General features: G+C 44.2%; 1 long non-coding RNA gene across 1 annotated transcript; it reads left to right on the top strand.

Annotated features, from left to right (window-relative positions):
* Window positions 1-45,648: 45,648 nt before the first annotated feature.
* LOC138489786 (uncharacterized) lies at window positions 45,649-64,525 on the top strand. Its single transcript, XR_011274902.1, has 3 exons — window positions 45,649-45,841; window positions 63,343-63,416; window positions 64,077-64,525. It is a non-coding gene; the product is annotated as an uncharacterized lncRNA (long non-coding RNA).
* The last annotated feature ends 7,564 nt before the right edge of the window (window positions 64,526-72,089 follow it).

Genomic DNA, 72,089 nt, shown 5'->3' with positions numbered 1-72,089 from the left:
TTTGCCTCGACTGTTATATTACATAAAATTGTAGATGGATTAGGGACTAGAGGGAACTCGGCTTCAACAATATTGTTTAATGCTCTTAAATCTTGTATTAGACGCCAAGACCCTCCCTTTGATTTCTTGACATGATAAATCACTGTATTACATGGTGACTCAGACGTCACTAGGATGCCCTGTTCCATCATGGCAGAAATGGTCTTCGCGATCCCTTCATCCACCTCCCTGGACATGGGATATTGTCTTGCTCTTGGTAAAATTGCTCATGGTGTTGGCTTAATTTTCACTTCTCCCACCCCCTTCAGGAGGCCTACGTCATAAGGTCCTGTAGTCCATACTGAGACAGGCACTTGGGCCATGTCATCATCAAAGTATTCAGGACGTACCAGTGCCAACATCATTCTCTGAGGTACTTCTCTTTTAATCACTTTTACCCAAAATATGAGACTCACTTCTACCCTTGTCTCCTCTGAGTCTGGTTGTTCTTCAAACAGATCATCATCGGTGATGTCAGTCACTCGATACCCTTCTTCAATGGCGATAATCGCACACCATTGTCTGCCTTTGTCATTGTAGCCTTCAACTAGTGCTATCCTACCTCGCACTGCTGCAGCATGTATCATCAAGGGAAATATTTGTCCCTCCTCTTCATACATTGGTATTCTCGGCCTGAATAGAAATTTGGCAGGGGTTCTTCTGGCCTTGTCTGCAAGGCCTGGTAATCCTGCCATAAGTACGCGTACGCCATATGTGAAAACCTCAGGTTCCAGCGGTATAGCTCTCATAGCTCTGTGCCCTGAATAGGCCCTGATCATATCGCACATGTTCGAATAATGCATTCCCGGAGTAGAGCATACTATGCCCTCCCCTGTAAATGAGATGGTCATATTCAATTTTGTCATTAAATCTCGACCCAGAATGTTTCCTGGGGTCTGACGTGAATACAACAAAGGTACATTAATTTCGCATTCCCCTATGGAGACTGGGAGTGCGTCTGTAAAGGGAACTCGACTGTGAGCTCCTGTAAAACTCTGAGTATCTATAGCCTCGCCGGACAAGGAAAAGTTGCCTTCTCGTATGCACGAGCGTGTTGCCCCCGTGTAAACTAAGAAGGAATATTCTTTACCCCCTATGGCGACATTCACCCTAGGTTCCCTATTAGGGTCTGGTGTCACTGATAGGATAGAGCACATCAGGGTTCCCAGTGAGCTGTCCTAATTCATATATAAGTTCGGTCCACTGTACACGTGTGGATTCTCTCCATTTCCAGGGTTGCCTCCCCTTCCGGAATTTGTGCCCTGAGACATTTGCGGTGGTGCCTGTTGGAATTGCCCTTGCGGCAAGCTCCCCATGCTCGGGGGTTTAACCCCCTGCTGCACACCCTGCTGCATGCCTGGTGCTTGCTGCTGCATTGTGTGATTCTGTGCACCGCCCTGTTGGGAGATTGCAGGCGGATTCACTGTGCCTGCTTCCATTCCTTAGCTATTTTGCCAAGCGCTTAGGCTTCTGCACGAGCGCGCCAGATGCCCCGTCATTCCACACAGCCAGCACGCCGGCAGTGGTCAGGCTATTTGTCCATTCGCCATATCTGTGTTGCCTATTTGCACGTTTTGAAACCTCCTTGATTCCCTTGGAAACCTCCCTGATTACTCTGCCATCCCCTTCCTCTAAATCCCCTTCTCCTCGGGTACAATCCTACGTTACCCTGGTTGTTCTGCTGTGGGTTAGTCACCTGTTGTACATTCTGTTCAGCTGGGCTAGTCAGCATGACTCCTTCCAGAGCATACTTTGATCATTTCTTTTGCACCAACTTTGCTTCCTTACCTTTCCGCTTTGCCTCCTTTTTCCGATTCTTTTCTTGCAACTATCTACAGTAATGTGCAATAGTTAGCTGTATTTCAGCCCAAGGTTTGGCCTCAACTCCTACCAATTTCTTGGGTTGTTTCTGCACTGGTTCTGGCAATCCTTGGCATAAAATATGGTAAAACACAGGTATGGATTTTGTCCAAGATTCATGCATTTTGAGCACCCACGCGTCTTGGAAATTCTGGATATAAATTAACAGATCTGCGAGTCATTATAGTTCCCATATTGGAAGTGTCTGGGTAAAACACTTGTAGCGCTTTCCATACTGCTGCTCTACAATTGTTGAATGGTGCTCCGTCGTGAGCAGTGTTAATTATGGTAACACCAGTGTACCCAGTCTGTGCCCATACATCGTCTGCTCTCTCACCAAGTATGGCAATCAGGAGACCTTTAATGTCCCCTTTAGCTAACATGACACCCCCTGTCATCCTTTCTAACTCGTGTATCCACTTCCCAGCTCCTGATGTCAGCATTGGAAGCTTATTCTTCAGGTTTTCTCGATCCATGTGTGGCCATGGAATATATTGCGGCCTTGCTCCCCCCTTTTCTAGCAGCGGAAATTGGAATGTGCAGCCTTCTTTCTCCTTCCCCATAGTTCTTCTGTCTATCGCTGGAGTAACATTCTCGCATCGCCGTCTGCCTGGCAATGTCCTCAACCTGTCCACATAGGTGGGCGCCAGCACCCCCCTCTGATCATGGGGTGTTCCTTCGTGTTGGTCAGACTGTGATGTAGATTCAGATGCCCTTGATGCGGACTCGCTAGCGTCTGACCATCTTACCCCTTTGTCCCTTGGGAGCCGTTTTTCGCCCTGCCTCCCTTCTTCATTTGTCTCACACTCCGTCTCCTCTCTGGAGTCGGACAGTGATTGTTCCCAATTCACGCAACTCCTTGCGTCATTGTCATTCTTACTGATTTTGAGCCTATCCAGGGACAGTCTCCTGCTCCCACTACTTCGAGTGACATCCTCAGTGTCATACAGCTGAGTGCTTTCCAAGCGCTCGTCTTCCCCTTGGGATATTGGTTCTAACCCCATTGCATCATATATTTTATCGATCATTTCCCCAATGCTTCTGGTGTCGAAGTCATCCTCAATATTCGTCCCACTATTGCCTGGTACTGAATCATACGCAGGGAAAAATTCTTCAATGTCTTCCCATTCTACAACAGGATTGGGTTTTTTAACTTCCCGCTCCAGATATTCGAGATTGCGTGCCCTCTGTCTACGCTTACGTTCAATATCCTCATCAAATTCTCTGAGCTTCCTCGCTTCTTCTCTGACCTTATCTTCTTCCCTTCTCTTTTCATTTCTACATTCACTCGCCCTTCTAACTTCCTCATCCTTTCACCTCTTTATCCTTTTTTCACGTGCTCTTTGCTCTTCTTCCAGTTTTTCTAGGTTCTGCCTGTGCTGGTCATAGGCTGCGCTCTGTTTGCGACTGAGCTGCTTTCCTTGCTCTTCGTGATATAGCTGTTCTCTCCGTAGCCTATCTTTCCTTCTTATTATTTCGTCCCATATTTCCCTTTCCTTCTCCTTCTCCCTTCTCTGTGTCTCATCAGACTTTTCTCTCGGTCTCACATCGTCACTTCCTTTACCATCGAGTTTCAACAGTATCTGTCCTCCCATCCATTCGTCTTTTGCGAATGCTATCTCATCATTTCTGTCTTCTCTTTCTTTCCATTTCGTTCCCTCTCTCTCCTTATCGAGAGGTGCACTTGTCTGTGCCTGATCCTTCCTCTCATCATCGCATCTCTCCTTGTCCTTCAGGACTGCGGAGGTGAGATTCTTATCCTGATCCTTCCCTTTATTTTCGTCACTACTGTACGTAGGTGACTCATATGCAGGGTTGCTGTACCCCGCAGCTGCCTTGTGCTCTCTTAATGGGTAGAGTCCCTCTGACTTACTTCCCTCGGTTTCTGTTTCAGGCGGGGCATGTGGCGCGGTAGGCGTCTCACCCCCCTATGTGCATACATTTAATATCCAGTCTGGTGGTGGCTCTTCATCCTTCAACTGTTCGAACATTTTCCAAAGTTCTAGAACAGCGAGACGTTTCTCTAGTTTCTTGCCTGTATATGTGGCATGCAAATAAGTCGTCATATGTTGCAAGATGGCTTTAGATAAGGACCCGTTCTGTGGCCACGGCATGAACATCTTGTGGGCGGTACTCTTAACCCCCTCTGTACTGTATTTCTTAAGCTTAGGTGCGTGTTTAGGCAATTGTTTACATAAGTGTGCTAGGGGAGTAATATCTTCTATGCTTAAATCTGTTCAAGCAATACTTTCATGCAACTTCACCATACCCAACAATATGAGCGAGCACCAAATATCGCAGGCTCCAATCCAATCTTTTCCCACCAAATTTTATATCATCAATTTACTCAAGAACATCAATTCATGTGCGATTCCCTCACAACTATAGAATTGCGTAATATCCCTTGATCAATTTCAAACAACAAGGAGACAAATTTCCTTACATGTGACACATCAACAGAACATGTACGACAAACGTTGAACAGACTAGACAGACACCAGCTGGACACAGATATCTCTGTCTTCTAATCAATACCCCAACATGGAGTTTAAACTAACTCCTTTTACGACATCTTTAATCGTCGTAGTAGCCTAATCTTTCCCTATTATGTGGGACTATGAGTTCACGTTTCTTCTGACCGCTATATTAAAGCGCAGGAACAAGGTGTATCCTTTATCTCGGATGTCCTCCAGGGTATCCTCTCTCTTTATCTCAGGTGTCCTCCCCGGTATCCTCTCTCTTTATTTATTCAGTTATTCTCAAGTCATTATCCCCCAATATATATACAGTCTTCTCTACTTCTGATCATTTTGTTTTCTCCACCTCCCTCTGTTACCTTTCTCCATACTTGTTCTGTTGCTTAAGGACATTTGCCAAAGCATCAATTTTCATTTCACTCACCACTCGCATCGTTCCTCTCTGTGTCTTCGGGATCACCGCCTTCTTTACCGCCTTCTTTTGGTCTTTCATCTGATTCACTGCCCGTAGGAATGTAAGGGTTTATGTTTTTAAAACGGGTCCCTTCAACACACTGCAGTTTTTTTTTTTACAGTGTTACGCTATCATTGTCCACGGGAAGCTTCACAGTCTACTCAGCCAAAATGGCAAAGGCCTTGTGATAATGCCGAAAACTTAGAGTTACTTCGTGTCGACGGTCAATAGGTATCTTATCAATAATCAAAATTCAATAGTTGATGGTAACAACCATCCTCTCCGCTACCAAGTGTACTGGAGGGCTGAGTGACCTCTGAACGGGCCCATGAGATTCAGAGCTCGCCCTCCGGCACCTTAAGTCGAGATAGCTGCACCTTGAGGAGGATGGGGTGCGGGATTCTCTTATTCCAACACCACTCAAAAAGGACAAATGGTTTGGCAAAGGAAAGTCTGTTTAATGACAAGTACAAAAAATGGGGAAGCAAATGGAAATCATCAGAGCTGCGATCGCCTGTCTCGCTTCAACTTCCAAATTCTTCATGCAAACAGTAACTTTTATAGCAAATTCCCATCATCATTAACTTATAAAACTCATAAGTTTGACATGCAATTCTATTGGTTGGAAAAGGTAACTTAAGTATAGGTACTATATCTGTATATGGTAACAGAGTGTGGGGATTGGATAACTCTTATCGGGTGGGCGTCTATGCCCATCCCTCTACATCACTCGTGATAGACGTCACTAAAAGTACGATGTCTCATTGGTTCTACTAGCTATAGGACCCTAGATTATTTGGTCCATTGTGATTGTGTGTATTACACCCCTAGGCATAAATCTTCACTTTAATTAGCAGCATGCAGAATGGTTGCTCGGGTGCAGGATGGCCCAAGATTCACCCTGCCTCCCTTCCATCAGTCACTACCCTCAGACTCATGTGTCAATTAGTTGGCTGAGGATGGCCTCAAAACTGTAGCTTCTTACCGGGGAAAGTTATGGCATCCCCTGGGTTTGGGTGACATCAGACATTGGTACCTCTTCGCGCTTGGCTGGTCACGTGTCAGTACACTGTGAAGCTGCTTCATTTTCCATCTATTTGTGTTTTTAATTCTTTGTTCGGCCTCGCCACCTGCCTGGGCCTCCTTATCTCGACCTTCACGGGGCAGGCTTCTATGCTCTTAGTCTTCAATTCTTCGGAGTTGCTGCTCTCCTCCCTTCCTTGAGTTGACCTCGAATTGCTAGCCATGAGCTGCTTCTTGCTCAGTTTCGATTCCGCTTTTTCGTCCGACTATGTGCTGGTACATGAATCCTAGCCTGTTAGGCCCCTACCACCCTTGCCTTAATTCTGCTTTGTAAAATGGAGTCGCACTTGTATAATGTGCTTCTTGAGGTAGACATATAGTTGCGCTTGCCGTTCTCTCCTCCTACTAAGCATTGCAAGCAGTACTGTTTCCTTTGCTTCTTGCGTTCCAAGCCTATTTACAAGCATTTGGCCAGTTACACATGTCCATCCTGCTCTCAATGGTTACGTTTCTTTAAAGTTCAGCATTGTTTCTTCTTCTATGTCCATTACATCATTTGTAACATTTCCTCTTTGTTTTATCTCCTTTTTGGTTGTCATTTCTTTAATTCGACCGTCTGACCGGTCCACTGTGTCATCACCATTCGCCTCCAATAAGAGCCCTTTGTGTCTCTTCAGGGACAGTTTGCAAGTGGTCTTCATTTCGCGTCAGCTGCTGGTATGGTTGTCTTAATGGGTACCTTGCAGTCCATGGTTGTCTGGTTATTGGCGCTTCAATAGGTATACAAGTCCGTCTGATCGGTACTGGACAGAGCCCCACTGTGGCTCTCTGTTGGTTCATTTACTCCTTATACGTCACGTATCTTGGCGAGTATGCTTCTGGTATCTAGAAATGGGTGGCTGGAGTGCAGGCCATATTTGTGACCTCCTCTACACATCTATGGGAAAACCACACATTTTGGGCCCCCTGTAGAACTTTGCCCCCCCACCCCCTGACAAAACTTCACCAAACTTTGCAGAATCAATATGATGGGGCCATATACCTTTTTGCAAAGTTCTGTGAGGATTCATCCAGGGAAGGTGAAGTTATAAACCACCCAAAATGTGCTCTTCCTATGGGTTGAGCAACTTAACCATAACTACACGGCTGCTACTGCTTATGCCCATGTCTTAACACAATCAAGTGGTACAGCTCCTCTGTTATGTTTAGGCTGCCAGGAGAAAGAATACCAACTTTATCTGGTCGAAGAGATGACTGAATAAAAGCAGATCCCCACAAATACTGGAAGAAGAGCTGGTGAAAGGCTGTATACATGAGGATGTGGAGGAGCTTCTGGTGCACTGTGGGAAAAAAAACAAAATAAGACGCACCTCAGAAATATTAAAGTACCAGCGTATATCTGCATGGTTGCACCCACATATTTTTGCTCATGTGTGGCGTCGCAACAAGAATTCTGACCACACATTATCAAGTGTCAATGCTCACAGGCAGTGCTCTACACCTGGGGACTCATCTCAGTGGAGTAACTTTGTGAACAATGGTGGGGGAGACATAAAATGGGACCCTGCCAAATGAGTGGGATAACATTTTGTGTCACAAACTTTGGTGGGGACAAACATCCTTGTCCCCGGTATAATTATGCCATGCAGAGTGAGTTGGAATGTAGAAACCCCTAAACCAACATAGACAACAAAGATAACTGGCCTCCACTTTCATACTCCGACTGAAAGTGGAAGCTGTGTCTCAGTTATTAACTCCTGGGCCTGCCCTGACGTGTAGTTTGCAGCCCTGAGCCCTTCCATGGCTGTGGTAAAGACAATCATTTTCAAAATCCGTACAGAATAGCTTGATGCACAGACAACGACGAGACAACTGCAAGATGAAGGGCACCTGAACATGGAAACATGTGTATGCAGATCATGGCTAAACCAGGCCGCGGGGCATGCAGGAGCTGCACTATCTTTGCTAACACCCACGTCTACCAGCCACAAGATAATCATCATTAATTGACACAACAGAAGTGGAAGATTATTAGTGACCAAAAGTGGTGCCGCTCAGTGAATCTGGGATCTCTGAAAACTAAAAAGTGAGGCACTAGGACTCCATGTAATGGAGGTCTGACGCCATTTGCAATATCCAATTGCAAGGTACCTTTCGTTCTGAGAGAGACGGTCTAGGAAGAGTTGTGACCTCTGCTGTAACAGGACCCAGTAAAGAAGACAATGAGCCCCACAAAGTGGGTATGCCCAATAGCCCCAGTCGTAATGAAAGGTGATGGAAAACCAGTAAGAACTACATGACTAAACTGAGCAATTACAATGAAAAACTAGTCTTACAAAGTAGTATCCCCAATTTGAAATGCACATTTATCAATACCAACAATGTGATTTGCAACAAAAATGTAGTTGTGCATATATAAATACCCGGGACCATGCATATATATGCTGACAGAAATATTGCATAGAGCAATTAAAATGTTGCATAAACTAACCACAAACGACATAAAATATGCCATGTAGTTCTTTAAACGGACACAATTTCAAACAAACTTCTTGAACAATGTCAATTCAAAATAACAACAAAGCACCTTTTTGAGCACATTCTTGACTTAAATCCAAAACAGAGCACATCTATCTCAGTGGTGGAGCCAGGGGGTTGAGGGGGCTGAAGGATTGCCCCCCGTCCCTCCTGGTGCCCAGTGCTCCCCATCCTCCCGTTGGCAGACTATTATCCCCCACCCCTCACCCCTGAAGCAAAAGCTGCCTCCTCCACTGATCTATCTATGACACAATGGGCTTGATTTACAAATGTGGTTTACATTAGCGCAATCCCATCGAAACATTTTGTAAATCAGATCCAATGTCTTCAAGACACGTTACTCATTTTCGGACATTGACAAGTATTCTTCCAAAGAATGCAAGGCATCACCATAAATCAAAACCCCTCTACCAGAACTGACCCAAACAGCACATGCTTTCGACAATGGCATATTTTAGGCAAAGGTTCACGTATATAAGAATGACAAAGGGGCCTGTGGAGAGACTCGCAGTAGCAGGGTTTTGGATAGTCTTGCATGCAAGTATGGCCTGTGCGAGAGATTCCATCTGCCCCTGTTTGTGCCCTCAGTTGTATCATTTTTGTAGCTATACTCTGCGTCTATTGTGGCCTCCAGTCCACTGGGAGTCCGTGGCCTAGAAACTGCCCTGTCCCTGTGTTTCTGTGAAATGACAATTTCTGATTCAATCACACCTCATCCAATTGCTGAGAGGACTCGACTCCAAAGGCCACGTATAACACGTCATTGAAGATCAACATATTTTGAGGTACATCTGTAGGTCTGGCACACGCTGTTGTCTACAGGACACGTTTCATGGAGCAGAAAACCATCATGTTTCCCCTGAGATGCAATCTTTGTTTTTGCCAGGTGTTTGTAGGAGCGGCACATAAAAGGATTATGTGACTCTAACGAGCCATATTCTGAACCTTTAAGGTTGGGATTAAACCATCGCTTTGATGATTCTTGGTGGCAGACAGCTATAAAATCCCCCTTCAGAAGATTTATAAAATGTGTGATTGTGAAAATGAATATGTTGTCAAATTACTAAATTATTTAGTAAATGTATGTCCTCAGATTTAGACAGGTGTATTTCATGTTAATTTGTTAGGCCTGAGCTGGCAGGCGTTTCACACCTCAGAAGATTCATACTTCGGAATCTTCCCGGACTGACTGTCGCTGAGAAGCACTATTGGCCTCTTTGTCAATGGACTTGTTAGCAGAATGGTTGAATTCAACTTCACTACTATGCTCTGAACGCATTTGGATAGGTTACAGCTGGAAGAGCAGCATGCCTTGCCGTGGAAAGGTTTTTCCAAGACGGAACATGCTTTGCTATGGACATTTTCAGCTACCACATCCAAGACTAGCCTAAAGGCTCCCAGAATTCCCACAGCCTGCACCAGTGCCTGTAACCGCACTACACGACTCAACAAAAGACCTTTTGCTTAGCTTGACAATGGTTGACCATGACACATCACCAAAAAGACCCACCTGGTGGACCAGTAGATGCCCTGGAGCCTCTCCAAGATTGATGACAACGTGGCAGGCACTGGCCGTGGCTTCCGTAAGTCAGAGCTTTTTTGGAACGCCCAGGAGTGGGTGCCAGCTAGGTACCCGAACGTGTATCTGATGCTGAGAAGCCATAATCTGGCGCTAGCACCTAGGAGGTCCCGATCGCTTCTCCACATTAGGACTTTCTGACATTATTTTTCTTGGGTTCTTTGTCGGGATTTTGCTTCCATTTTGTGTTGATTGCAGTATGAAATTGCCTTGGCTTGCAGTATTTATCATTTTACTCTAAATGATGGTTGATTCTTTTTTACCCTGATTGCAATTTTCATGCCTTTTATTATTATGTTTTAAGCTAGCCACAATTCACCAAATAAAAAGATGGGAGGATAACTCAGAGGCAACAGGCTCACCTTGGGAACAGAACAATGTCTTGCAACATGTTTTACATCCCCAGCTCATCACATAGATGGTGGGCCCAGTTCCCAATAAATAGACACCCTCAGAGAAGTATATAATTAGGTTGGTCATCACATTTTGATTGTTGGTATCCTCCCAAGCTTAGTGCAACTCTTGATGGGAAAATGAGCCTTGGTTCTGAGAGGCATGATGATTGCTAGCAAGGCGCTCATTCTAAACTAAAAATGGATGGGAAAATATTACCTCATTCCTGGATAAGAGACTTAAGAATACAAGCTGCACAGAAACGTTTGCTCTTCAAAAACGTAAATAAAAATTTGACAAATATTTTTATTTTATTTTTACATTTTTATAAAGCGCTCACACAGCCCGCAGGCATCGAGGCGCTGTTACAGGAATTGTTTGTTTTTCTTAGTTGCGTAATTGTGTTGTTTTTTTTTTATTATTGTTGTTGCCTTAGTTACGTATTTATAACGCGCTTAAACAATATGGGCACATGTCTTGGATGTTGATTGCTGAAAGTTGAAAGTACCTATGCAAAGAGGTTGGCTCTCTTTTGAAAAATCACGGTCTCTCTTAAACTGTTAATATATTCTACTGCCTTTTATTTTCTTCGGTTTAACTATGGCATTTTAATAATGACTTGCTGATTCTGATTTACAGAAAGCAGTTTGATGTTTGTCTCATGGTTTTTGATTGCCGGTAATAAATAGCATATTTTTCTAAAGGAATCTTAAATCTATTTTGCAGTAAATCTGCAAAGACAGCATTGTGACGCTCAAAACCAACATTTACATTAAACATACCTGAGGTCTCTCTTGTAGTGACAATAATTCTATATTGGTTTTTATTAAATTAACACACGAACCACCAGAGAGGATGCAATATAGCACAAGAGGCCTCACGTGTAGAATTTAGTTAGAGGAGTGTTTTGTTAGTATATGTTAATGTAAAGTGGTCTTATATAGCCCCCTTCTATGAAAAAGATTTGCCTCACCACAAATATCTCTGTAAGAAAGGAGGACAGGTTAGTTGGATAGTGGGAGGGCAGATGTAGAAGCTTTTGGTGTGTATGAATGCAGGTCAGAAGTCCCTGTTACCTGTGTGTCAATATGAAAATCTCTATGTTGCTTGTGGTTCGTACTGACCAGGGGCCAGATTACCGAAATTACCAGGCCCTCCAAGATCGGAATGGCCTGGTAATTTCCCATTCCAGGAACCCGGACCCGGTACCCGGTATGGGCGTAGCCACGCCGCTAAAAGTGGCATGGCTACCTCCATACTCGTAATGAGGCCCTATGCCTCTTGTTTGATCCTTTGTGAGGTCAGGTAATGCCTCTCTTCAGCAGTGTAGCCTCTCAGCATAAGAATCAAAAAGCACACCCTAAACAAAAGGACTAGCCTCACACCAGGGTGTTGCAAGCCAAAGGGCCTTTGATGCTACGGTTCTGAGAAGAGGGTGGGTTAGTGTAGTCATAGGGAGCATATCACAGTTGTGGAAGTATTCCACCATCTTGTTTTTCTTTGTACCTCTCCTTCCTTCCTGTCTCCTAGACTTCATTTAGCAAAAACTATTTTGGGTATGAGGCAAAAAGGCAAATACCACTTGTCACAAGGTCAGGGTTTGGACCCTCCCTAAATGCAGTATTGCCTTTTTCCAGTCCCTTTTCGACTTTTGCCTATGAAAGAGGTTATCTCACACCCCTTATTTGATTCACCTTTGGACCATCCAGGACTCAAGGAAAAATGTATTTGGATCTCTTTTTGGAGTGTTGATCTTTCCAAAGCACTCGACCATTGAGGTGAATATGGAGTTCTCCAAGGCAGAGACAAGCACTGCTCCTTACCCACTCCCAGGGCACATTTGGCGTTACTCTTGCTGTGCACCAGTATCTCCGATTCTGCTTGTAAACCTCCCTAGGCTGGGAGAGCATAACCAGAAAGGACTCCCCTTCTAGTAGGTCTCACAACATCGATCAGATTTACCAGATATGAGTCATGTTTACCATATTCAAACCCGAAGGATCTGGTGGTATTGCCTATGGCACTCATTCAATCTTCAAACCACTGGGCATGCATCAATGAAATGGCTTAATGCTGCATCCCCAAGCAGGGCCCCGTCATCCGTAAGGCTCTGCTAGCAGCTCCCCATGCAAGCGACTTTGAACCACTGGATCAAACCCAGAATCAAACCGCCAGTAATTTGCATCGCAACTAGACTTGAACCACAGTACCATTTCGTCACTCATCAATCCAAACCAGCAATACCTATTGTTTCCATCGTTGAACCGCTACTGCAGGCCCATTCAAACTACATTGCTCAACACCATTTTAAACTGCAGGTAACACCCACTTGAATCCGACTCAATGCCGACACACTGCCTGGAATCAATGCAATGGACTCCATCAAACCTGGTTCCACAAGTACAAATGTCTGAAGCCTGGTTGAAGTAATAGAGACGGGTTGAGTCCCTTCTGAAACTTTTTCCTACAAGACATATCCTTTATGAACTTCTTTCTGCTAAGTACCCTGAGTACAGCAACAATACATTCTGCGTTTGTCTGTTTTCCTTCAAAGTGGTGTTTTTATAGCGTGTTTGGTAGTTAAGTGTACAATTGATTTGTGTCATTAAAGTATATATGTTTATTGAACCTTGATTGGGCATTCTTTTATTTTGGAACTGTGTACGATTGCTATTTGGGTTGCTACTGGCTCACATTAACCCTCCTTCTGAGAGAATAGCCTTCCCTTGGCCCAGGTTACCACAGAATGTGGAGGAGGTATATCTCTTAGCTGTGTCTGTTTTAACTTTATGATCACGGTTGGCTTGTAGATGTCTGGGGGCTGAGCAGGTGGTTTAAGCACTACTCATCTTTGCACTCCTGCCAATCAGAAGTCATCTTGTCATTGTTGGTCTACCTAATTATGCACTTCTTCCCTTTCATTCTATTTTATATTATACTATCAGTATTCTATCTAGTCTGGATTACTTAGCTAACATGTTTCCAAATCTTGCCCAACTTCATTGGCTTCCTATTCCTGCTGGTTTCCAGTTTCATTTTCTGTCTTGTTTTCAAATATCTTTATGATCTTGCAACTAGTTATTTTTCTTGCCTCATTTCCTTGTATCAGCTATCACACTCTGGTTGCTCTTCTTCTCAGGATGTTCTCCCTGCTCCTCGACTGCCTTGTGCCTCCTCTTATTTTTGCTCTTTTGAGCTCTTAGCTCATCAGCTTTAAAATGCATGTCATTTAGATGCACACCTTTCCTCTGCGGTAATGTTTAAAACAGCATCTATTGTCTTTTGCTTTTCCTTCTACATTATTAAATTGATTTGTGTTGCTATCATCCTTAATACTTATGTCATTATAACTGTACCACTATGCTTTACACTGTGAAGAGCTTTGAATAAAAACTCTACATGAAAACCAAATAAATATAATAAAATAAATAAACTCAATCTGGCCTCTTGCTTTGAAATTACCTGTTTTGGGAAATAGGGAATGACAAACATGGTTGCTTTGGAATGTTCCTAGATTGCACAATGCATATGTATATGTTTGGTTTCTCCAAAATATGGGGTAATGGGGTTTAACCCCATTGTCTCTTAGGCACACAGGTAAAGACTGAATGATCAGAGGAATATCTTGAGGAGCTTTTCATCCTCAGTACATGCTACTGCTTATTGTAGTAGGTAACCATTATTTGCTGTGACCAGTCTTTGGTGAAATCCTACATTTCAGTAATAGAAATTGCCACTGCCATTGTTGCCACCTATTTAATCTCTTTGTGAAATCTGTAATGTGCCATTAAACCATACAGCAGCCGTGTGAGGGATATGGAGATACTTGGAGATGTCAACATCCGGCTCGAGAAAGAAGACAAAGCTATTATAAAGTCATATGGATCAAATCTTGCTGCATTACACCTCAACCAGGTGGTCAAGTGTCTGTGATGAATATGGGCAATGTGTCTCTTCCTCCTATTGGGGGCTACCCACTTTGAAGCCAGGGTGTGTGCCTGCTAAGCAATGCTATCCTTAGGGGTCTGGGAAAGTCGGACCTCCCTGGCAGTGACTCCCCCATTATGGGGCTGGACTCCCATTACTTCCAGTAACTCCCTACAAAGTACACTGTGTATGCCTATATGGGAATATGAATGACTGATATTATTGCTGTGGATTGGCATGCCGAACATATGAACATTACTCCCAGATATTTGGCTGAAGGCAATGCTTTGGTCCTTGGAAAGTCAACAGCTGATGGAGATCAACTCACCCTGAGGGAATACTCCAGTGAGAATAGTATGATGAGGAAGCATGAATGGAGCAATAAGAATCCTAATCAGAGGCAATCCTATGACGTGAGAACGTCCCAGAAAGGCAGAGCCATGCTACACCATGGAGCAAGTGATAGTGTGAAGAGAGAGCAGAATGAACTAAAGACACCGGCAGGCTGGCATTGTGGAGGGTGACAATACTGAACCAGAGAATGAGATGGGAGATGAGAGACTGTCTCGCTTGTGGTGTAACCACACAGCAACGGTGGTGGGCCGGGGGCCTGTTATTTGTTGCTGAGACCAGGCTAGAGCAGGGCAATAAACTACTTGGTCTCCATGTGAGAAGTGTAGCGACTGCCAAGCTGTGCAGGAAAAGGGAAGCAAGTGCTCCGAAAGGGTAGAGCATGGGAGAGGGGTGTACTGAGTTAAGCATGTCCAAAAGCAAAAGGAGCTTAACTTAAGACAGCAATACAAGAATCTAGAGAAGCCAAAAGGGTTTCAGGAGCCTGAGAAACCTGATTGCTGGACACAGGCAGATGCCCAAGAGAGACCCTGCACAGTTGATCCAATCAGAGGGCGAGAAGGCTTTGGGGAGCCCTAGAAAAATAAGTTACATTTGGAAGTACAGGGAACTTGAAGCGGTCAATTACTCAATCCTAAAATAAGCTGGAGAAGCCAAAAGGCTTATATGAGCTAGAGAAACTTATTTCTGGACACAGGCAGATTCCCACGTGTAATTCTGCTGAGTTGAGCCCATCAGAGGGCCAGAAGGCTTTGGGGAACTCTTGAATAATAAGTAAACATTTTCAAAACTTGAAAAAGAGGGAACCTGATGGGTTCAATTACTCAATCATAAAACATAATCACTCTCTGCTCCCCAGTGCACCTCCCCTGGCAGGATCACTTATCTATCCTATTCACAATATTCACAGAGACACCACACCTCGCAGGACCTTCAAAAGAACCATTAACCCTGGCCAGACATGGGACAAAAGTGCACATCAACTCCCTACTGGAAGACTAAAACCAACCAGATCTACCGTAACTGCAGATGGACCAATAACCACATTGAATGCAACTCCAGCACATAAACAACTGGATTATTTCAGCTTTCGACTGCATTCCCCTAAAAAATAAAAAAATAAAACTCCCAAAAAAAGAAGCCAGGCACATGTTATACCCTCAGAATAAATCACTTTAAAAAGGAAAATCAGAAACTGAAGAAAATCTGGAGAAAAAACAATCTACACAGTAGCAACTTCTCTACCACCAACAGCTATGCCTTTACAGGGATGAAGTACTCAAAGCAAATAAAGCACACTACTCAAAAAGCATTGATTTGGCGCATCACTGTGAAGTGGAAACGTATAAGATCATCAAACAATTCAAAAACCCACAGCCTGTAGCACAACCCCTACACCTACCTACACAAGAGTTCTGCAACCAGATTGCTGCATATTTCATCCGAAAGATCCTATTCGCCCAGGATCACCTTGACAATAAAGGATGCTCCAATCCCAAATGTCACAGAAAATACACTAACACCTCCTACTACCTCTTCTCTATTGTCTTTCCGCCTTCTGTCTGCAGAGGACCGAAAAGCTACCATTGACTAATGCAACCCATGAGGATCTCCGGAGGATCCATGTCCCCCAATCTTTACAAATCACCCATCTTCCTATGCCTCCTCAAAGACTCCATCAGCACCAGAAGAGTCCCAGCTCAGTTGAAATCTCCATATATCAGACCTTTGCTCAAAAAGCCCAGAGCAGGCTCATATGACACAGCCAGCTATCATCCCATCCGAAACATACCGTTCATCTGGAAACAACTGGAAAAAATAATATATCGTCAACTCCCCGACTTTATTGAATCAGACCAACACCTAAAGGAAGCACATGGATGACACCAAACAGGCTACAACCCAACCCCAGCAAAACAGAGGTGATGCTCTGCAATTCAACGGGTTATAACTCCACCACAATCCCATGGTGTGACGAGATGGAACCCTTTACAAACCCGTCAACCATAGTAAAAGATTTTGAAAAAGAAATTGGACAACACCCTCATCCACATGTCAAAGCCATCTTTAGAAGCTGTTTCTCCCAGCTGCAAATGCTATGCTGCATCTTATCTTACTTAATATTCACCCACAGGGCCATGACTATAATTTCTCTAATACTATCCAAACTACACTATACAAACAGCCTCTGTCTCAGACTCCCAGATTACCTAATGAGGAAACTTCAAATAGTTCAAAATACAGCTGCAAGACTACTTGTCAGAATGAAGTGATTTGAGCATATTACGACAGCATTACGTACTCTGAACTGACTACCCATCAAAATAGGGTCCATTTGAAATTCTTGTGCATTGCCTATCATTCATACCACAGAGGGGCCCTTCCTCCTTCATAAGTACATTTAAACACTACACTCCTTCCAGAAACCTAAGGTCCATCAATGCTGCAGTGGTACTAGTCCCCAACTTCAACATGAATAGGCAAAGAGGAGCCTTGTTTTCAGTTCTGGCCATGAAAATGAAACTGTTGACCACCCTACCAAGACCTCTCTGCCAGGAGGAGAACCACTTTACTTTCAGGAAACAGCTCAAGACTTGGCCTTTGAACCAACCATTTTGAAAGAAAAGAAAAATAATAGCAACTGACTATAAATTGTGCACCAGAAACTTGGGCTCATTTATGACAAACATTTTTCAAAACTCTTGGCACTACCACTTGCAGGAAACCAAGCTGACTCATAAAACCTCTCTTACGTGGCACTGGCCAGCATGTTTGATCTCCGTGAAATCTACCTCTAAAAGGCATCTACACTCCCCATCCCTCAACTAACTGCTCTCTACAAAAAGATTGCATACTCACACCTCCCACACACGTACTGATGACTTTGTAGGTCGAGTGTACTTAACAGATCCAGACCCTATTAATCTTCTATCAACAACCATGCTGTTCATTTTTGCATTGCACGATCCGGGGGGGTGGCCATATGGCTACCCTGCCTGGGGTCAGATAACATATACTTTGCACTGGTGCAAGTGCAATTTTGCACGGTATTAGCATTAGGGCAAAGTTTGCCCTATTTTTAAAAACACTAGGACACATTAAAAAACCATTGAAGCTCGACAAGTGCCGTTTGGCATATTAAAAGCTAATATTATGCAAAATATGCACTTGCAACAGGTCTGCTAGCGGGTCCCGCTAAGTGCACCTGGTTTTACCAGACGTCCTTAGCAAGACCCACGAGCAGACCTCGTAATGAGGCGGTAGAGGGTACGGTGCCGGCAGCTCTACCAGCGCCGTTAACCCTCTACCGCCTGCGTCGTAATGAGGCCCATAGTCTTTCAATATCTTGTCCTAGTGGATGAACAAAGACAGGCTATCTGACTAAAATATAGACAACCCTCCCACAGCTGACCTGGGCTCACCATGTTGGCATGTGTCTGATTCAAATCAGATGGCCCAGCTTCTCCGAACTGGATCTGCACTATATGGCCTCTCATCTAGGTACCCCCCTTTCAGATCAGCAGTCTGACCTCCTTGAGCTCCAAACCTACACATGCAGCTGTGCCTACCAGTACCTCTGCCATGTTCACCGCATCACACAGCACCGCCCTGCACTTTCCCGATCTGCCACCTCCCACACCCTTCCTTCCCCCTCTCTCACGCTGGCTCCAACTTTGGCACAGACCCACTGCCGATGCCTCCCCGACCACACTGGTCACCAGCCAGGTCAGCCGAGCCAGGTGCAAGCCTATCAGCTACTCCAACACATTGCGGCACCCCCAGTCCGTGACCCACTGGAACACCCCACCACCCTTCCCCTTCCTTCTCCCTCTGCACACTCCACATCCTACTAGGATGGAAATAGTTGCCCCTTTGCACATAATCATGCCTGCACCTGCTGCCACACTGAAAGCACCCACTGTACCCAGCACACACCACCAAACAGCATGACATGTTGACACACGTTCTGGATATTACAATGAACAGTTAACCCAAGGGACTACACACCATTATGGGCCATCGTCCCATCTGCTATGACCTGAAGCATGCCATGGGATAATTTCCCAACACTCTAGTCCACAATCAGGTCACCAATCTCCCAGGCCAGTCCAGCACACCACAGATTTACCAAACTACACAGCAATCACTCATTGCATAAAACAACCACCTTGCTGAACGTTTCACCACCCCTACTGACTACTCAATCCCCACCTAAAGCATGACACAACACCTGCCTCAAGCATTGTGCTGCCCACCAGGTGTGGTTCCTGCGGATCCCACCTCACACCACCACAATGCCTAATGACATTAACGAGCCACTCGTGCCTCAAACCCCTGAGTCCAAGGCACCCTCACTTCATTGCACTCTACTCAACACCAGGTCTCTGGTGGCGCATGTACACAACATCCTCGACCTGATCACCGCGAATAACCTAAAAATCCCAGCAAAATCTGAAACTTGGCTCCCACCTACGTCTGACCTAGCACTTATCGATAACTGTCCTGAGTGGCTACACCCTTCTTCATGCTGACAGAACCCTGAAAAAAGGTGGGTAGCCCTCATCTACAAATACACTATCCCCCATGCCCTCTCAACGTCCACCAATTGCCCAACTGTGAATCAATTTCTGCAAAAATCAAACTAATGACCATCCACCGGATCTACCAGCCTCCCCACCTCATTGCTACCTTTGAAGAGACCTCCTCCAACTTGATGCCACCAACCTCAAGCCTACCTCCAAAGTTCTTATTCTAGGCAACCTCAACTTGAGATACAATGACCCTTAAGACACAGAGGTGTCCACCCTGGCCAGCACCACAGTGGCCCCAGACTTCATGTAACTAGTCACCACACCACCCACGCCCATAGCCGCAAACTAGACTGGATCCTAGATCACACAAGTAATGTGGCCATCCTATCCACCCCTCAATGCCCCTGGTCTGAACACAATACCTTCACAATCCCACCCCGTAGCCCACACAAACTAGTATGCCCTCAGCCCACTATCATGGCACACAACACACGGAACCTCACCAGCGCCTGCATCACCCCACTTCTAAGGCATCCTGTACCTCTCTCCAAGGACACTGCCTCACTGGTAGATCATTATAACAATCTGCTTAGCAAGACCCGAGACCTCCGGGCCCCTACCTTAGTCCAGAAATCCAATAACTCCACACATCTGAACACCTAGTTTACCCCAGAGCTCAGAGACACCGATTCTAAGAAAAGAGCAGCTGAAGCTGGCTGGCACTAATACCCAACCACTACGAATAAAGAGTGATTCACTAAAGCCTCTTGCCACTACAGACAGGCCAATCATGCTGCCAAAGCACCCTCTTACAATGACAGGATCTCCAAGGCACCCTAAAGCTTCCGGGAATTATTTACCATCCTTTGTGAGCTTGAAACCACTACAGTTCCCCCAACACCATACTCAAAGGCAATTCATGGTGTGAATCTGTCCAAAACACCCTCACTAACAAAATGTCACATCTGCATGAGAAGATCGCAACCAAACGGTCCAGTATCTCAGTAGTGATACCCCTCAATGGGAAGAACCCAGAACTATCCCTCCATACATGTTTCAACCTAGCAGTATCCCGACTCTTGGCAACATCATCAAAGGCCTTAAACCCTCCTGATGTAAAGGCCAATGCCGGCCTCCATCATAAAAGACTGCACCAAACCACTACTTCCACTTATCACGGACATCCTCATTTGCCTCCTGCTCTGTCCCCAGAACACTTAAGGAATGTTGGATCTCCCCACCTCTAAAAAAAACTTCCCTTGACCCAGCATTTCTCACCAACTACCGGGCCATTACCACCGCCCCATTCCTCCTAAAAATCATTGACAGAGTCACCTACTTACAAATCCAGGAATAACATCCTGGGTAATCAGCAATCAGGGTCCCGCCCAAAGCACAGATCTGAGACTGCCCTACAGGATCTCAAGAACCAGCTAGACCCCTCTATCGACCAAGGAAACCTTGCTCTTCTCCTACTCCTTGACCTCTCCACAGCCTTTGACCTGGTTGACCACAAAACACTTGGTTGCCACCTCAGATCTGCAGCCCACTTCGCCAACGTAGCCTTGTTCCTAGCTTACAGAACCTCTGTGGTCTTTGCCGGTGAAGCCTCTGTGCACCCTACTCCCAACACCTGTGGAGTACATCAAGGCTTCTGCGTTTGCCTCACCCTATGCAATATGTACACCAAACCACTGTTCAACCTCCTCGACTCGCTAGGCATATCATACACCAACTGTGCCGATGACATGCAGATCCTTGTCCCTGTCACAGGTGACTGCAGACAGGACACACTCAGGATTAATTAAATATATGAAACCATCCAGACTTGGATGGCACCCACAGCCTCTGCCTGAATGATGAAAAGACAGAGCTCCTCCTCATCAGCCCTCCAGCGTGCCTATGCAAGCTTAACCAACCATCCACAACTTTCACCATCGATGGCCACAACATCCCAATCGCCACCGCTGTAAAAACCCTTGGTGTTTACTTTGACACCTCGTTCAATATTACACATTAGGTCAATCATATCACCTCCACATCAGTATGTGCCACAAAACTTATTTCCACCAGCAGGCCTTTCCTCTCCAGCAAAAATCAGCTCGAAGTTGCTTGCGCCCTTATTTGTTCAAAGCTTGACTATTGCAACTCATTTCTAAGTGGCCCCTCAAACCAAGAATTTAAATAAACTCCAAACACTACAAAACAATGCTCTTTGTGCGGCACTTGACATTGTGAAGTGCGACCACGTCACTGAGGTGAGAAAATCCACCCACTGGCTCCAGGTAAAGGACAGAATCAATTTCAAGATCCTTTCCATCATGTATCGCTGTCTCTCCAACAACCCCCATCCTACCTTGTAAATAATCTCAAAAGACACTCTCCTGCAAGGCCCTTAAGATTGACCTACAAATACTGTCTCTATTCCCCAAGATTTAACCATAAGAGAGCGGGAGGGTCCAGCTTCCAAGTTTGTGCCTCCACTCTATGGAACAAACTCCCTCCTCACCTGCGAGATGAACCATCGTACAACATTTTCAGAAAAAAGCTTTTTCTCCCCCCATGTTCCGTCTTTTTGCCTGACTGTAACCAGCGCCCAGATGCCCATGGGCTGGATGCTCTTATATAAATGCCAAAATAAAAAATAAAATAAATGTGGCTTCTAAAAATGATTTAACTTGTCAACCAACATAACCCTAAACTTAAGTGGATTACTTATAAAGATTAAACTGCCACCAGGATGATAATTATTCATAATTATGTAGTTTTGGAACAGAAGTGCATCTGTGACCTCTGACCCTGCTCTATGCCACTAAAGAGAGAGCAGTCACAGCTGATCAGGAGACTGATGCAGCATGGCACATGTATCACTATGCTTTTGGCATGGAGCTTAATGAAGGGGGGACTGCTTAGCAGTCACCATTACTAAGATGAAAATACCCACAACATGTTATTAAGAAGTACATATACAAAATCCATGGTTTCTATGCTCTTGCCAGATAGCAGTTCCCCAGACTAACATGGTGAATTTTCCAAATATTGAAAAGCTGAAAGCGACAAATGCGAAACGACAGAAGGGGTTTACTCCTGATGAGAATGTTTGGAGTCAATGATGAAATGAATATGACATTCCTGGCAAAAAAAGAAAGCGCAAGTGGAGGAAAATATATAAATAGAGAAGGGGCTATTCAAGTAGAGGCAAGGAAGAATAATATCTCTGTCTTTTTGGGATTACATTTAAAAACATAAGAAGCTAATGGAAGAGAGACAGCAGGATAAATGCTGATGCAAGGAGTCAGTGAAAGACAGGAAAGCAAAGAAGATTGGCAAATCATCAGCATATAGACGAACTTCAAAACAAAATTAAGAAATTAAAGCAGCCAAAACCTGTGGTATAAAGAATGCATAGTAAAGGCCCCAATACTGAACTCTGTGGAACCCTAAGGGGACAGAAAATAGATGAAGAAGTAGAATCTTATTGTGAAACAATAAAAGAACAACTGTTAGATAAGAAAAAAACAAATCCAATGTTAAGTCAGAAATCCCATTACAAAGGTTGTTACAAAATCGAATGCGCTGTTGAGATCAAGTAATAGTAAAATAGATGAGATTGCATGATGACAAGCATGATGAACAAAATTTGATATAGACAGAAAGGCAGTTTCAATAGAAAAGTTATGACAAAACAGAAATTGAATCGGAGATAGAAGAGAAAGAGTATTTAAATAAGTAGAGATTTGCAGACTAACAATCCTTTCAAGTAATTTAGAAAGATTAGGAAGAAGTGAATTAGTATCGGAATGAGAAAAATCCTAAAATTCGGGAGAGTCTTTCATGAGAAGCAGAATAAAAGTACCCTTTTTAAAGATATTAGTACAAGTACCAGAGGATAGTAATGCATTAAAAAGAATAGCCAAGGAGGAAGACAGGCAAGAAAGAGTAGATTTAATCAAAGAGGCTGGAAGAGGGTCAGAAGGAGTGGCAGTCGGGTTAGATCAGGAAATAACTTGAATAATTTTGCAACCAGAATCAAGAGAAAAAGAGGGAAAGGATGCTGGAGCAGCTATAAGAGAAGGTGAGTACTCAAAGGGAGTATGATACAAGGTCGTTTTTTTTAATGTTTGTTTATGTTTATGTTTATTATTTATATTGCGTTCCAGGTACCCGCAGGTTTAAGGGTGCTAACAGAACAAACAACATAGATACAAAGAGGAAACCTAAATACAAAAATCCTACATTGAAATGAGAAATTCAGCATGAAATCAGGAAATTACAACAGACTCAGAGAGCGTAAAGTCCGTAGATTTGGGATGAATAAAGGGAACAAAAAAGGTATACCCTAAGTGTTCATCAAAGACTCAAATTACAGATCGAGGGCCCTCTCGGTAAATATTTACAGCAGCTGAGAAACGCAGGTAGGGTACTGTCCCCACAACCCACTAACACACAATCGCTATTAGGCTGGGAACACCAGTCACTCTGGTCCATTCTGCAAATGATTTTTAAATCGCAAAGTCTAACCACACCAGGTTCAGTTCTCTGACGCAGCCAGGCAAGAACCTTATTGAGCAAACCTTCTCTAGTCTCTTTTCCTTCTATTTTGCGCGTTGTTAGTTATGACAAAATTTCTTTGGTCCATGATGAAATCATGCATATTCGTGTCCTTTATTGTTGGCATTTGTAACTTTTTTAAGCAAATGTTCCATGTGGGTAAAGTCTCACATTTAACTTTCATAGTTATAGGCAGGTTGGCCATTTCTTGGTCGATTTTCTGATTAGAAGGCAGTGAGAGGAGTAATAAATCCTGTATTAGGCTCTTAGGGTACAAATTGGGAGTTGTTATTTCCTTCTTGCTGACTAATATAGGCAGGGTGGCGTTAGGTGGCCTCTCACTACAAACATCAGTTTGTATGGCTTGATCTCTTATCTCCTTTAAAATACGAACTTGACAGGTATTATTGACCTTTAATATCTGATGTGGGACTGGAAGACTGAGCATCTCGACTGTTTGTGACGCAGTATTCACTTTAGGCGGTAGCATGTCCGTTACCCAATCATTAAGGGCATCAGCCAGAAGACCTAGGTCAAAAGGATCCTTACATAGAAGAAGCTCCTTTGCTATACTGGCCATAAGAGCAGATCATTGTGAAGGGTCGATGTGCTCAAATTGAGCTAAGATAGGTCTGGCCCGGTCTTGGGGGGCAAAGCCTTGATTGTTTCCCATGTAATTCATGAGTTTTCCTAGGCATGGAGATTTGACTGGGGTTAAAACTTGCACCGTGGTCTCAGCAGTGCTAGATTTTTTTAGGCACTCTGGTGACACAGGTTCTGGGGGGCCAATTTTAAAGTTTTTTCGAGTAGGCAAGAATTTTATTATGAGGCATTGTAGTGGCAGGAGGTCTATCCAGCAGTCTCAGTCTCCTACGAGTACTGAGCACCAAGACCTCCGAGACACTGTCTCTATTGGTCGGAGGGGAAGAGGCCACAGAACCCTGTGAGGCCCCTTCAGTCTGTTCCTGGGGACTGCTCAGCGTGCCATGACGATTGCCCTTCTTATTAGCGGACATAATGACCCCAAATTATATGGCCAGGGCTGGACAAACAGAATTGGAAAAATATGCAACAACGGCAGATTGGAAAGTCCAGAAAAACAAAGAGGGCACCTGCCAAACGCTATACCTCTAGCGTGGTGCAGAACTTGACCAAAAGTAATGTTTGAGTCCTAAGTGCTTACCACGAGGGCCGGTTAAAACGCCCAAGATATCGAAGGGTCTTCCACTGACACTCACTGCCGAGTATCAGTATGTCAGCCTCATCCACTGCAATACGAGACCATTGGAGCCGCAGAACCACGGAGCTGCAGAGCCGCCGTGGCCGTCGGAATCTATGCGTCAACACGCCAGAGTGAGCGAGGGAGTTAGAGAAAGGGACCCATCGGGCGTCCCATCAACATTGACATCAGCATCAAGCCGCACGGCCACCTAAAGTTGCCGCTGCCTCCGATACCTGATCGCGATCTTTTCCAGAGATGATCGAATAGAAATCAGTTCATTTAAAAAAAAAAAAAGATGCAAAATTATCTGTAGAGATAGAGGAACCAGCTGAAGGATCACCAGCAGGAGAAGAGAGTTGTTTGCTAAGAGTAGAAAATAAGCGACAAGGAGAGGAACATTTGGCTGAGATAAGAGAATGGTAATATTCAGACTTGGCATTTCTAAGAGCCAACGAGACTGTGGAATGTAGATCGGAGAAGGAAGAGAGATTATCGGCTGACCTATCCTTCCAACTTTTACGTTGGACATAGTGAAGTTGAGCTTTAAGATGCCTAAGAGTCTGTAAATGCCAAGGCTGTGGAAGACTTGCTTTGGCACTAAAATGGGGTAAAGGGCACAAACTATCCAGGGAAGAAGAAATAATAGAGTGCAAGTAATGGCAGTGAGATTCAGACCACATGAATGAAATGCTTTAGAGAAAGAAAAAGATGAAGAAATAGTGTTCGAGAGCAGAGAAGGGGAAAGCTGATGTAAATCATGACAATGGATAATAGAACTAGATTGAGGTATATTAAATCCAGGTTTTATGGAAAAGAGTAGAAAGGAGTATACAATTATCCCCAGATGAAACATCAATGGTTGTTGCAGTAGACACATGTTTTACTTCAGATGAGATGAAAATCTTGGAAAGAGTAGCACCCTTAACATGAGTAGGAGAAGAAAGAAAAGAATGATTATGTGATGGACCAATGAAAAGTAAGGGGCAATCGTATTAAAAAAAAGTAAGGTGAATATTGACATCCCCAACTGCTGAGAAAGAAGTGTGTAGGAACGAGGGGAGGAATACTATAAAATCAAAGTCATCACATTTGGACGATACATAATCAGAATAGCTAGAGAACAGGGAAAGGAGAGAAAGGGATACAATTAAATTCAAAGGAGGAAAATGTAGGAAGAGAAATTCTAACATTAACTAGAGCCATGATAGGAGATACCATAATGACATTGGGCCTCATTACGAGTCCGGCGGTAACCGAGGCGGGTAAAACCACCTGGTTACCACCGGACTCGTATTACCATTCCGCCTCCATGATTCACGGAATTACCGGGGCATTACAACCCCGGTTTCCCGGGAATCACGGAGGCGGAATGGTGTTAATCCCCATTCCCAATGAGTCCTATAGGACTCAATGGGAATGGGGATCATGGAAACACTGGCAGCATCTCGTAATGCTCCCGGTGTTTCCTCGTCCGCCTGCAGGCGGGCGGTGTTAAACCCGCCAGGTCAGACCTGGCGGGAACATCACCTCCCGCCTGCAGGAGTTGTGATCGCCCGGCATGGAAACAACGGTGGCAGCGGGTTCACCGCCACCGTTGTTTCCATACCAGGCCATTTGTAATGAGGCCCATTGTGTAGGAGAATGTGAGAAAGCAGACTTTGAGGAAGACAGGGCTGCAACAGTAGCAGAATCTTACTGGTGAAGTTTGTGTAATATAAAGAAATGTCAAGCTAAAGGTTAAAAATAGCTCTAAAACTAATTCAGTTTTAGAGGTAATTGATCGAGCATTACATTTATCAAAGTTAAATTAAGGTGCCAAAGTATATTAAGACAATGGAAATACCAAATTAAACGCATTCCAACCTACAGTTCTAGAAGCACTTGTCTCAATTGTAGGATTGGAAAGGTGTACAGGGATTTCCATGAGTAGAAATAGACAAATAATCAAAAGGGAAATGTTGAATTTTTGTCAGGCAGTACTTTGAGCCAGTTTTAACCGAAGAAGGGAAATTAACCTCCAAAGCAGCCAACCAGGTAACCAGTTTAACAGGAGCAAACAGAAAGGCCTTAGGGAATTGCCCTTTAAGAAGCAACACAGGTGACAACACACAGTGACCAAATGCGTCCAATCAGGATGGAGAGGGGTGGAGTCAATGGCCGTGAGGTGGCTTTGCAGTGGTGGGTAACTCAAAGCGACCTGGGAGGCATTTAGAAGTAAAGCGCTGGAGCGATGGAGATGGAAAGATGTTAATGTCACGTGATACATCACATGATCCACTGTGTCCAATTAGCATGCAGAGGGCAGAGAACCAATGGATGCAATGTGGCTTGGCAGCAGTGTGCATCACAGCATGGCTCTGAAGGCATCTGGAGTGAATCGCTGGAGAGCTGGAGATGGAAAGATATCCGGACATGTGATCCGCAAAGTGACCCAGTGCAGTCAATTATGATGCAGAAGGGGCAGATCCAATGACCGGAAGATGGCTCAGCACTGGTGGTCAGGCTCAGACCGAACCAGAGGGCATCCAGAGCAATTCTGGGGTAAACAAATCATCTGTACACTCAAGTGAATAGAAATCAAAAAAATTAAGTAAGGAGGTATCAAGCTGGGATCACTGTTCTAGAGGTTGAGATGGTGCCCAAAGAAGAAGGCCCTCTCCATAACGTGATTTCTATGCCTTATATTAATTAGTTAACAATGACCAGATTGTATTCCTCAGGTGCTTGCTCTGCAGTACTTAATCGTGAATTTTGCACAGTTTAAATGGGCATAGGCATTATTTTTGCAATGTGCTAACACTCAGTGGATGTGTACTTCAGAGTTTGGTTATACTTGTGTAACATTTTATCATTTCTGGCTCTTAGCTGCATATAGATGACCCATTCATGGTGGTATGTAAACTGATCCATTTGTGTCTCCAGTTAAATGTTGTACCCAGTCCCTTAATAATGAACAGGTCCTGTTGAAAACATGTTAAAGGTTGAAGTGTTAGAAGCAAAGTAGTGTTTTCAGCCCATTTTCTGAATGTTTGATAGTTCATTGTTCTTTAAGTGCTTGGGAGCATTTATTCCAGACATGAGCTGGTAGGTGCTTGAATCTTTGCTGACAAATTAGAGTGATGAGGCTATATCTTAGGTTTATGGGGGCATGGTGCAGAGGAGCTAGTGACTGAAGATATGTGGGGGCTTTTTTTCTATTCAATGTGTATGAAACATAGTTTCTTTAATATCACACTTTGTTTTAATAGGAGCCCGTATCTCGTTTTAATGACAGGTGCTGCTTTAATTTGTTTTTAGGCTGAAACAGAGTTTGGCTGCTCTTTTTTGTATGCTCTCGAAATATGTTGATTTGGTAACTTTATATTGATGGGGTTACAGTAGCCCAGCTGAGGTAGGACCATCACTGTGATCTGGTCATTGACATATAGTTTCTGGAAAATGGGGAGAATTTTTTTTTTAGAATTCCTTCATTCCCTTTGAGACATGGACTCATTCCCTCCTCCTTCCTTTCTTCTCGGTATCTTTTCTTATTATGCCTTGTCCAGAAGAGCTTTCCTCTTTTTGCCCAACATCACTGTTTCTTTTGACTTCCTCCTCTATACGTCTGGAGACCCTTGTCACAGTCCTTTCTTTTGAGATTCTTTGCCCGGTCCAAGTTTTCTTTTTTCCAACGTTTTTCCCTCAGGTCTGATGATCCCTACCCTGTGGTTTTGAACAACCTCTTAATATCCAAAAGTGGGACCTCCTCACCTCTTCTTCTTTTTCTATTTTTTACACATGACATGAGGCAAGTTCAGATCTGAGTGCTGATTCAGGTAAAAAAAACTAGTGTTGAGGAAAGCGGCCAATGGGGAAGGCCTGCATATGTATGTTTATATTCCTTGCGGTGCTTAGCCACGCCTGGTACCATGACAAGAAGTCGTTGTGGCCTCTGAATCTGGTACGGGTGGGTCTCTCACACAGGAATCAGCGAGGAAAGGAGGTTTTCCCTCTCTCTCCTTCCTGGCCACCAACTCTCTCGCTCAGCTTTCTCTCCTTCGGGTAACAGACTCTCACGGGTCTGTCGCCTGCATGCTTCAGGTCAGGCACGTTAGTGGTGGGCTCCTCTCTAGCCCTTCTGGAGTGTCCCTCCTGGGACTGTCAGCAAGCTGACAGACTCTGCCCAGCCTGCCTCTTTTTCAGTGAACTTTAGGCACCTCCTTTCTCCAACTGCTTACCGGCTTGCTAAGCAGCATTCTTCCCGAGTTACCAGATTCCCTCTGCCAGCTAGTTCAAAAACTCCTCGGACTCTCTCCCTCCGGCTCCCTTAATCCTCCCATTTTTATGATGCAACTTTGGGGCTTTCCCAGACTCTCTGGGGAGTCCTTTCTTTGTGTTTTCATCAGACTCATTAGGACTCCTTTGAGTTTCTTCATCCCAGTATTTAGCAGGTGCTTGTTCTTTTATCTCCTTGAGTTCTCCTCGTCTCAGTACCAGACAGGAATCTGCACTTTGCCAAAACATCACAGTAGCAAATATATGAGGATTCTGGTTTTCTCTCAACTGGCGTGGTCTTGGGGGGAGTTCTGAAGCCCGGATGTTACTGTTGGTCTAAGAGAAAGGCTTTTAGAGAGTTTATATGCAGAGCGAGAGTCCTTACCCCCAAGAGGTGAGTCTCTCCCTGCGATATTCCGCTTTCTGCCGCACTTAGGAGGAATATTGCATAGCAGGCTCACCTCCTTAGCCTCACAAGGAAAGGCTTATCTCTGGTGAGATATGAATGAATCCCACAATTCATCACAGGGTACTCCTTATCTCCTGTTCTGTTTCTGTTTGTTATGTATGACATGAGTTAAGGTCAGGTCTGAGTGTCTGACTAAGGTTAAGAAACTAGTGTTGAGGAAACCGGCCAATGGGAAGGGCCTATCGATGTATGTTGATATTCCTTGGGGTGCTTAGCCAGGCCTGGTATGATGACAGGAAGCCATTATGGCCTCTGAATCTGGTATGGGTGGGTCCCGCAGCCAGGTTGAGCAAGGTGTGTGATTGCCCCCTTTGGTGATGTCATCAGAAGAAGAGGGGGAGTTGCCTGTTCCGTGGGAGAAAAGCATATGTGATATCTTGGGCTGAGAGGCATTGTCCCATTGTTCCTGGGATTTCACCTTCCAGAAGTGATTAGCATCCACACCAACCATGGACAAAGGCTTTATTAAGTCAATATTTCCCTCTTTGTCCATATATGCTGAGAACACTGGGGCCATTGCGTTTAAGGGAGATCTTACAATCTTAAGAGATTGGGAATTCTTGTCCACTAAAGGGAGTCGCTCCCATTGAGATCCTGGTTGCACAAACCACTGGGGAGGGATCTGCATAACAGGCTCACTTCCTTAGTCTGACACGGGGTGGCTGCCCCTTGGGGATGAGGGACAAATTCCTTGGATTCGTCACAGGGTGCTAGTTTGATTTCTGTTGCAGAGCATTCATTTTTGAACAAACAAAAGACATGAGGGCAGTGCTATAAAGTGGAGATGTTTACGCAGGAGGAAATTGGGTAAGGAGCACATACAAAGGTATGGAATATTTCATAGGAAACATCATCGTAACATGTTTCATTTAATTTCTGAGATGGTGCAGAGTGTTTCAAGAAAGAAAAGGAAATGGCTGTCCATTCCTTTGAGTTGCCAGGAGAGATCGGGACCCGGGACATATTAGCAATTTGCACAGTCCCAAACCCCAATTGTATCTAACCAGTTGATGGATCATCCTACATTCAATGTTCTGGCGGCCATAAAGGATAACACATGCCCCTCTATGTGGCTTCTGCATGCCAGAGTGCTATGCTAGGCCCATTGTCAGGACGTCAGTGCACGACGTAGAGAAGCATCCTCTGTATTGACGCAACTATATGGAAATCCCAAGACACCTCAGCTCTCAATAAATATCAAAAAACCCTTTCTCCATGACAATATTATTATTTCTGCTGCCTTCATGGCCATCCTTTTTATTTCTGTTCAGCTACCAAGTGTGACTCAAACAACACAAAAGGTAATTATACTACTACAAATGACTCTTCTCAGTATGTGCTTCACATTTCCATGAGTCCATAATTTACGAATGTTTTGTTTAAACCCGATATAAAAAGGCTTATAAAATCAGTACATTGTTTCTTGTGCAAAGGATTATGAAAGTTAATGTGGGGACTTTTTTTTGGTATCAGACTGCCCAATTCGCCTTAATCCTTGTGGTTTCCATCCTGTTTGTCGCTTCTTCAGAGTAAAACGGATAAAACCCACTCAGTTGTTATAAGCTAGTTGTGTATACTCTTTAAGCAAGCGGCAAACATATTAGTCATTCAATTTTTAGGTTTTTAATTTTAAGTTTCAGCCCTTGTAGGTTGACAGGTGTTTCGGCTTCTGAGTCTTTCTCAAAACCGGGCTATATTTAAGTAACAGTAACTTCCATGCATTTGTATGTCAATTTCCTGTTCCTTTGCCCTTGGTTACCGCGCTCCTTACTGGTCCTGTGATAATCCCTACCTGCTAACATAACAGTACTTGACCTGCTAGATTCACTCGACACTCCTAATCAGTTCTCATTTTTGTGCCTGTTATTGTTGTGTTTGCACTATGGTTTCTTTTATCAATTGTACTTACGCAGATGAGGAATTGCTTGTGAGGGAAATCCAGAAACAAAATGTTGTCATGACTGCTGGTGATGTCAACGATTCCCAAGATCACATTAAGAGTCCAATGAAAGATGTTTCCACTTTGTGTACATCCCCGCAATGACAAACAGCACCATCTTTGGTAGAAAACACATGTTGCTGTAAACATTTTGCCTGCATGGCCTACATATCAGAAGATGATCCTGTGCTCAATACGTGACACATCAGAAACACGTTCTAGCAATTTGCTGTGCGTGTTCTGTTTTGAGAATTCTTTTGGCGCTTATGCACCAACTTCATGGAACCATGCCCAGCAATATTGTGTCAATCCCCTTTTACTGAAGAATCCTTCCTTATAGATTAGTTTTCAATGCTAAACTGATTCTATCACATGTGTTCGCTTTATTTCTATTCACAAATGTATCCTGGTTATTTTAAACTCAATGAATCATTCTTGTTTTTTGTGAGTCTTCAATTTTCTTTGTCACAAGTATAATCTAACACGAAAATACTTTCCATCAAGTTATTGAATTCCATAGAAATATAATTGTGCATTTCTTATGTTTTAATTATTTGTTGTTGCACTCTTTAGCTACGTGTATATGTATTGGCTTTCTGATCTATGCCTACTTTTTCAAAGTTATGCAAAAAACGTACAATTTAAGTTTCCATGTCGGTGAACAAAAAATGTATCTTATTAATACAGTTGGCAAATGGTTGTGGCCTATAGATATTACACGTGGTGGATTCACGGAAGAATAGCGGTCAGAGTTTGTCAAGTCATACTTGCATATGTTGTAAGAGCCATCTGGGGGGAATTTCCAAGTGATGCTGGGAAATAAACTGGATTTGTTCAGATAATGGCAAATTCTTAACAATGTAACCTATAGTTCTTAGCATATTTCCATATTTCTTTTAAAGTAAGGGTTCTGACAAAATTTTTAAAACGTAATACATTTGTTATACATGTAACTTTAAGTGTGATTTCTCAGTCTTTGATATGCCTGTTTTTCTTTCCAAATAAATGTCTTACTATGAACCCACATACACACATTTAAGTTGTTTTGGTATCTTTTAAACCATACACCAAAGTGTAAACGAGACATGTGACAAGACTAAAAATAACGAGGATAAGCCCGAGTGCGAAAAGGGCGAGGGACATTTCAGCTGACTGTTTGGCTGTGTGTGACTGGAGCCTGCTGCAGGAGCACAGCTTCTCCTTTGAACTTCTCCTTTGAACTTACTGCTGAATCCCCTGCTTTTCCTCTGCGGTGAGCTGTGAGCCGTGAGGAAAGCTGTGAGGAAAGCGGGAAGAAGGAGTGAGGCCACGCCCCCTGCAAGGCCACGCCCACACAAGGAAGTGGGTCTGAAAAGGAGCTCCCAGCCACCCTTGCGGCGATAAGCCAGAATGCGAAAAGGGCGAGGGACATTTCAGCTGACTGTTTGACTGTGTGTGACTGGAGCCTGCTGCAGGAGCGCAGCTTCTCCTTTGAACTTCTCCTTTGAACTTACTGCTGAATCCCCTGCTTTTCCTCCGCAGCGAGTCATGAACCGTGAGGAAAGCCGTGAGGAAAGCGGGAAGAAGGAGCGAGGCCTCGCCCCCTGCAAGGCCACGCTCACACAAGGAAGTGGGGCTGAAAAAGAGCTCCCAGCCGCCCTTGCGGCGATAAGCCCGAGTGTGAAAAGGGCGAGGCACATTTCAGCTGACTGTTTGGCTGTTTGCTGGCTTGCTGGTTTATCAGATAAGAAAACATGCGGAGTAGACCGCTGAGTTCGAGCAGTCTACAGCAGTCCACGGCCGTCATGGCCAGCCCGGAGGCATTGGTCAACCCCCTACCATTGCGACAGAGGACTAATCAGGATCAACTGGTCCAACCCTCAACAGCCCTCAGTCGTGTACTGAAAAGTCAGTACTCTCGCCTGGAGCAGCTGAACGAAAAAGGTAACCATTGCTCTCATTATATATAAAAAAAAAGAGAGACCATAATTTCATCTTCATCTTCTCTCTCCGCCACCAGCCCCTCAGGCCCCCTCTCACCTGTGGGTCCACGGTCTAACGCTGGCGGTGGCGGTGACGACGGCCAGGCCGGACCCCATGCCCACTGCCTGGAGGATGGAGTTCTGATAGACGAAGTCTTTGACAAATCCATCCCCTTCATCCACCCTCCTCCTTGTCACGACTTTACCGATGTCGAGGCTGGCTGCATCCTGGAGAGCGCCCAAAGACCGACCAGATCTTGTTGCCCACTACGCCGTCTCCATCTACAAACCACTCGGGGTTGAGTCCAACCGACCGGCCCGCCTCCGCTGCGGCCAGTGGGACCACAACCAACGGGGCCGTAGGGTGCCGTCGGTCTGATCCCAGCAGCCCGGTCGCGGACACTCCACCCAGTGACAAAAACTGTACAGACTTAGACGTGCTGAAGATTCAGCAGACCCACAAAGACCTTGATCACACTTCACTACCAGTACGGTCCCCGGACCGATCAAGTGCGCATTTAGCATCTAGAGTATTCAAAACACCACCCAAATGGAATTACACCCAAAACCAAATTCACCAAAACAAGACACTCTCGGAAATAACATAGACATGCTCCGCTTGCGACCGCCTTATCTGCTCCCAAAAACTTCACTAACGGAGTCGCCAATGAACCCTTCTGTAGTAACACATGTGGGCGAGCAGCCCGGACATCCTGCAGAGGTGGCCGCGCCACCGGCCTCCCCAAAGGGTTCACCAAGCAAACCTTTTGCTCGCCAAAGACAAACAGCTCTGGCCATACTGAAAATCAAAGCTTTGCAACAAAAGAAATCCCGCGTGAACATACCAGCGCCGCTTTTCATCAAAGGAAGCATCCGGTGATCACTAAGAAATCGGATTCAGGGAAAGTGGCACTCCCTAAACCTCTTATGTCCCATGCTCTGAAAGACTTTTTCGCTAAGCAAATGAAGAGAAAGTTAGAGTCAGAGGCGGAGCATTCTGACGCAGAACTATTGGACGCGGTATTAGAAATTCCATCTGCCCCTAAGCAAAGAAAAACATCATTAATAAACTCTGCTGATTCATCTTCAGAAACTTCACAGCTCTTGCCAACAAAGACCCTACCTTCACGAATTGAAGATCACCGTCCAAGACCCAATCATCTAAATCAGCTCCCATTGGTGGCAACAGTACCTCTACCACCAGTCTCTGCTGAACCAACCCCCACACATCCGCCAGGGAACGGTGACACAGAAAATGACATACGGATTTCGCCAGGTATTATTCATCTAGACGAAATAACACCTAGAAACAATCCAGGTGCAGCCGCTCCATTTACCCTGCTGCTGCCGGGAACCCACAAAACGAACATAACTGATCAAGACATCCTACCTTCACCAAAACAAAAAGACAATTGCAGAAATACATCTACTGCTATAAGAAATAGAAGCTCCAGCCAATCTTCGACAAACCAACAGAAAGAGGACACAGGAAAGTACCTGGATCTGTTAACAATTGTGTCAGCAATTACGGTGGGATTGTCCCCTTTTGTAAAATTGTACAAATCTATAAACGATTCATTGAAAGACTTGTTGACGCTATCAGCTATGACAAATTCAAAAGTGACCTTTTTGGAAGGTTTTATCACCGCACTCGATCAAAAGAACGTCGATCGAGAACGATTGTGGGAGCTAAGAATTGCCCGTTTAGAAGACCAACTAACATTACGACCTCTCACGTTACCCAGTCTGGCTTTCCAACCGACCTCAAACCCATCAACTCACCCAATGGCCGAGAAACTAGTCACAGGAAAAAACAATCAAAAAACACAAACCACTCCACCACTTGAACCAACTAAAGTGGCCTGCACTTTAAAAGATCACGCCTCACTAGAAACCTGGTCCGACAAAGCAAAAAAAAGAAACTCACACTACCAACGAGAAGAAAAAAAAAGTGAAAGAACCAACTAAAATTGCAACAATATTCAACTTCACCAAACCGGGGCTGGCTCTACAACCTAAACAAGGTGCGTCTTTAGCAGAGACCACGACCACGTATAACACGAACTACAGCAGACGGACCACACAATAATTGAGTTGGATAACTCGCAGACACCTACCTCAGACTCGGTGTTGAACTCATCTCTAATAAACTTAACAGACCACTTTGATCAGGAGGAAGCCACTACATCGCCCCTAACTTCACACCGAACTCCAACTCCAATGTCAAATACACCTCCTCCACCTCGTTCCTCAACTGAACCTATAAAATCATCACTGACCGTGTCGAACCCAGCTACGTCGATCACAGAAAACTCATTGGAGGAACCCTCGACCAGCAAAATCTGCGACAAAAAACAAACTACATGTGCAGACAAGCAGAATTTGCAAAGAAATGGCCCTTTCACAAATGAAAAGGAACGACCCCGAAAATTGACACAGGTTATCCAGAAAGACCAAAAGTGACTGAACTCTCCATCGTCACATGATCATAGATCAAGTCATAATCGTATTTTCAAAATGGAACAACTAACAGTAGGCAAAAACATTCTGGTCTTAAACAGAAAAACAGTTTTAAACATCTTTGCTAAAGTACCCAGTCTGAATTCTCTGTCTACTACCGACTTTGTCTTAATCAAGCCCTACCATAGGGAAAAAAAAGCCAAAGCATATCTACACATGAGGAACCTGTCACAATACGACCCAATCACAGATGCATATGCATCATTGAAGCAATTGGGCTTTGGCCTTTTATAAATACAACCTTTTTCGGCCCCATTGACAAAGTCAGACACACTAAACAATACAGAAGTGCTAACCGAACACCAAAAGCAAAAAAATCAGCAGTCCAATACAAAAACAAAAGACGAGATAACCACACAGAAATGGACGAGCGACACCATGAGAGGCCACATTACACTTCACATGCACGCCAGGAAAGAACTTACTATCCTAGAACAGAAGAAGGTAGTCATGGAAAAAAGGCATCTTACATCAAATAGAAACCATGCAGATGATACTGCTTCAAAACGCAGAGAATTTCAGGACCAAACTCCGAGACGACCTCTGGTCGGACAGTGGAGCTGGTTGAAAAAAGTTCTGAAACCTAACCCTCAAAATTAGCAGCGAAGCAACAAGGACTTTCAACAAGCGGACCACAAACTCCAATTATCCACCAACACCGCTCTCCAAGCTAACAAAATGTGCTCCTGAAACACGAGGGGACATGACCATCTGCTCCGTCCTGAGACTCAAGACCTAGCTCAATTTGATATAATATGCCTCCAAGAGACTTGGTTGAGAGATAAACCGGTGCTCGACGGCTACGATACTGAAATATCTCCAGCGGTCAAGGGCATTTTAGGCAGACCATCATCAGGCCTCTTAAAGGCAATCCGCATTGGCTCTGGAATCTCCATAAAAACAAAGGTCGCAGAAAGCTATGGTATCCTGGCTCTCCAGACGGAGTGGAATCACCCAGAAGAAACCACAAAGGGCAATCAGAAACTAAACCTTGCTATTATCAACATCGACTGGAACCCCCAAAGAGTTAGCAATAACGAATTCTATGATGCATTGACAAACTTATTAGACAAATTTACAACAGAACTTTGCACTGACCATATCATAATCTGTGGCGATTTCAACGCCAAGTGCCATTTATCTGTTCGCCCCACACCTACTACAACTGCTGATGTGAGAGGAGACCTACTGTCAAACTTGATGGACGTCAGAAATGTCCACAATGTTGCAACTGTGCGAGGCCAACTCCCTACTTTCCCTACCTGGGAGCGTGCACATGCATCAGCAACGCTGGATTACATCTTTATTTCCCACACCCTACTATCATACGTGAAGTCCTTTGAGGTATACAAAGCAAAAGAAAGTGACCACAACTTGTTAGCAATGGTATTAGAATCCGCCAACGTCCAAAAACCAACGTATACAGCTACCATTGAACTGGCAACAAATCAAATGCGAGTTCAGTTAACAGCAACGAACATAAAAGCACTAACAGAGACATACAAGGAGGATCTGAGAAATACCAGCAAAGGTCCTGTAAGACCTAATTACCTCCCTCTCCTCCTACCACACATAGCAAAACCAAAGAACCCCAGTGCCCTACGGAAAACTGGGCTACCCGAATATGATGAATTATTAGTCCAGAAAAGAAGAGAGCTGAGAAAGCTAAGGTGAAAATGCAGACTCAACAACGATGATAACCACAAGCACGCGCTGAGTGCTGCTTCAAGAGCTTACAGATCATGGTTAAGACATCGGAAGGCAGCAACCCATCAAAAAGACACAGAACAGATGCTGAAAACCTTAACTTCAAAGAGTGCAAGAGAATTTTGGGCTTTAATAAAAAATAAAAATCAGGACACTTATAACCAACTTATTAATTCCATATCTGAATGAACCTGGATATCTTTCTTCTCCACTCAATTTGCCCCAATTCCCTTCTCAGCAAATACTGCCACATTCTCCAAGGAAACAACATGGATAAACTTAGCAGACCAGGAAGACGTGCTCTCAGCAATCTTAAAACTGAAATCTTTAAGGGCGCCTGGGCCAGATAGTCTTACCAACATAGACCTGAAGCAGGACCCAGTCGAATGGGCCTTCCTGATAATGAAAATCTTCGATCAATGTAAAATCACCAAATAAATTCCCTTAACATGGACGGGGGCGGTGATCGTTCCAATCTTCAAAAAAGGAAACGGAGACAACCCCGCCAACTACCGTCCAATAGCCCTGCTAGACATCATGGGCAACATTTTCGCAACCTTACTTCTTTCCAAATTTCAAAAATGGGCAAGAACATTGCCATCAACAGATCACCTACAAACGGGTTTTCTAAAAAACGCTAGCACCAGCATTAATATCATGATCTTGAACATCATCAAAGAAAACATAAAAAACGGTGCGCCGAAAGTCTTTTTAGCGTTTACTGATCTATCGCAAGCTTTCGTCAAAATGAGTCGACAAAGACTATGGTCTAAATTGACGAATTGGAATTGCCCACTGGAAATCTTAGAGCCAATCATTGCCTTACATACAGACACGACCATTTGAGTTTGTTTAAACCGCCAATGCTATCTGATCAGTTTAAATCTGAACGAGGAGTCAAGCAAGGATGTCCCTTAGCTCCAGCCCTCTTCATCGCTTTCCTGTGTACTTCCAGTACACTCAACCACTGATCAGAGCATTCCCTCCTAAAGTAGGAAACACTCCAGTACCAAGATTGCTCTACGTGGACGACGTGATTCTTATGGATCAAACACAAACAAAAATTGGTCTTCAGCGCCAACTGACAAACTTGGCCAGATATATAATGGCAAATGACCTGGAAATAAATACAGCGACATCCAAAATCCTGATCCTGGACAACAAGCGCACCAAAGGTAGAGGGAACGACACCTGGTCTTTGAACAACACAAATATTGAAACTGTGACAAATATAAAACACTTGGGCATAATGATCGACGAATCCAGATCCGAGAAATCTATGTACCAAGCTCTCTGGAGCAAAGTAAAAACCCTGATCACACAAACAAGGTTAGTCGATCGTAAATATGGAAAATTCTCCCTCTTAGCAGCGATCCAGTTCTGCAAACAAAAGGTGGTCCCCAAGCTAACCTATGGAATGGATGTGGCTCTAAACATACAATAATCAATATGGCCCAAACTTGAGGGCTACCGCTGGAAAGCAGTCCTGGGCCTGCCTAAATCCACATCGATATCAGCCATTAGACAAAAACTCGGCTTCCTCCGTAGAACAGGGACAAATGAGAACCCTGAGAAATATCCTAATGCTGTAAAATCTTCCTATCTACAAAATGATTCAGGAGGAACTCCGCATTGGGCGCTGTAAAGCCCTGAACTTTTGGGAGCAGAAACTCACGCTGAAACTTACAGACCTGGCTTGCACCCAAGAGGACTTAATACAAAATCTGGAAAAAATCCAAAACAAAAGTTGCACAAGAAGATTGGATCAAAACGTGCCATATAGCAACAGCAAACAAACTGCTAGGTCATTTGCCACCAACCACTAACAAGTTGAAGCAGCTGTTAAATTACTGCATCAAATTCCCAAACAAGAACTTCCAGAAACTCTTTATGAGAATAAGACTGAACCGCAGTCCAACTCAAGAAATTCAGGCCATCCGCTCCCAAACAACCTCGAAAACTTGTAGACTATCTTTAAACATCGAAATGGTCGAAACGCTTCTGAACTGCCCCAAAACGAACTACTTGCGCAAAGCATTTTTATTACCCTTATTCTACGACTCAGCACTGAGAGAAGAACACATATGGTGGTGCCGTCTGGTAGCAGGCGAAAAGATGAAATGGGCATTAGCCACAGTTAAGATGTTTGACGCAGCCCTAAAAAAGGCCACAGAGACTGAACACCTAACTGTCGAAGCCTCAACTCCTGCGTCGTCATATTCACCTTTGACATACACACTTATCAGATACTGTTTCTAGTAAAAATCAATTTCTCCTTTTGGTTAGAATCAAGTAAAATAAAAAAATAAAAAAATAACAAAATGCATTTTATCTTTGGTTATCATGTGTTTTCTTTGCATTGCGTACTGTACATTTCCAGGGTTTACATTTATGAATACATAGTGGTTTTGTAAGTAAAAGGGAAATTGTGTTCAAATAAAATGAACACACATATACAGAAGTGTGTACAAAAATGTCTATGATCTATATGCCCAGTCATTTCATGTCACTAGTCCTGCTTTGACAATGTGGATGTTTTCAGCTGACTTCATCCTCGCCTCCCTCCCGCTTATAAAAGGAATTTCTCACTTTGGCCCTGCACTCACAATGTGGGGTGGTTGGTCATCTATGTTCCAGGTGGTGAACACAATGTACAACTCAAGGGGGTCTTTCATTCAATATGCCTTGGCAACATGGTGATCCCAGAATCATGTCTCCAGACTTTCCTTTGAAGACCCTGCCATTGCAATCAAGATATGTATGTCACTGTTCACGCATGCATTGATATTTTCACTGACTTCATGCTGATTGCTCCCTCCCTTATCAAAGGTAGTTCTCAATTTGGCCCTGCTCTCACAATAGAGGTTGGTGGTCATGCACGTCCCATCTGCCGAACACAGTGCACAATACGAAGGGGTCTTGCATGCAATGTCCCTTGGCCATGTAAGACACAGTGTCTCCAGATTTTCCTTTGAAGATCATGTCCCGGCAATCAAGATTTTAATGTCACTCTTAACGCAGGCAATGACCTTTTCCATTGACTTCATCCAGACCCCACACTCCCCTATCAAAGGCAGATCTCTCTTTGGCTTTGTTTTCACAATGGTGGTTGGTGGTCCTGCACATCCCAATTTACAATTCAAAGGGGCCTTGCATCCAACGTGCCTTTTCCACATATACCAATAATTATCAATATTTATTGTATGGCTATTGCTTCCACTATCCCTATAATATCTTTCCCCATTTTTCATATATGTTGGTAAAATAATGCTTTTCATATTGTGAGGTTTGTGAAATTGCTCCTCTATTATCTTTTTTAATTTGATGTAAAGACTCATATTCTTTTTTTGTGTTTAATGATTTTTTATTAACTATTTAATAATAATAACAATGACATAAATTATAAGATTAATCTATCAGTAGGCATATCATAGACAGAAAATGGTGAAGAAAAGAATGTATATCTAGTAATGAGAGAATAATAACATTATAGTATGCATACCGTAGTCAACAAGATTAATGATCGAATCATCATATGAAGATTATGATGGGACAAACGAGGGGTAGATATACTAAGGACGAACAGAGAGTAGAGGGAGAGGGGTAGAGGGAACCATTCAAAACAATAAACGTTGGCTAAACGTTATAATTATACACATGTAATCATTCATTTGAAGCAATGAAACAGTTGATCTTCATGTACCATGAGTGGACATATTGTGATAAGAGAGATATTCAGTAAAAAAAAACATTTAACATCATGTTTGGATCGAGCATTAAGACGTACCGCCATGGATTGTTCCAGTCTGTGAATGTGACATACAGTGTTCCACCAACCTTTAACAGGTTTTTAGAGTCGTTCCAGTTGGTTGTTATAAGCTTAATAGCAATTGCAATAAATAAGACTTATAGACCATAGGCGTGGTGTGGTTTTTTCCTTTCAAGGGCTATGCTCCCCAGGAGTATGTTCGAGAATGTTAGGGGTGGATCGACCTTAAAAATGATGTTCAAGAGAGACCATAACTCTCACCAGAATGATTTAACAAAGGGGCACTGAAAGAACATATGACTATAGGATCCACAGATATTGCCACAAGTCCAGCAGTTTCCAACTGTTCACAATTGGTTTTCAACAAGCATTGGGATTATAAAGACCCTGTGAAGAAAGAAAAGTAGATTATGTGAAATGTTGGCAGCAGTGGAGACTGTTTTGACCTTAGTCCAGAGTAATTGCCATGTTTTGTCATCAACCCTTTCCCACAATCTATTTCCCATTGGACTTGGATAGACGATCTATTAGTAGGAGAGTTTTTAGTACCTCATTATTTATAGAATTGAGCCGCTTTGATATTGGGAGTAGAAGTTATTAACAGGATTCTTGTAGGGTTGGCAATAAGCTCATTCTGAGTGAAGTGAAGAAAACTATTAAGGCACGCGTTAACTAATTTATGGTAAAAGCTAACGTACAAGGAGGGTAAGGAAAATCTTTTTTTCAAATCTTGGAAGGATTCCCAGCCAGTAGTGTGATAGATTTGATGAATGACTCTAATAACTTTGCTAATCCAGGATTACCTATAAAGTGGCTAATTGTTGAATGTAATATATTTGTTATTCCATAGAAATTGTGAGAATTTGAGAGTTAGCAAGCAAGTAGGTTGGAAGAGAAAGGTTCTGAGGGCAGGGACTGCCGCCTTAATCAGGTTAGTAAGCTTAGCAGATACAGATCCAAATATATAGATCAAATCCTGGGTTTTGATAGGTGTTGTTAACTCCCTCTTAAGAATAAACCAGGAAGGGAGGTTCTCGATTTCAGAGGAGGTAAGCCAGCTGCATGATTGTTTAATAAGGAATTCCTTATGTTATTGTTTGAAGTCTGGAAAATTGACACCACCATGTTCAAAGGGGGCTCTAAGTTTGCTTACATTAATTATTTTAACTTTACCAATGCATAATAGTGTATTATTGAAGCACCATCTGCAGGAATGTTTATTAATATTAAGAAAAACAAAGGTGGTAACAACTTGGGGGCGTGATCAGAGATCACAATGTTGGCAATGCGAGAATCAAGAACAGTGTGTAACAGTGATTTGCTGACAAAGATATAATCTAGACGTGAGAGGGAATCATGAGGCAGTAAGTGAAATGTGAAGTCAAAGTCTGGTGGGTGCAAGAGTCTCCAGGTATCAGCCAAACCTCTCTCTGAGGTGCAGATGGTAAATGCATTGTGGGACTTGCAGCTTCGGAAGACGCATTTGGATCTTCTGTCCATAAATGGCTCAAGAACATTATTAAAGTCACCATAGACCAAGGTCAGTGAGGTCAGATTGTAAGACATTTTAAAATGAAATTATATTTTATTTATATGTTTTGTTTCACTATTTATATGTTTTGTTTCACTGTGTCCCAGAAATTGGGGTCTGCCAGAGTGGGACTGTACATATTCATAATAGATATAACATTAGCCCCGATCTGTAGTTTAACCCACAACCACCAACCATTATTAACAGTATTTTGATGAATAATTTTGTTGGGGACGCTTTTACTGATGAGTTTGGCAATACCTTTTTTCTTTGCTGGGGCAGTGCTGGCAATTGCATCCTGGACCCACAGAGATTTCAATTTCATTGATTCGACCATGGACAGGTGGGTCTCCTGTATACAGGCAACAGAGGGGCCAAATCTTTTGAGATGTGAGAGAACTTTACACCGCTTAATTGGGTTGTTAATACCTTTCACATTCCAGGATATGCATTTAAAAGTACTCATTATCAACTATTGATCCTAGTAAATATGAACAATACATGTTAGACATAGTAATTGAGTAAAGGAAATAACTGTCAAAGAATGATAATGGAAAAAATAAACATATACATGTTATGGCTTGTGTAATGTGCCATTTAAGGATGAGCTCGGCACATAGGGGAAATACATAAGAAAGGTGGGGAGACAAACGAACCTCATATATGTATGACATTAAAGAGAGATTAGAAATGTAGAGAGGAATGAAGAAAAAGAGACACACTGACAAATAGGAGAAAAGATAGGCATCAGGTAAAAACAGAAAGATGAACCAAGTTAAGTTGAGGGCTAGGTGACCCCGGTCGAGACTTCAAAATGAGTTATGCCAGTTGGAGGGCACCTGCACCACAACAACCACGCCAACAAACTATGTGAAAGGTAACTAAATGTAAATTCAATGCCCGCAGCGGAAAATAGGAACAGTACCATGATGAGGTATGCTTGACTGAGTGGAGAGTCAGGTGGCAGAAGTAGAGGGCATGGGTGAAGTAGAAGTATCCATGCTGCCGGTCTTGATGGATCTTATAAAGGATTTAAGGTCCACAGGATCATCGAAGACAGACGTTCTTCCATTATGTGTGACTTTGAAAGAGCAGGGATAGAAAAGGCCATATCTGATGTTGAGTTGCTTAAGAACAGGATGATATGAGAGGAATTCCTTTTGCCGCTGAGCCATATTCCAAGCAACATCCTGCAAAATGTAAATCCTGCTGCCTTGCCAGATAAGATTGCATTTTTCTTTAGCTTTGGAAATGATAAGCTGCAGCTGTGTATATTCCAGTAATACAAAAATGAGAGTGCGTGTCATGAGATAGTGAGCATGAGCAGATTTTAGATGCCCGATTCTGTGCGCCTGTTGAATAGTGAGGACAGCGTCTGATGGAATGTGGAGTAGGGATAAAAAAAGAAAACAGATGGTTTCCTTTCCTTCGCATCCATCGGTAAGGCCTGAGATACCCAGGTTATTCCTTCTACCTCGATTTTCCAGTTCTTCGTTGTGCTTCTGAAGTTCTTTGACAGTACTTTCAAGTGCTGTCACTCTAGGAGAGAGATCTTCCACCATGTTTACTCTTTGTTCCACCTTCTCCATTCTATGTTTAAATGTGCACCATCTGTCATCGAGTTGTTGTAATTTTCAATTGGTAGTTTCAATAAAGCGCTTTAAAGACATTGGGCCTCATTACACGGATGGCGGTAATGGTTAACGGCCACCGTTAATGGTAACGGTGGCCGTTAACCATTACCGCCTTACTACGAGGTCCCTTAGCGGGTTGGTGTTGTAACGCCTGCTTTTTGCAGGCGTTAAAAACCAACCCGCTAAGGGACCTCGGAGCTAATTACGGCACTGCAAAATTGCGGTGCCGTAATTAGCGCCTTCCCCATTCCCATAGAGCCCTATGGGACAGAAATGGGAATGGGGAAGGGCAATGGCGGAAGGGGGATTTACCGCCCCACCAACCTTGGAATGGGGAGGTAAATCCCCTTTCCGCCAAGGTGGTGCCGGTATTTTACCAGCATGAGCCATGGCTCTAATAGCGCCATGGCTCACCGCCTACCGTGTAATGAGGCCCATTATCTCCTGTAGTAATAATTCCATACTGGGGTCTGCTGAGTTAGATAGAGGAGGAGAGTCACTTTTAGTCTGTTTTAGGTTGGCAGGGGATGAGGCTGACTGGGTGTCCTTGTGAGCTTGTGCTAGCTTTTGCCTGCATTTCCTGAAGCCATGATGTTTAAATTATTTATTTTCCCCTTTTTGTTTTAATTATTTTTTTTATTTTAGTATAGTCAGTTGTAGTGTCCAGAAATTATAGGGAATTGTCCAGGAATATGACTGAGGTAGTGTTGTGAGCGATAGCAAATGTCATATTTCAGTCAAGTTTGCTGCAGTATGAGGCCGGGAGTATGATGAGCAGCCACACCAAAATGATGCAATAAAAGTAAAATAACTTACTGTAATATAAAGCAGCTATTGCTGAAAGAGATTAGCTTTCTTTTCCAGTTTATATGGTTTCATTTCCACTTTGGTGCTTATTGTTTATTGCCCAGCAGATGGTGTAAGCGAGAGGCCTCGCTCCGGAGACTTGCAGTGTTTCCTGACGAGGCCTGCCGAGTTTCCACTCAGCTGTGCCGGCTCTCCGGATGGATAGCTATCGCTGCGGAGTTGAGGAGACCCACATCGGCTTGTGGACCAGTAATGCCAAAGAGAGAGGCACTGTACCACTCACCAGAGGAAAGACAACCACCAGGTAATTAAAATATGTTGAGATGGGTTAATAGAATGCTTTGGGCATAAATGAAAGGGTGTCACAGTTGGGAGGAGTGAAATCAGGTGGCCATCAACCTCTGCATCAAGCTACAACCCCATAGGCTCATATTCTTGACTTTGGACAGCACAAATCATTAATACCAATCTCACCCTCCATGTTAGGAAGTTATTGTGATACATGTGATAACCTGTATTGTGATCAGTTTAGTTTATTAATTTGAACATTTTTAATTACTTAGACACATCAGATGGAAGTGCAACCAGGTACTTTGTAAGAGATGACAGACACTTCTATTAAACTTCTGATGAGCCCTAATGACCTGCCCAGATGTTTAATTATTCTGTATTTAAGTGTCCATGTGTTAGATAAACAATAGGTTTTCCATTGATTGTGTTCATTGATACACTGATATTCAACGGCGGCCTCAGTTGCCTTTCAAGTACTCTTATAATAATTCTAAATTGATCCACACGTAGACTGTCACTGTATGCTCTCACATGCTATTTTTGAATCAATAACCTTGATTTGAGCCACCTCCTTTGGGACTATAGAGGAGAGCCGCTATGCTTAACACCCCCTAGGGGACAGTGCAAGGAGTATATCACGGTGGGTGACTCCCCATTAGGGGACAAGGAATACACTATTAAAGGATTTTCCACACTTTTCTTGAACTCATGCTCACAGCTAATTGTTAGATATGTGGGGATTGAACCATATCAAAGTGTGCAGGGCTCAATAAAGGCAAGTAGCCTGGTTTCTGGTCCAGTGTTATTGGCCCTCATATCTGAAGTACAGAATCACTGGTTTCCCCTCACTTGTTCAAGGAAGGAAAATAAAGAAACCATCACAGAGTCAGGAAGAGAGAGTGCCAGGTTGAGGGCGAGTGAGAGAAACATGTGCAGCAGCACAGTGGAAGGAATGCCTCCCTTCAGTGTGGAGCCTGGAGGCCGGACCACACAAAGAACATGGTGGTTGAAAGGAATCCTGAGCCCGCAAAATGCTGCCAAGTCCAGGAAGGCAGAGAGACAGAGAAATGCAGAGCCGGCGAATGAAGGGAGAAGCATACACTGCTGCAGTTGCGCATTGGCACTAAGCAGTCCTGACACCGACGTCCTGCTGGCCACAGACAGAAGGAGCCAATGTGAAAGACCTGAGTGTGAAGACATCAGAGATGTGGTTCCACAACGAGCAGAGAACACACCTCCCCCAACGAGCCACACAGCAGGAGAACAAGTACGCAGCCGATCAAAAGAGCTGGGAGGAGAGCAGTGATGTACCAGAACAGGCCACGAGGGTCTGATCCCGTGAATAGCCCATGAGGGGGTGAACCAGAGAAGCAGAAGGCCTGAAGGGCCTAGCAGCCCACAAGGGATGACTAGATTATAACCCACGAGGAGGCTAATACAAGCAGAGAAACATACGCCTTGAGAGGCCAAAGAGACCACAAGGGTCTGAAGCAGGAAACACCTCACAAGGATGTAAAAGCTATGCACTATCAATAAGGCATGAGGCGTCAGACAGTCCACACTGGGCTGAAGTACTTAACGATCCAGAGAGGGTTAAAAGACCCAGCAAGAATATACAAGCTACTGAAACCATGTGAGCTTTGTGAATTTACAAGAACATTTACAAATTTGAACTATATCAACACACCATGGCCTAATCAAAAGAGAAACAACCAAAGACGCAATTGGGTGGGGGTCAGAGATGAGCCACCAGGAGCCAGGAATAGTGGGAACAAAGGCAGGGTTTATGTTATTTAGGTTTTTAGTGTTCCAGAGAATATAGGATAGAATAGATGTAGACATAGAACATAAATTGTGTGAGACATCCTGATGACCACTGGTTTATTGTTTTCTTTTGAAGCTTAGAGAACATCATCACCATCATAGTTTGTAGGAATAGTAGAGGCACTCGTTTTCCTTTAAAAAGAAACTCTAAGTTGAACCATGTCCTCTGGTCTATCTCCTATGTCTGACTTACCACGGTTGTTTAAAAAATATTATTTTGTCTTTTTTCATTTTGCCAATATATTGTCATCATTAGATTCATTGCTGTCTTTCCTCGTATATATTTTCATTATGATTTACAAAAATGTTCATATACAAGAAAAGACCAGGAACGTCATCAACATACACTTTAGGAATTGCTCAGGAGAAGGAGGAGTAACATATGACCTTTAGTAGTTTGATACTATTATATATTTGTTCAACATTTTACATGTCTGTAAATGCTATTCATTTCTTTTCAAGAGTTCAATTTTATTAATTCTAGTGTGTTGACTATGCAATATTGTTTTGTTCATCATGTACCATTTGAAGAAATATGAACACATCCAGTCTGCATTGTTGTGTCATACACCCCCCACTGTTTAAGATCAGCTGTAAAGTAAAAAGTATGTTTGTACAATTTTATTTAATTGTTTTCTCTTCTAAATGCTCAATGTGCATCTTTCTTTACTAGAGATGTAAACCACAAGCAAACATTGTGATCTTTCAACTACTATATAAATATTGTGTTCGTACCAATTTTTTACTTCGATTTAAAGGAGAAGACAGTTGTGCTAACTCTGATGTCTATTCCCTATGACACTAGTGATGTACAAGATGTATTTATTTGAAAAATTGGTTTATTTTCTAATTTCCTAATTCCATGCTGAATTAATACATTTCTTTCTAGTAAAAGTGATTTTTTTTAATACATCCGAATACTATGTCGTTTAATAGTATGGCTTTATAATTATATTTGTTTTGGCCTCTTCTCCTCACTTGCTGTGATGAGTGGTGCAAGTGGTATGGGTAATAGGACCAGAAGACAATGGTGTCCCATCCACTCCTTCTGACCTTCCTTCCGTGGTATCCGGCGGAGACCCACCTTGTCTGCCCACAGGGTGTCAACAAAGTTACCCGCCGCTCCACAATCCAGTAGGGCTAGGGTCTTAACTTGTCTGTTCTCTAGGTCAAGATGTACAGGAATCACCATGAGTCTGGAGTCCTCTTTAGACTCAGAAGATGCAACTGAAAGAGAGACATAGGGACGGTGAGAAATATTGGGAGACCCCCGGTCGTTTGTCCCTACTGACGCCGAGGGTATTCGTTTCCCGATCTCTTGTCTGGTAATTCTGTGCAGTCTTTGAGAAGATGTTGGTCTGGGGGGGCGTGGTCTGCACGCATGCTGTGAGGACAAGCTCCTGTGGAGCTCTGTCCGTGATCCTTGCAAACACAAATAATACCCACCATTCAACACGATTCTGGAGGCGAACCAGAGTGAATTTACTGGTAAACAAGTACTTTAATTTGGTGCCCCTGAAACCCACAAGATGGCGGCGCCCGCTGCGGAATGTATCTGAAGGCGCGGCCGGCCTGGGTTACCCCTCCACAGCGCCGAAACACAGGACGCACTGCCTCGCCGAAGCTGACAGGGCGGATCGTTTGAGCCTCAGCTCCACCCCAGCTTCAGAGACTTTGCGGTGGAGTCGCCGGGGCTGCAACTAGAGCCCGACAGCGTGAAAAACAGCCCAAGGAAAGCACGACATCGAGGAGCAAGCAAGGCGGGTCGTCTGCCCCTCGGGCCGCATCTCAGCCCATGCTAACGCGTATGGCCGCAGGACCTGGGGACCGGGACACCGAGGCCAGCTATGCTGTCGTCGGAGGAGGAGCTCAGGAGAGCTAAGTAACAGGAGGCACTGCAGGACATCGAGGGACTGGGATCGCCAGCCAGCACGGACTGCGAGGAGAAGGCACCTGCGACGGCCGTGTAGGCAGAAGGAGAAATAGCGGGGATCACTGGAACGGAGGAAGCGCATTCGGGCCCCGGCGGGCTGAGGGGGCAGCAAGTGAGAAGAAGCACCCCCCCCTATCCAAGTAAGTCAGACACCCCGTAAGACAGCCAGCACACTGGGGGTAACCACTCGCCCCACCAACCCCGAACAGACCGCGGAAGATACGTGCTCGCACGGAGCAGGAAGACCCCCAGTTTCTGGGCAGACTAGAGCCAGGGCAGTGGTTCCAGCTGCATAAGCTGGGCTGCTGAAAGGGCAGAATGCAATAACCCCCAATCATTTTTTAACATCTTTAATCCCCGCTGCACCGCAGGGCTCTTGTACCTGAATCCACACTTCAAAGGGCCCGAGAGTCATCGAAGTAAGACACTCCCTGCGACTCAGCAGCAAGCAGATGCACCACGGGCTGGGTTGGTGTGGCAACATCTGGTTAACTGATGCTTGGCCTTCCAGACACACACTTTCAGCTCTAAGCCCATGGTGGGGCAAGATCTACAAGGTAGGAGGGATGCAAGATGCAGTGACCAGCTAAACCCGGGCGAAGTGGCCACCTAGGAGGCGCCCCAACCACTTGATCAGGTCACCAGGATAGCAAGTTAGGACTGGTCGCACCAACTGCAGTCGTGGCAGAGCTGGGGCAGGGCTACTGAGGCCCGGGGACCGTTGGGGGATACACCTAGCCAGTTCTAGCGGTCGGTACAGCTGAGGTAATACCCCAACTAATCATCCTGAAAACATAGGAGGCCGTGTTGGGCTATTACTGTCACACCTAAGCCACCTGACACTGTTCTGTTGGATGACCCTGTCTAAAGGGGTCATAGCTCCCGCTAAAAGAACTGAAACTCGAAATAGGGTCCGCAGAATAGACCTTCAAGCACACGGACCCGACCCTGCAGATCCAGAAGCAGGGGATGTCTCCCCCTAAAAGTAAACTGAAATTGGTCACAATGGATTCCTTCACGACAGTTAGACCCCAGAGACAGTCACAGCAGGACCGGGAAGCCTCGGAAGAACCGTCCCAGCAAGGGGAGAACCTTAGACATGCGCAAGTCCTACAAGCAATAGCGGCCCTCCGCACATCACTCGAAGGGCGGATGGAAGAGATGAAATCGGACATACAACTTATGCGCCAGGACACCCGCAACCTGACTGAAAGGGTCACTGTTGCCGAAACCACCGTGCAGGATAATGTAGAGAGTACCCGAGATCTCAAGACAAAGGTCCAAGAGCTGACACAACAAGTGGCAAGGCTGGAGGCGCACTCCAAAGATGCTGAAGCGCGAGCCCGCTGAAATAACATTCGCTTACTAGGGGTCCCTGAAGATTTGGAAGGCCCAGATCCGACAGACTTCATAGAAACATTGTTGCTACAGGAAATAGGACCCGGGAACCTCTCCCAGGGGTTCTCTATTGAAAGAGCCCACAGATCCCTACAGAAGCGTCCCCCGCCCGGATCCCACCCTCGCCCAATCATAGCCAAAATTCGAAATTTTCGAGACTGGGAAATCATACTGCGATACTCCAGGGAAGGAGGAGAGATCAAGAGAAAATATTCAACAATAGTCATATATCCTGATTATACCCCCGCAGTGCAAAGGGGGAGAAACTCCTTCATCCCAATAAAGGCTTGACTAAGGAAACCCAACTTAAAATACATGCTGCTCTACCTATCACGCCTTAAAATCCTCTATAAAGGAAAAGCGATATTCCTGGAGACCCCAGCCGCAGCAAACATGTGGCTAGAACACGATAATCTCGCTGACGACAAGGAAGATCCACCAAGATCAGATCTGACCCCACTCTCGCTGGGGAGGGGATAAAGAAAATAGTTGTTTTTTCCGCACATAAAAACAGGCAGCAGACAAATATACCACAATAAAGTCTTTTTGCAAAGTAAGCTAAACCGGACGAGAGCTCGGTGGAACACACGAGCGAAGAAAAGTCGACCCCCCTCCATCAGAATCTGTGTAGACAGTTTGCTTACACGCAACCTGATCCGGAAGGCCAGGAGTTGCCTGGAAGGCTCAGCATCCCCTGAGAGCTGCAAGTTAAAAGCACCTGCTAGGGGGCAGTTCGAGTTGTTTTGTTTGTTTTCCCCATTCAATACAATGGGAGTTACCCAAGTTAATAAATCTCCAACAAGTGAAGCAGAAGATGCTGGGGGACGGGGACGGGGGGGGAGGGCCGGGTCTGGGCGAACATGCTGAGGACGCCGCTGGTGTCCCGTCTGAAGCAGTGGAAATCCCATTAATCCGATATGGCAGTGAACGCTAAAATAAAGATAATGACTTGGAATGTGAGGGGCTTGGGAACTTACTTACGTCGGAACAGAATCAAGTCCTATTTGAACCGAAAGGGAGTGCAAATAGCACTGCTACAAGAGACCCATTGCACGGCGGACTACCTGGCTAAACTGGGTGAACACTGGGGAGGATAAGGCGTTGGAACCTCCTACTCCAGATATGCTAGAGGGGTATACACTTGGATTCACCCCCAACTCCCATTCCATTTAATTAGGTCCGAAATAGACCCAGAGGGCAGGTTTACAATTATATGGGGCCGATTGGAACAGGATGAGGTATGTATAGTGAACTCCTACCTCCCCAACACTAACATTCCAGCATACTTAAATTTCATGTATGCCAGAATTACACCATACAGACATGGCATCTTTCTCTGGGGGGGAGACTTTAATTGTGTCCATGACCCGAACCTTGATAGGTCCTTGCCTCACCCGAAGGGTCCCTCAGCAGCAACGTTGGCCCTGTCCCTATTAATTGACAGATTGAACCTCGCTGACACTTGGAGAGAGCAGCACCCCGACGCCCGGGGTTACTCGTATTTCTCCTCCCCGCATGGTCTTCATACGAGACTAGACTATGTTTTCATAGGTAAAGAACACCTGGCACAAATAGAAGGAGCACAGCACCTAGGGAGAACCATCTCTGACCACTCGCCACTACTAGTAGAATGAAACCATGCTGGCCCTAGACCCCCTATTCCTATGTGGAGAATGCCGATAGATGCCCTGGGAGATCCAGTGTTTAGGGAGGAGCTACTCGAGTTCATAGACAGCTACATTGAGAGGAACACAGGAAGCGTTGACCACCTGAGCACGTTGTGGGATACCCTAAAAGTAGTAACGAGGGGGGAAATCATAACGAAAGCTGGGGGCATTAGGAGACAGCTTCGGGGAGAATTAGACCAGTGGGAACAAGAGATTGAGCAACTTGAGGCCACCCCAGTGAATACTTACCAGAGGGAGGACAACCTCCAAAAAATTAGAGTTAAATGTACCTTAGCATGGGATAGGCTAAATAAATTCGATTATGCCACCAAGACTAACAAAATACACACAGAAGCGGACAGACCAAGTAGAATGTTGGCCTGGCTCTGCAGGAAAGAACACCCCAAGCACACAATCACCGCGATACAAGATGATGCAGGGAAGATAGTGCAAACACAGCAAGATATAAACGTGACTTTCAAGAGCTTCTATGAGAACCTCTACTCTCACAAGAACCAGGTCCCCCGAGAACAAATCATAGACACCCTTGAGGAGGTAGGACTCCCGAAACTGCCGCCCGAACAGTCTGAGGCCCTGGACGCAGATGTTACAGCTGAGGATATAATGGAGGCAGTTAAGTCAATGGCCACCGGTAAGACCCCAGGGAATGATGGGCTACCCACTGAGTTCTATAAAACATACGCGACCTCCTAAACACCCCTATTACACGCAGTCTTTCAAGAAGCACATGAGAGAGGGATATTGCCTGACAGTATGAGGGAGACCCTATTGATCCCGATCATTAAGCCTGATAAACCCGCTGACAAATGCGACTCTTACCGCCCAATAGCTATACTAAACTATGATGTAAAAATATTAACAACGGTATTAGCAAGTAGATTCGCCAGAATCATAGGGGACGTAGTACACGGGGATCAGTGTGGCTTCATACCGGGCAGGAACACGACCATGAATTTACGCAGAGTGCAACAGATTATTGTACAGACTGAGACTAGTAAGGAGACATATGCACTGTTGTCTCTTGATGCCATTAAGGCGTTTGATTCTATATTTTGGGAATGGCTTGTGGCGGTTTTAGAGGGATTCGGCTTTGGCCCGGGGTACATTAGGTGGATTAGGATACTTTATACCAAACCTAGGGCCAGAGTAAAAACAGGGAAATACATATCTGAGGCCTGGGACATATGTAGAGGCACCAGACAGGGATGCCCACTTTCCCCCATGCTCTATGTACTGGGACTGGGACCTATTGCTATCTATTTCCGAAAACAATTCTTTGATGCTGGGATACGACTGGGAGGCATAGACCACATTATCTCTCTTTACGCGGACGACGTGCTACTATATGTCAGGGACCCATACAACAATGTACCCACGATGTTGGATGTCTTAGACAACTTTGCGAAGGTTTCAGGCATACAATTCAGCCGGGCGAAGTCCTGCCTATTCCTCCTGGCAGGCCTCAAGGACAAAGATGTAACAGAACTTTCTTTAGTGGGAATACGGTGGGAGATAACCTCGTTCAAATATTTAGGGATACACATAATGCATACCCCCACACTAATGTATGAACACAATACAAAGGCCGCAATCCCCGTCCTGAGAAAATCCATGAACTTCTGGGCAAAACTTCCCCTATCCATGATGGGCAGAGCCTCAATAATTAAAATGATTGTCCTCCCCAGATTTTTGTACGGGTTTCAAAATGTACATTATTATATCAATGCGCCTTTTTTCCGCCTATTAGAAAGGATACTCCGGGATTTTCTATGGGGGAAGGGAAGACGTAAAATAGCACTTACCACCTTGGTGCTACCGTACAGCCAGGGGGGAATCCAACTTCCAAATTTTGAAAAATACTATTTGGCAGCACAGCTCAGCTTTGTCACCAAGTGGTTGGCAGATGACGCCACATCTGAGACGCCATTACTGCAATCGTTGATCTCTCCGTTGCACTTGAAAGAACTTATTTGGTCCCCCAGTCACCTGATGCGTGAAGCCCCCTACATGGCCGTTCTAGGTAGAAAAATTTGGCGCACAACAGAAACACTTGCCCATGCAAAACACCAGTACTCCCCAGACATACCATTGATCTCAGATCTATGCCAAGACATTGGGAAAAGAAAGAGATATACTCATGGGGTGACTTATATGCTGATGGCTCTTTTAAGGAATTTGAAATGCTCCAGGAGGAAGACGGAATCCACACAGGCCAGGCCCTATGGTATCAGAGGATAAGAACTACTGCACGTACCAAGTGGACGACTTGGCCGGAAGAACCAGAACCAAACCCCCTGATTACATTATTGTATAGCTTGGGAGAAGGATGGAGACCGGTGTCCCAGATCTATGGCCACCTGAGCGACACCCCTAACCCCAGAAGTGCTGATCTGAAAAGAAGTTGGGAAAAGGACTTGGGCCGGGAAGTAACGGATGGGGAGTGGGAGAGGGCTCTGGCGCATCCCAAGTCAGTCTCCAGAAACCATAGTTTTAGGCAAATTCAACTAAACCTGCTACACCGGACATACCTAACCCCATCCAGGCTGGCAAAATTTAATAAATCACCACACTCCAACTGCACATGGTGTGGAATGGACAATGCGGACCTTATCCACATGTTCTGGTTGTGCACTAAAACGCAGTCTCTGTGGGCCACCATACAGCAAACAAGCGAGAAACTAGGGTCGACCGGATACAAATGGACCCCAGAGGAATGCCTACTAGGCACGTACCACAGGCCGGCCAGACTCAAGCACCTGGTCGGGCTAATGGACATTATGTGCATACTGGCAAAAAGGACAATCGCAATGTCCTGTAAGAAATCAGCTGGGCCTCATCAGAAAACATGGTACAGTGAACTGGAACGTTGGGTGCAAGCAGAAACAAAGGCCTGGGAAGACAGTGTTGCCAGATCTACGGACGCCTCAAGCATGTCCCTAACGGCCTGGAAAGAAATCACAAGCTCTCTGTTTTACCCCTCAGACGACAAGCCCCCATGAACGGAAACAAACCCGCTGAAAAAACGGATTCAAGAACCAAATCAGAAGTCCCCAGGACCGAAACTTACTGTGTCCTTGTGGGCCCGGGCCCCTCCCCCCTTTTTCTATCAGCTAACCTAACCCCCCCCCTGGATCACCAATCGGCTCTGGCATACGAAGCAGAACATTTGGAGACAGTTAAAGTTGTATTGTTAACCTGTTAATGTGTTATTGGAAATGTTTATTGTCCTCTATTCGATGGCATAATCTGAGTCATGTAACTGTAAAACATAACAAATGCCAATAAACAAATTTTAAAATGAAAATTGAGAAGATGTTGGTCTGAACCACAGTAGGCACATAATCCTTCTTCTCTTCTGCAATGTCTTTCAGCAGCGGATAACGGTGCTCTGGTGGCGCCGATCTGCATTGGTTCTTCGGAAGAAGTAGCAGTAGAGCGCCCAGGGAGTGAGTGTGCAGAGGGTTCTGTAGGATAACCAGGGCTTCTTTGTTTGCGACACTCCGCCCTTCTTTCCTGTAGACGATACTCTATGTGAAGAGCAGCCGCTAGCAGGTCTGAAAAAGTGGAAAAGTGAAAAAGTGGGTGAATGAGGAGACCTGGCCAGCTCATCTTTGATTTCTTCCTTCAATCCTCTCCTGAATATGGCATATTGTGCTGTCAGGCCACCCCACTCCAGCTGCCAAGGTTTTGAAGGAGGAGATGTAAGACAATAAATCTAGAGAGCCTTGTTTGACATCCAGTAAATCTTCGCAGGCGGTAAAGTACAGCTCTGGTCGTTCAAAAGTCTGCTTCAGTAAATTCTGAAACCCTGGAAAATCCTGCAAAATGGCGTTTCCACTAGTCACCAATGGTGTAGCCCAGAACAGTGCGTTTCCTGTCATATTTGAAATTAGGAAACCCACCCGGGCTTGATCTGTAGCGAAGGTACGAGGCCTAAAGGTGAAATAAACCCTGCATGCTTCCAGAAACTCCTTCACCTTTTTGGGAGATCCATCAAATTTCCCAGAGAACAGCGCCATGGGTGGTAATTCCGGGGGGGCCAGGTTCTCTAGCTGATACCATCTGTTTAAGCAGAGCATTCTCAGTCTTTACTCTTTGTAGCTCCTGAGACATTGCTTGAAAAGCCTTCCACAGCTCTTAAACCTGATCCTCAGCAGACATCTTTGAAGCTTTTGGCGTTGCAATCTGTGATGAGTGGTGCAATTCAAACTCTTTCTCCCCCGCAAGCACACTCTCCTCACCTGAGCTGTCTGAGTTGTCGGTCTCTTGTCGTGCAAGGTAGTCTCTTGCCTTCTTATGATGAATGTGCTTGTCACGGAGGGAAGCCACGGTGACTGCTGGATAAACAGCTGTCCCGTGACTCCCTTTCCGGAACCAAGCCAGAAATCAGGGAAAAAGCCAAAAGGGAAAAAACCCTACGGAGTTGTGTTGACTCTTCTTATCCGGATGACAGGATTATCTCTGATGAGAGCAATGGAGCGAAGCGGATAGCAGAGTAGAAGATGTCAAACAGTCTAAACCATGGGGTAGCAGAGTCAGGGGAAACAGAGGCTCCTTGTGGCAGTTTGAAGATATGGCACTGGTTCCAGGAAGAGGGAAAAAGGTATGCAGCAAGCACAGCTCAGAGGAGCCCAGCAGAAAGAGAGTACGGAAAGATTCCCGAAATCAGAAGAGAGAGAGAGAGAGAAACGGAATAAGCACACCAGAGTACCACCCGGAGCAGCGGTAGGAAATTGAAGCAAGGAGTAACGTTCCAAGGAAAGAAGCAGGAACACAGGTGTACAGGAAAATCCTCTGGCAGATCCGAAAGGTGGACGGCAGAGGATCGGAGAGGAAACCCGGAAACAGGAAAGCGTCCAAAGTGGGTTGCAACGCAGCATCTACCAGGAGGCGGGGAGTTTAAATACTTCCAGTGGCACTGCATCACGTAACTGGGGCTGGTAGCAAGAACACAGAGAAAGGACTAAAACACCCTACCTCTGTGTCTCCAGCTCCAACATGGAAACATCCGCCAATTATGGCTATGGCCGTGATGGCGGATGGCACTTGCAGTGTGGAACCATTAGGTTTTAAAAAGACACTCATCTGTACTTACGTATCATAGCATACAGTGTGAACAGTTACATTGCTAATTTTCCTTTGTCCTTGTTCACGGTAATAATATGTAGAAGAGTTTAAATGTCACTAGATATAAGGTGCCAGATAGTGCCATGTCTGAAATCACCAATAAAATAGAATTAAAAGTAAATGTTCATGCTATAAATAATTTTTCATACACTACATTCATGCTTTGCAATGTACTGCTGATATGGTTGAGATGGAAGTAACACAAGGTGCACAGGTATACAAGTTATAGTGACAGTCATAATTTATTATAAATTGTTGTGTCATGTACATTGCAATGTGTAAAGTGAACAGTAATGTGTTAATGAAATTGTCTGATTTGCAGACTTTGCTCACTTGCTTTGCATTCTAAATGCTCAATGTGTGTATTTCTATAATCAACAGATGAGGTGTAAGAAAACAACAAGATTGTTCAAATAGCGAATATATATTGTATTCTTATACAATTTTATCTTTGATTTAATGGAGGAGACTGTTGGGGAAACATTTCCTTCCATATCCCATGATACTAGCAATGCACATCAGGTATTTCTTAGACATTTATTTTCTATATTCAACTGTCAAGCTATTAAACAGTGATAAAATATCTTCTTGTGATTGTTTGATGCATATTAGTACTCTATTTCTAAATTCTACATTTCTAAAACTATTTTTGTTTATCCGTCTTCTCTTCACTTGTTATTCTGAAGCAGTAAACTCCATTCTTCTTTATATATCACATGAGAGCACACATGGTGATCAATTAGATAGCTAATTTAATTATTTTCTGTCCTTGCCAATGGTTAGACAAATATGAATGAGACTGGCTATAATGTAAAAGATATTGCCATTTCAGAAATCAGGTACTACATTTATTTTAAAATCACTGTTAAAAATAGCAATAATGTTTCATATACTTGATTCATGCACTGCGATGTACAAGGCGTCTAATACTGTTGCATGGCACTGGAAGAAGCACAAGGAATACAGGTCCTACATTTAAAGTGACAGTCATAATATATTATGTATAAATTTGAACGTAAAATGGTCTTGGCTTGATTTTGTTTTTATCTCAGCTGTGTACATTTATTTTAAGCCAGATGAGATTAAGGTGGTACATTTTGATAATGGGACAAACAATAACATGCAAGGATTGCAGCAATAACTTTTAGATACCGTTATACATTTGATAAATGTTTTTGTGTTGTAGTCTTTCTACACGTATTAATATATTTTGACATACATAATGAGTTAGAATTATTGTTGTCTTGAAAAATCATGATCATAAATTAATGTACTGTTATATTAATTTACAATTATTTTATCAATACTATTGTATATTGGGGCTGACATGAGTACTGGAACGTTGATTGTTTCTGAACGCATAAAAAAGGGTTAAATACTACATTATTCAAAATATATACCATATTTGATTTTGTGGCATTTGTTGTAGTTTTATAGCGACCTTCTGCTTTCTGACACACGTAGGGGGAATATTGAGTAGCAGGCTCACCTCCCTAGCCTCACAAGGAAAGGCTGCTCTCTGGGATGATGTGAACAAATCCCACGATTCATCACAGAGTACTCCTTACCTCCTGTTCTTTTTCTGTTTTGTATGTATAACATGAGTTAGAAGGGGGATAACCAAAAGGTCCTGATTCATGGACCATAATGATCGTGTAGGATTATAGATCTTAATTTTTAGGTATGGTGGTGCTAAGCAATGCATACATCTGAAAATAAGGTACAAGGTACCGGCAACCAGTGAAGATTTCTACGGAACTCTGAGACTGCCTTTTCCTCGGTAGCGAGAAAATCAAACAAACTGCCCAATTTTGGTCTACAGCAAGGCGCTGCAACTGATATTTTGGACAACCTACCAGGAGCCCATTGCAGTAGTCCAACCTAGAACTAACAAGAGTACCAACCACTGTCGATCGGTCGATCGGTTGCCCTCCGGTAGCAGAGGAAAATATTCTGATTTAATGATCTGGTTGACATGACAATTACACCCCAAATTAGATTGCCAGATGCAATTTAAGTTTTCACATAGTCTGTGTATTTGGAAGCAATTCCAAACAACGAAGGACATGGGATTATTGGGAAGAGAGTTTCCAATGTATTATTCGATCCAAAGACAATGATTTCTGTCTTGGTTGGATTCAGCTGGAGCTTATTCTCAAGCATCCACATTTGAATTTTCTATGCACACGTCAGGATATGCTCAGCTGTCTACACAGGTTGCCTTAGACTAACATAGATCTGCGTATCATCTGCATAAGAGTGATACTGAAGATGGAACTGAGTAACTATTTTTGCTATGAACAGATGTAGAGATTAAAAAAAACAGGCGACAGGGATGAACCCTGTGGCACTCCACACAGAAATGTCAACATTCCAGAGAGAAAAGGACCTTATTTTATTTGTTGAGTTCGATTAGTTCAGAATGAGTCGAACCATGTCAATACTTTTTCAGAGACCTGGGCCAGGGAGGTTAATCTGGTGCTTAGTATGTTGAAATCCACTGAGTCGAAAGCTACTGACAAGTCAAGCATGACAAGCATACTGATGCCCCCATTGTTCGAGTAGGTCATCCCAGACCTTTAGCAGCGCAGTCTCCGTCCCATGACCTGGCCTAAGGCCAGACTGATATATATCTAAGATATTATTAGCTTCTAAATGGCCCTGGAGTTGCATAGTTACAAGATTCTCAAGGATTTTAGTAGGCCATAGTAACCCTGCAATCGAGCGATAATTAGCAAGAACTTTATGGTCCAAAGTAGGCTTTTTCAACAATGGTGTAAGATGTGTCTTCTTTAGTTCCTCTGGCACATAGCCTTGATCAAGTGAGGCATTTACAAACATCTGAATAGATTCGGTCAGTGCCTGAGCATGCTGTTTTGATAAGTATGCTGGGATAGGGTCGTACATTAGGTTAGTGGGTTTGAGAAGGAAGAGACGTTTCTCAATAGTTTCTTTTCCCACCAGTGAATAATTTAACTCCAAGAGAGAGGACTTTTTCCCAGCGGTGGGGTCATACTCATTAGAGAGAGGAGTTAAAATCAGTTGGGCATCGAAACTCACTTTAATCTGATCAATGTTGTTAAAAAAAATGTATTCAATTCATTAGCCATTTCTGACTGGGAAGCAGGCATGCATTTATGCATTCAGGGTTTGATAAATTCCTGATAGCCATAAAAAAAAAATTCTATAATTTTAAGATATGATTTAGCTGCTATATGATCTTTGCGGCTCTAGCCATATGCCATTTCTATTCCGTTATCTGATATTGGCTTTGACAGTGCTTTAGTTTATCACTAAACCACTGGTTCCCTTTCCTAGCTGTTATTTTAGTATTTTTTACAGGTGAAATAATATCACAGTTTTCTTGTAATTGTCTCATCAGGCTAGTGTAGAGCTCTGCACCCCCCTATTGTGTTATATGTCGTGGGTATATGAGTCATCAGGTTGGTCTCACAAATACAATTCAAATCTTTTTTCTGACGTCGAGATTCTGAAATAAACGTTTTTCTGCTTCTGTTTATATGTGGTTATATGGTTCAGCTAAACTGGACCATGAAATGATCTGACCCACTCACTGGTTCAATATCTACATCCTTTAAATGAGGCCCTCTCAAGAATATAGGGACTAAACAATGTCCGCTTAGATGTGTAGGGAGATCCGAGAGAAGACGGACATTGTGTGAGTTCAGAATGTCATTTAGATGTGTACAATCGCTATTGTTTGGCTCATTAGACCATATATTTAGATCTCCCAAAATAATAATATTTGACTGATTACTGCCTTCCACTCCTAGGGCCTCATTACGACCCAGGCGGTAAGGGGTTTACGGCAGCGTTAACAGCGCCGACCCTTACCGCCTGAGTACGAGGTCCCTTAGCGCCATGGCGCTTTTAACACCTGCTTTTAGCAGGTGTTAAAATCCATGGCGCTAAGGGACCATGGAGTTAATTACGCCACCGTAATTTACGGTGGCGTAATTAACGCCTTCCCCACTCCCATTATGCCCTATGGGGCAAAAATGGGAATGGGGAAGGGTAAATGGGGATTGGGGACTTACCGCCCCGCCAAGGTCGGAATGGGGCGGTAAGTCCGCCAACCACCATGGCGTAAACGTAGTTTACGCCATGGTGGTAAAGTCACGGCCCAGGCGGTAACTTACCGCCTGGGTCATAATGAGGCCCCTAGATAGGTATCCATAGTATGTAAAAATACAGTGGCTGGTCCAGGGGATCTGTAGCACAAAATTATTTTAAGGGAATCATTGGGGGAAAATTGGTAGGAGCATGCCAATACCTGAGAGGCATTATCCCATCTCAGGGTGCAGATACTTTGAATGTCAATGATCCCTTTATAGATAATGGCAACTCTGCCTCCCCTTTGTTGCTCTCTATTGAGCCATTTTATCCAGTAATTTTCTGATACCAAGGAGTGGAAATATGACTGACATGAGTCGGCAAACCAAGACTCAGTGATCCTTAAAATGTCAATATTGTGTGCTTCAATATTTGCTGTTCCTATCATCCGAACCAACATGCTGATTATACTATTTAATATCAAAGTCACCAAAAGATCATGTTGTCAGATGTAAACCGCACCTTTTTCAACTAACTGGTATGCCATGTGCTTCTTGACGACAGCCAATCAATTTGAATGTTAAAACAAAATATGGAATTAGAGAGGAGTCAATGGAATGTTATCATTTCAAAAGAAAGAAATATGACTCGAAGTACGAAGATTACATTTGTTAAAGTATTTGAAATGAGAATAAAAGAGTATAACCTTAAAAAAAAAATTACGACAATTGTCGTTAGTTATTGCTTGGATTCATTTTAATAGCCCACAATCTTATTGATGAGTGATCTGTTCTTTGAATAGTTATGGCCGTAAACAGTTTGAATTGTTGTCATTGAAGTATTTAAAAATGTGCATTTGAATTCAAAACATACCGATATATTAAAGTCTCGACTTGTGTCATTGATTCAAAGTGAAAAACTATAAAGTGTTTTAATGTGAAGAAACTAAACAAAGCAAATGTGTGTGTGCATTGATTGACCAAGTGTTTTCCACGTTTTGCCTGTGGAAATGTGATAACATAGATGTGGACAGAAGATGTTTCTCTATGCTGTGCACTAACATCTTGACAAAGGGCATATCATAGCCTTTGTTGCTCCTGATGTCACATTGAGGGGTGTCAGGTATGATTTATTGCCACCTTGGCACCTGAACTTAGCGTGATCAATCAACTTATCATAAAATGGCTGTTTGGGACGTGTGTGGTTCACAGACACTAATGTGGTGAAATGCATGGTAAAATTCATTGAAAGAACAAATGTAATAGATCGATTTATGTGGTCAAAATTAGACGCCTTGTCAATTGGTTGGTTAAAACTCCTGAGAGAACTTCTACTTTAATAGTCACATTGCAATGTTTTTGGGGGGGCTGAGATATTCTTATATATGTTATGGTCTAACTTTCACATGTATTGTTTTGTCAGTCATTCATATCCATGAAAATTATTTTTTCTTTTAATTTTTAATTTTAGAACTTCATATGTGGACAGAAAGGTTTTCCTGTATTGTTTTAGATGTACAAACATCAGCCTTGGCACAGCTTCAGGTACAGTGCTACAGATTTTCCTGAAAGACTTGCCATTGATACGAGTATGATTGCTGAACTGTAGCTTTCCTAAGTCCGAGGTTAACAGCCGAGCCAGTGATGTTTTTGCAACTGTAAAGGGGAAATTGCTTCTGCATGTGCAACATGCACTTTTCAACAGAAATGTATGAATCTTCCAAGTTCACCAAAAAAAATGATCACTCTAGAATGATTTGCAAGGTACTTTCAAATGTTGTTTCCCACTGTCATTCAGCATACACACAGTCAGGTAAGTAGAAAAGGTATTTTCTGTTTATGCCTTTAACCATAACTATAACATTTTGTAACATGTCTCCAGTAATGTTCATCCGCTAAATTCTTTTTATTTACCAGAAATGTTGAAAAAGCCACGCCTTGAGAGATTTGCAAAATTGAAGAATTGTTGGGGCATTCTGGGTTGATACTGGTATTGAGTTCCATGGGGTGGATGCATGACAAGAGAAGGATTTTTTGCATGTCCTTTCTTTGCAGAATAGTTGTTTACATGCAATACTCTGATTGATCCAATTTTATTTTTTTACTGATGCTAGCTAGTATCCTTATTATGAATTGATTGGAACATATGTAATTACCAGAGTTCTTATTTTAAAAAAATATATGTTTACACTTTTTGTTACTTAGACACAGAAGATGGACATTCATTCAAGTACTTTGGAAGAGACGACATGCACTTTCATTGACCCTCTGGGAGCATATATGTCTAAAAAGTGATTATTTGATTTTGTGTTTTAAATATCTATGTGTTATCGACACTATTCTTGTTTAAATCATTTTATTGACACATTCATTTCAACACGGCCAATCCACAACTTTACAAGTTCACCAGAAACTACATTCATGTAACTTGGCTTTCAAGTCTGCACTTTTAATTTGTACACTGGTCTATATGCTGACAGTCTCTGGATACTGTGTCACATGCTATCTTAGAAGCTGTTACCTTTATATTTGAGAAATAAATCTTCACAAGCTATATGTGATTTGATTGGTCGTTTTTTGGGAATAAACTTAACATTCATTAATTCATTACACACATGTGTGTATATAATTCATTTTGTTGAATTTTCACTGGAGCAATACAACTGTAGTGGATTTACTGTACATACAAACTTTAAAATTGTAAACATTACACTAAAAAATGATTTTCTATTCATTGTTATGATCAATATTTACTCTACAGGAGAAGATCTGGACTTCATTATCGTGCAAGTCATCATTGTAAAACTGCTCAGGACAAAGAGCTATGACAATATATACTGGATTCAGACTTTTGTGTGTAGGTTTGTGAAAATGTTACCTATATATAGACTAGCATCATGTATATTGTGTGGTATTGTGATTTTATTCACAGTGCAATATGTTTTTGTCTATTTTTGACTTATTGAACAAGTATGTTTTATTGTACATGGTTTACAAAGAAACCTATAGAAAGATTGCAAGTTAAAACATAACAGACAATATCACATAAACAATTACTTATAAGAACAAATTAAAAGGATATTAAAGTCATCAATTCAACTGAATAATTCCAATCTATAAAATGTCATATTAATTCATTTATGCGGCATGTAAAGTACATGTAAGCCAATTCATACCATTAGAAAACCAGTGCATCATTAAATGTCTAAAACTAATATTTCATCCAGTGTAGATTTGTAGATTATGAATTACAAAGCAATGGAAGACTATGCTATATTTGCAACTGGGAGCCCGATATTATGGTATTTCATGCTTGTTATATAAATCCATAGACTTTACAAATAAAGCAATCGCAAAACTCTCTGAGGTGTTCTGAATATTAATACAGTGGGGCCAAGCGTATTCATCATTCCCATTAATTCCCCGCATTGCACATTTTGTCATCAAAATCCACCATTCAGTGCGAAGTGCAGGACAGTCCAGTAGGAGGTGCCTCAATGATTGAATTTCTCCCTCCTTGTTACAAAATCTACACAGCGCATGTTCTGGACTGACCATGTTCCTTCGTAATAAGACCTCACAGGTGGCAGAATGTTCCAGTGTACTTTTAACAAAAGAGTCTGATAATGTCGATTAGGTAACTGTAAGAGGAGGGACATATTCCAATCTAGATTTAATCTAATGCGGATCCCCGATTAGGGAACTGTAAGAGGACGGTAATAATCCCATCTAGATTTAATCTAATGCAGAACCCCGCCTTATCATAGAGTACCATGAGAAGCAGCAACAGACCTCCCGGCGGCCCCTAGGCTGCCAATTTAGACCAAAGATGGTTTTGATTAACTCAATCGAAGGCCGCCGAGAGGTCAATTGAGACCACATAAATCTCTCCTGAGCACTTTCCCCAAGCTGATTCGTGCAACACTCTTGTAACAAGACCGTTAACATTGGTGGAGTGACCCGACCTAAACCAAGTCTTTAATTTATTAAGTTGCTTTGTTGCAGCCATCCACTCATTCCAATGGTACAACAGTATAGTTGTGAAGATTTTACAGTCTGTGTCTATTAGTAAAACTTGGCAGTAGTTCCTTGCCTGATCTCTATCACCTCTCTTAAATATAGAGACTACATGAACTGTTTGCCAGGACTGCGGGAGAACTCAATTTTTTACTTTACTTCAAAAAATATTGTTGGTCAGACCGTTATGCCCAGCAACACGGGAGATTTTAGATCTTTTAATCAATACTGTGGTGTGTGTTAAACAAATTCTGTCATCTAATTCCCTGATGGTATGGTGAACTGCTGCCTCCTCTGGCTTCTGATATTCATCATTAGCATGCAGAATAAGGACCTTCTCTCTAAGCCACTGTTGTTTTTTTGTATATTCATCGATACGGTTTGTTAGCTTCGTAGGTGACCCCCCAATCAATGTGTGACATGTCTGTTGTACAACACTTTGGCCTGCAGTGTGAATTAAAGAGTCTGAGTTAATATTTTCGATGTTTTCCACTGCAAGGTCAGCAACCTCTATGATTCTCAGTTCATGGATTTCTTGGCACCTGTATATCCTCATTCATCATAGAGTGTTCCAGCTTGGCAATCACCCTCATTGGGATTATAGATGTTATTTTGGTACAAGTGCAAGATTGTTTGCCGAAGAAGTTCTTGATTTTTTGCCCAGCAATTGGGGAGAAGAGTGTTCATTGCTTTAATTTTCTTGCTGGTATTTTTTCCTTCTGAGTCTTTTGCTCCTCCCAATTTGAGGACCTACCGAACCTTGCTGGGCCCAAGGGGGTCCCTTCTAATCCTGTGAAATCAAGTACAGCAGGAAAAAGGGTTAATTGATTTAATTTTGCTGGTACTTTTTCCTTCGGTTCTTTTGTTCCTCCCAATGTGACAGCTTGCCGACACTTGCCAGGCCGGAGGAGGAGCCTTCTAAACCAGACCAATCTAGTACAGCAGGATTGGGGTTATCTTCCCCTAAATTATGAAATAAAGCTGCCACTATACGATCTTTCTGGCAGCCAATACATATTTGCTCATTGGCCTGCGGGACAACATTGGTGTTTTCTTCCATGGTGTGATTTTTTTAAATAGGAATAATAGGATCTTTATCCTGTGGCGCTGCATTAATGTTTCTACCCTAGTTAAGTTTTTGTCGATTGAATCTTTAACCTGCTGCGCTGCATTGATGTTATCTTCCCTGGTTTGATTTTCATTGATTGATTCTTCAGTATTCAGATGGCTCCTAAGGCCTTTTTGCAGCATAATAGAAAGGGGCAAAATGTGCATGGCTGAAATAGCAGCCTGTTAGAAAGTTAAAAGGGACTGGTTCCAAGTAATACAGTACGAATCAGGAATTAGTATAAAACTATCAAGTGATGGTCGAATGAAAATTGGAGGACAAAGGGAAATATCAGATTATTTTTAAAGGATTTTATTTTTAAAAAGCTGATGTCTGCAAGGAGGGGACACTGATCAAATTAGGGGCTTCCCACAGTCTTCCAGGATCATGGAAGCCACATCTAAACCATGCACCAGGATCAAAGGAAGCAGACCCTCCAAGAGTCTCAGCTTTACGAACCCAATAAACGCCTCTTTGTTTTACAGTCTGCTTCAAGCAGCCAAAATCCAGGTCCTTTCATATCCAAACTGTAGATATGCGTGTCTGTGTGCAAGTAGTCACAATAGTATAGGTTTCAATTTCCAGCCAAAACTGCAGGCTTTGATCGCTGGGATGGATAATATTAGCTGGTATCAATTTTCAAACGCAAGCACAGACTTGCACAGACAAGTAGCAAAGCAAACAGACACATAGGGCCTCATTACGACCCAGGCGTTAAGGGTTAGCGCCGTCGTTAACCCTTAACGCCTATTCTGATTTTAACGGCTGCTTTTACCATCCGTTAAAATCCATGGCGCTAACCTGCCATGATGCTAATTATGCCACCGTAATTTACGGTGGCGTAATTAGCGCCTTCCCCACTCCCATTATGCCCTATGGGGCAAAAATGGGAATGGGGAAGGGAAAATGGGAAATGGGGATTTACCGCCCCACTCACCTTGGAATGGGGCGGTAAATCCGCCATCCACCATGGTGTAAACTTACAGGGTAATTCATAGAATTTCGCCGAAAAGTGTCGCAAGCGGCTGGCGCAGAGTGTCCGCGTGCGATTGTCTGCGCCAGGCACGTGCGCTAAAACCGATTTCCGCGCACAGCGTATTAATGGATTTTAGGCTCCCAAACCAGCCGTGGCGCAGAGTATCGCAGCGACCCTGCAGCAGCGCCAGTAACGCCCCCAAGAACGCCCTCGCGCAAGGAAAAGCCATCAAAATCGCTAAATCATCGCAAAGAGCTGCGCTAACCCTGGACCAGTTTACAGGGCTGCCAAACAAGGAACGCAAAGCGGGTAACGTTCATATCAGGGGTACGCGGGAATTTTTACACGCGATTAGCCAGGGTACGTGTATTACAGGGGTACGCGGGAAGTTTAACACGCGATTGGCCAGGGTACGTGTATTAGAGGGGTACGCGTGAAGTTTTACACGCGATTAGCCAGGGCACGTGTATTACAGGGGTACGCGGGAATTATCACACGCAATTTGGCTGGGTAGGTGTATTACAGGGGTACGCGTGAAGTTTTACACGCGATTAGCCAGGGCACGTGTATTACAGGGGTACGCGGGAATTATCACACGCGATTTGGCTGGGTAGGTGTATTACAGGGGTACGCGGGAATTATCACACGCGATTTGGCTGGGTAGGTGTATTACAGGGGTACACGGGAAGTTTTACACGCGATTTGGCTGGGTACGTGTATTACAGGGGTGCGCTGGAATTATCACACGCGATTTGGCCAGGTACGTGTATTACAGGGGTGCGCGGGAATTATCACGCGCGATTTGGCTGGGTACGTGTATTACAGGGGTGCGCGGGAATTATCACACGCGATTTGGTTGGGTATGTGTATTACAGGGGTGCGTGGGCAGTTACACACGCGATTAGGCTGGGTGGGTCCTCACAGGTGTTCCCTGTACACCCTCCACGGCCCCTGCAGGCAGCCCACAAAACAGGGGACTACCCTGCACACCTGCTCATGTCCCCCTGCACCCCCACCCCCCAGCCACCAGGGGCACCCTCCACCAGGCCCCCACCCATGTCTACCACCACCCCCACCCCCGAGCCACCAGGGTCACCCTCCACCAGGCCCCCACCCATGTCTACCACCACCCCCACCCCCCAGCCACCAGGGGCACCCTCCACCAGGCCCCCACTCATGTCACCCACCACCCCCACACCCCAGCAGTGCAGGGTCACCCTCCACCAGGCCCCCACTCATGTCTCCCACCACCCCCAAGCCACCAGGGGCACCCTCCACCAGGCCCCCACTCATGTCTCCCACCACCCCCACCCACAGCCAACAGGGGCACCCTCCACCAGGCCCCCACTCATGTCTCCCACCACCCCCACACCCCAGCAGTGCAGGGTCACCCTCCACCAGGCCCCCACTCATGTCAACCCACCACCCCCACCCCCCAGCCACCACGGGCACCCTCCACCAGGCCCCCACTCAAGTCTACCACCACCCCCACCCCCCAGCCACCAGGGTCAGCCTCCACCAGGCCCCCACTCATGTCTCCCACCACCCCCACACCCCAGCAGTGCAGGGTCACCCTCCACCAGGCCCCCACTCATGTCACCCACCACCCCACCCCCCAGCCACCAGGGGCACCCTCCACCAGGCCCCCACTCATGTCTCCCACCACCCCCAAACCCCAGCAGTGCAGGGTCACCCTCCACCACGCCCCCACTCATGTCTCCCACCACCCCCACCCCCCAGCCACCAGGGGCACCCTCCACCAGGCCCCCACTCATGTCTCCCACCACCCCCAAACCCCAGCAGTGCAGGGTCACCCTCCACCAGGCCCCCACTCATGTCTCCCACCACCCCCACCCCCCAGCCACCAGGGGCACCCTCCGCCAGGCCCCCACTCATGTCTCCCACCACCCCCAAACCCCAGCAGTGCAGGGTCACCCTCCACCAGGCCCCCACTCATGTCTCCCACCACCCCCACCCCCCAGCCACCAGGGTCACCCTCCACCAGGCCCCCACTCATGTCTCCCACCACCCCCACCCCCCAGCCACCAGGGTCAGCCTCCACCAGGCCCCCACTCATGTCTCCCACCACCCCCAACCCCCAGCCACCAGGGGCACCCTCCACCAGGCCCCCACCCATGTCTACCACCACCCCCACCCCCCAGCCACCAGGGTCACCCTCCACCAGGCCCCCACCCATGTCTACCGCCACCCCCACCCCCCAGCCACCAGGGTCACCCTCCACCAGGCCCCCACTCATGTCTCCCACCACCCCCACCCCCCAGCCACCAGGGGCACCCTCCACCAGGCCCCCACTCAATTCTCCCACCACCCCCACACCCCAGCAGTGCAGGGTCACCCTCCACCAGGCCCCCACTCATGTCACCCACCACCCCCACCCCCCAGCCACCAGGGGCACCCTCCACCAGGCCCCCACTCATGTCTACCACCACCCCCACCCCCCAGCCACCAGGGTCAGCCTCCACCAGGCCCCCACTCATGTCTCCCACCACCCCCACACCCCAGCAGTGCAGGGTCACCCTCCACCAGGCCCCCACATATGTCACCCACCACCCCCACCCCCCAGCCACCAGGGGCACCCTCCACCAGGCCCCACTCATGTCTCCCACCACCCCCAAACCCCAGCAGTGCAGGGTCACCCTCCACCAGGCCCCCACTCATGTCTCCCACCACCCCCACCCCCCAGCCACCAGGGGCACCCTCCACCAGGCCCCCACTCATGTCTCCCACCACCCTGTAAGGGGATTCAATTCAACACTACAGCTAAGTCAACGCCTAGCCTATAATACTGATTGAAAACCCTTATTGATATATCTTTAGGTCCAGTTCATGCGTTCTGGATGACTACCCCTATATAACACCCCTCTCTTGGAATCCCCCTGACCCCACTGAGCCAAGAAGTAGTTCTGTTTTGCAAGTTTAAAAGGTTTATTTGATAATTTAAAATATATATATATATCCCACTTTATAATAAATTAATAATTGAATATCACACTTAATCTGATATGATAAAGATTAACGACGGAGAATCTGGCACTAGCACACTTCTTATAATCACTAATGAGTTGACATGAAATGGATAAGGTAGCACACTGGTAAATAGGAACAAAAGTATAATGTGGTAGAGGATGCTTTATGTAAGCTCAGGTGGATGCAAGATTCAATGAATGCAGTACAGAAAATACTCAATATGATTTCAACCAAACAATGTAATCACTTTTCTCTGGCAATCCCCTCCCCCCCTTGATGCAAGGCAAGGAAATGGAAGGAAAACACACAGTTCTCAGAAATGCAATCAAATGTGATTCAGTTCACCCCAGCAAGCTTAGACTACAGAAGTTTGAAAACACAGGCCCAAATTGCTTTGATATGTGCTGGCAATTTTTTTTTTTTTTTTTTTTTATTTAGATGTTTTAGTTTAATAATAAACTTTTACATCATTGCGATTTTTATAAAGAGGCAGGAATAAAAATTGTCGTCATGTTTAAGTTTTTCTTCGATTGAGGTCGAGGATAGACGTTAGAAAGAGAACAATTGTGAATGTGTATTTGTTATTATTTCCACTAAGTATGGCATTCCATCTTTCGGATGTGGTCATTTGTTTCGTGTCTAAGTCAAAGTAAGAACCAAAGTTTTTCCGTTGAGCTGCCAGCGCCGTGCATTCCATGACTAGGTGGAAGATAGTCTCTGGGATTGTTTCTATTTCACAGAATCGGCAGTGATTGTTTGTTTTAGAGATTTGATTTGTGATGGCAAGATAACAGTTTGTCGGCAGTATGTTCAATCTAATTTTCAGGAATGTTGATCTGATCACTGGGTCAGGGAATAGTTGCAGGTACGGTTGTGGTTCATTTAGTTTTCTGTTGTCCTTGTTGCAATATAATGTCCTTTTATACGAGTTTGTCTGTTTCATAGTTTGGATCCAATCGTTTTGTAAAAGTTTCACTTTGGCGTATTGAGGTCGGTTGATTAATAAATCATGAGATATTTCTTCTTTTTCCATTTCGATTACGATAGATTTTTTCCACTTTGATAGAACTGTGGTGTTTGTAGCGTCGCTCTTAAGTTTGAATATTTGAATTGCTGGTATATTATCATC

The sequence above is a fragment of the Ambystoma mexicanum genome, chromosome 9 (genome assembly GCF_040938575.1).
Source record: "Ambystoma mexicanum isolate Mex_15411 chromosome 9, UKY_AmexF1_1, whole genome shotgun sequence".
Taxonomy (NCBI): domain Eukaryota; kingdom Metazoa; phylum Chordata; class Amphibia; order Caudata; family Ambystomatidae; genus Ambystoma; species Ambystoma mexicanum.
Note: the sequence above shows the minus strand (reverse complement) of the source record. Positions and strands in the feature narration are given on the sequence as shown.